Consider the following 72,041-nt stretch of genomic DNA (forward strand, 5'->3'; position numbering starts at 1 on the left):
TGTGGCCCGTGATCTTCTTGAAACCCTTCCACACCTCCTTGGAGCTGTGGGCCACTAGCCCGCCCTCCAATTTCCTCCTGTATTCCTCTTTGGCTGCTCTCAGCTCCTTCTTCACCTCCTTCTGAGTGGCCCTGGCTCCCTCAGTGTCCCCTGCCTTAAACAGCCTCCTCTTCCTTTTCAGAAGGTTCTTGATGTTCCCATTTATCCACGGCTTGTTGTTAGGAAAGCACCGTACCTTTTTAATGGGGACGATGCTCTCCTCGCAGAACTTGATATAGTCTGTGACACAGTCTAGCAGACCATCTATGTCCTCCCCGTGGACTCTCTGGAACATCCCCCAGTCGGTTGTTTCAAAACACGCCCTCAGCTCCTCCTCCACGTCTTCTGACCATTGCTGGACAGTCCTGGTGGTGATAGGCAGCCTTTTTATGATAGGGGTGTATGTTGGTTCCATCCAGACCATGTTGTGATCGGATGCCCCTAGTGGCGGGAGGGCAGTGGATGTGTAGGCTCCCTTCACATTGGCATATAGTTTGTCTAGTATTTTGTTCTCCCTTGTTTTACATGTGACATACTGGGTAAAATCCGTCAATGTCTTTTCCATATTTACATGGTTGAAGTCCCCATTCACAATGATAAATGCGTTTGGGTGAGCAGTCTGTATCCCCGCGATACAGGAATGGATGAAGTCATTTGCGCGCGCCGGGGTCGCGCTTGGGGGAATGTAAACAGTCACGGCCACAACATGGGAAAACTCTCTCGGACAGAGATCTGGCCTCAAACCTAGCGCCAACAGTTCTATGTCTGGAGTGCAGACTTGCTCTTTGATTGTGATATGACCTGGCTTGCACCACTTGGAATTAACAAACACAGCGATCCCGCCTCCTTTGATCTTACCGCTATTTCTCGTTCTGTCCGCGCGGACCATGGTGAAACCATCTTGCTCTACCGCTCCGTCTGGGATGCCAGGATTCAGGCAGGATTCAGTCAGGAATAGCAGGCTACATTTCCCATATTCCCCCTGTCCCTTCATCAGAGCAGAGAGCTCATCAGCCTTGTTGACCAGCGACCTGACGTTCCCCATAAGAACAGACGGCAGGTAGGTCCTATTGGCTTGTCTGTCTCTCCTCGCCCTCACGAACGCTCCAGCCCTCGTTCCTCGTCTGCGTGTCTTTATTTTGCTGGGCATTCCTGTTGGAGGAGCAGTAGCTCGACTCCTAAGGGCAATGAGCTCCTCTCTGGAATACACCCGCACTCCTCCGTTTATCAGGCACATATTGAGCACTCCGGTTAAAAGATAAAAGATAAAAGTTTGAAATAAAAGGTTGAAAAGGGCTAAAAAAGGGCTAGAAAAGTAGAAGTAAGACTGAGCTGTTTAACTGGCAGCCACCCAACCGGCGCCATTTTGAAATGGTCTTTTTTTTTTTTTTTTTTTGTCACACATCACATACACTGTGTCTTATATACTGTATATAACTGTACCTCATTCACAAATTCCCGTCCTTGGTCGTTAATGATCCTCTCTACCAGTCCAAAGTCAAGAAGAATGTTGACTATCTTCCTGGACACCTCGTTGGCTGTTTTGGTGTAGAGGGTTTTTGCCACAACCCACTTGGTGAAGAGGTCGGTTGCAGTCAGAATGTATCTGCAATGAAAAATGCAGATTGTTCTCCATTAGCTACAGCATTGCAGCAGCTATTCCTCATGGGGTCTGAAGGGTATACCGCCTGTCCACTAGGTGGCAGTATCTCGTTTGCTATGCTGTCCGGCTCAGTCAGGAGTCGGCCATGTTATTATTTGTTTAGTGTCAGACGTTCATGTTACGGTGGCCGTCTATTGAGCTGCCCACCTATTCCTGTAAGTTGGTTATTCGAATGTTTCTGGTTAAGTTATATATATTACATTTACCCTGCTTATACTTTATCTCAATTCATGCTTCTATTGTTTGTATATTTGCAGGGCGTTTTCATCTTTGTCATTAAACACTTCATTGACATTGAGGAGCGTATTTCTTCAGGGTCCACCAAAAACTTGCTTCATAACTTTTATTGACTTATCCAATACATGATGTCAGCTTATCTCACTAGCTTTAACCAAAAGGGGTTACACATACTTCTGCCCAACATTCAGTAGCTACCTTTTGCCCTTTGCAGTGGTGGGAAGTGGACCAATGAGATCAATCCCCAGGACACTCCATGCCTCTTTCACTTGGATGGGATGGAGTACAGGTGCAACTGTCTTTATTTTCTCATGATGTTGACAGTGACATTTCAGAGGAAATTATCTAGAGTCAGAGAATTCTTGATGTGGTTGAGGCGTCATGTTGGTGGTGGTGGTCAGCTGCTGGGCTTAGTGCCTTAGGTGCAGAACCGCTGTGGTTGAGGGGCCGGCCTGTATGATGGTCTGGGTGTTCCAGTGCAGAATCAGATTGTGGTCAGTATGAGAATTATACAAGAGTTGGAGATCTTTGAGTAAAAGATCATTGCTAACGGGCAGTGTATAAATTACAATGTTCACACACACCATGCACTAATAACATCAAAAACTCACCCATTTTGTGACATCCTCCCGCAAGGTGGATCAGTGGTAGGACGCCATCACCTTCTCCAGCGTTCGACGTCTCCCTGGATGACCCCCAGTCCCATGGTTGTCGTGGCACTCCTTCAGATCAAATCAAACTTCATTTGTATAGCCCATTTCTCACACAAATGTGACACAATGTGCTTCACAGAGAGCAAAGAAGATAAAACAACAATAGAACAGATGAAACAACAATAAAGACAGACATTTAAAAGGCGAGATTGAATAAGTAGGTTTTGAGGTCTCCAACAATGATAATCTTGTCATAATTGGGAAAGACAAGAACAAGACAGACAAGAACTCAAGTCAGATAAGAAAGTTACCATCAGGACATCACAAACTCCATCTTTGTTGCACACCACCAAGCGAAGTTTGTCCTTGCACTTATAGAACAACTCCTCACCTGATGCAGCAGAAAAATACAGCATCCATTTAGAAGTGCAAATATAAAGCCACTGGAAACAGGTTTTATGCACACAATAGTTAGCAGATGCTTAATGAGACACTCAATTTTGATATAGGCCTATGCATTTTCGCCATTTCAAGCAGTGGCTTCAATGAATGAATGAATGAATGGACTTTATTGTCATTGCTACAGTACAGGTACCAAACAACGAAATTTAGGAGGGGTGGCTCCCCTGGTGTTAGGAAAGGAAAAAAAAAAAAAACTTTTAGAAAAAAAAGAAATCACAAGAAGGGAAGGAGCTGGTTTACATAAATAAAGGCTATGTACACAATCCACTGTACTATACTGTACAGATAGTCGACTAGGGTTGTCATATTGCACAATAGTATTTTTTTCACGTTATTTAAAGTGTCACAGTTTGCAGGCTTGAAATGTACATGTTTGTGCCTCAGCACTACACCTGTTTTTTTTCTTTTTTCAGTCCAGCTCAAGAGTGGCTATAACATAGTTATTCACACTGACTTACCTTTCATCAAGTAATTCTTGGACGCCTTTCGAATCCTTGATTTAAGGTTTCCAACCTTGGGCATGCCAGGAGGATACATATCATGCATCAAGTAAAACTTGAGTGCTGTATCAAACTCCATCTCTGTCACCTGTCTCTCTCTCTCTCACCTAAACTCTCTCTCTCTCACCTAAACTCTCTCTCGTCGCTCTCTGTCTCTCTCTGTCGCGCGCAACATCCGTGCGCAACATCAATGTATCTTAAGGTAGCTACAGAGATTAGATCTATAAACAGCCAAAATTACTGATGGGTAAAAATGGCGGTCATCATGTGATCGTACGTCATCGTCGTCAGCGAATCATAGCGCTACCTATGGCCGGAAAGGGCAGGACCTATGGCCGGAACTGGAAAAGTGGGAAAATATGACGCGGGGGGGAGGAGCTGTAAGAGACTATAAAAACTGTAACATCTCCTAAAGTTTGCCCTTTCGCCAATTGCTGCACTTGTTGCCTATTGTGTGTCTCCAGACTTTCCACAGCCTAGCCTTAGCATTTATAGCCTTTATATAGTATAGTTGTCATTATATAGTGTATTATATAGTTATATAATATAGTTATATAGTGTAGTATATATTATAGTTATATAGTGTAGTATATAGTATATTATTTATATAATATATAGCCTAGCCTTATAGTATTAGCCTAGCCTTTATCATATCATATCATAGCTAGTATCATAGCCTTTATATATTATCATTATATAGTATAGTTATATAGTATATAGTATAGTATTTAGTATTTTAGTATCATATCAGCCGTTGTCCTAAGGTTAACAACATGGACACATTTGAGATTGTACGACGAGACATCCATGGCCTCCTACTTCAGGTAGAGCAAAACACAGTGTCTAACGATTTTGTGTTCTACCGTGTAGAGTGGCTGTTAGACAGAATGGGCCAAATCTCTGCTGCTATGGGTGTAGAATTTCCTCAAGCAACGGTAACCGCCTTGATGACCATTCAACAGCAACATTTGTTGACATTAACGATGCCAAACGCAACAGCACCCGAGACTGGCATCACCACCACTGGCCGACCGGGCCGTCCAAAATTTTACGTCCCGTTCAGTTTAATTGAGCGCTACGTCAGCTTGGGCATATCAGCGACAGCTGTTGCCGGTATACTCAATGTTTCGCTGAGGACGATCAGAAGAAGAATGGAGCAAAACGACATAAGGTCAGTCACACCAGAGCTGCCAAGTCTCACGCAATCGCCGTGAGACTCACGCATTTCAACCAGTTCTCACGCTCTCACGCCGCATCTCTATTTCTCACGGTGAAAAAAACAATTTGTTTTACGGGACTTTTATTTTTGAAATTCCTTGAAAGAAAGCTACCGGACATGAGTTTCGTGGCATCATTCTGCACGCGCGTTAACTTGAGTCTGCAATCGAAGCGGCAGGCGAGCGCTGATGGAAGAACCTGTGTTCACGCAAGCTGCAAGAACGTAGCGAGCAGTGTTGCCAGATTGGGCTACTTTTGGTCACACTGGACGGGTGGATTCGGCAGCTTTTAGACCGGTTGGGCTGGACATTGTCAATTCCATCTGGCAACTGTGGTAGCAAAATATGTGCATACATTACAACATCATATCTGGTAGCCTACTGGACTGGGTTGCACCAATTTGGCGTAAGTCATTACTAAATGCAGGCATTTAGTAGTTACTAAACCCCTAGTTGTTACTAGCTAGTTTCAAACTAGTTGTTTACTAATTTCAGTTGCACCACGCCAATCTTTTGCCAATTAGCTAGTAAATACTCCGTTTTGGTAACTGTTTTTTGTTTCTCTACTGTAACATAACCAGGTACATGGTACATTAATAATAATAATTACAATTTACAATACAAATACAACAATTGGGGGTCCCTCCCAAAAAAATTGGGAGCGCTGCGCGCGCACAAGATCAACCACCAAGCCCTCATTTTGACCCAGGAAAAACCCTGGTATGTACTGTATAACATGATAGCCATCTATGAGCAATGCACTATATATAAGATGATGACCAAGGGTCTTTCTGCTTCTGACCAAGGGGCTGAGTCCTGTTGATGGGGCCCAATTTTCTTTTAGAGTCTGTAGGCTGTTTATTAAGATTTCATATTTTGTCTTGTTTTATAAAATGTTCATTATTTTAATTTCTTGTGCTGGTTTATTATGAACAACATGTAAAATTGCAGGAAACTAGCACAAATAATTGGGTGGGAGAGAGGGGCCGCCGCTGCCAAAAGGTGCACAGTTTTGGGTCGCTCCACCGCCAAATCTCACTCCAAACTTTTGGTGAAACTTGGCAGCCTTGGTGACAATACAAAAATAGAAAATAAACTGTAGTCAAATACAAAATCAAACAAACAAACAACCAAACTTAATCTTACTCTAAACAAACAACTAAATGGAAAAAGTAAAGGTACGTACGAAATAACACAAACAACCTAAGAAACTAAGAGTTGACAAACTAACAAACAAAACACAACCAAACAGTCAACTAACAAGGAGACACAATGAGGAACATTTAAACAGACGGGCAGCCCTCTGATTGGATGATGAGCAGCCTTCTGATTGGACAGGAGTGGGATGATGAATGAGGGAATGATTGGCCAATTGACAACACCTGGATGGAGAATGACAGAGGAGAACACAGAAGGGAAGGAAACACAACAAGGACACATGTGGACGTAACAGTTAGTCACTGGGTCAGATAGCTATAGCTAACATTATTACCTAGCAAGGTATTACCTAAGCTAATTAGCCAGCTTATCATTATGGAGGCTTTATGGTTGTTGTAACTATTATTCTTTTAATGATACAAAAAAGTCTTGAATCAGAATCAGAATGTATTTTACAGTACACAATAATACAAATCTTTGGCTGTGGTTCTTCAACATTAGCTTTGCAGCAAGGTCCATAATCACAACAATACCATCACAATAATCACAAGTAAATAAGTAAAGTAAATAATGATAAGTAATAAAGTGATAAGCGATGGTAGTCACACTACAGCAGAATTAAAGTGCAATCAATAGTGTAACATGCTGTGCAAACACAAGTAAACAAGTAATGATAAGTAATAAAGTGTAACATGTAAGTAATAAAGTGTAAACAGTAACATGTTGTGCAAAGTTCAACAAGATGAAAATGAAAGTGTTCAGGTATTTCTCAAGTAGTCAGGTAGTGTGCAATTCCTGCATTCCTCCCGCATGTTTCTCCTGCTGCTACAAACGGACAGTCTTGTTCCGAAGTGCCTTTTTCAGAGGTGCCTTGTTCTGAGGCGCTGTGGAGTCTGGTGGGCACGGGCATGTGGTGTCTTTTGCCTCATCAGAACAGAATTCTCTGATCTTGTCAAAGAGATACTTCTGTCTGTCCACGTCAAGTCCGGGTGGGGCTTGCACAGGAAGATCACCTCTGGGGGGCTTGACATCAGTGCGTTTCAGTAGCTGAAACTCGACTGGTTCTGCGTCGTTGTATTCCCTGGCCATAACCACGCCAGGTCTCCGAGCATCAAAGCTGCAACAGACAGAAGACAATACATTAAATTAAATATAATATAAATGTAATATAATAATAAATGAAATAATATTACCGCCATACCATGTTCATAAAATGAAATAGGTAATACATGACAATGAATTACCTGAAGTGTTGGTAACTCTTAATGTGTGGGAGCTTTCGGAAGTAGCCACCAAGATGCTTTTGCCAGTCGTAGCATTGAACAAGCACGGTGCCATTCTCCAGGCCTACAAGCTGGGGGATGTTGACGTGTTTCACTGGAGAGCTGTCCCTCACGACTCTAGCAATGTCATCCAAAGTCTAGCTCAACAGGGTAGTCAAGACTTCCAGTGTTTGCAAATACAAGTGCACCCCATAATCATTCACTGTGTTATCAGGATGAGGGAGCTGGTCTAGCTCTGCCTGAGAAAGTTGCCGTGACAGTTGAATCTCAGGCACTTGAATTCCAGCAGCGTCTTCTCCAGGGTCACTGGGTCCAATCCAGTCAATGCCGTAGTTATTGTCCACCTAAACATCAGGTTAAACAGAATGGATAGGGTTATTGGTTTTGAGAGGTATCTGTATGACAGATGACGTCACAATATCATGCTACAACCAGACACACACACAGACGGACACATGTCATGTATAGAAGTGGCTGCACCACTTAAAAAGACGGTTACATTTTTAACAGCAATGTAATATGAGAATGTCAGCCTATTTCAGCATGAGTTGAAGGATCTTCCATTAGTGATCTACTGTTTCCAATAAACTCCAATGACAACAACTGTCTATTTTGGTATGATTTTAAAGGTATATAAAATCAGTGTATCCGCTCACTGTTTCTGTTGCTTGTTTGTTGTTATTTTATGTTGTATGTTGTATGTTTTTATAGTATAAATAAATAATAACAACATCTTGTTTAATTAAGTGCTGCTTTTCTTGGCCAGGGCTCATTTGAAAAAGAGGCTACTGTCTTAATATGACTACCCTGGTAAAATAAAGGATTAATACAAAAAAGTATAGAAACCTGCTGTAGATCTGGAGAGCCTGGGCTGTTTCGGAACCTGTGCCATAGCTGCATGGGTGACTGATTTCGGGCAGTGCGGATTCCATGGTGGTTCCACCCCTGGACAAAGAAGTCCAGGTGCATCTGAATCCTGGGCAGGAACACCCATTGAAGAGCAAAGAGGTGTGTCTCATCGTCTTGTCGTGTGCCAGCCTTTATTCAAGCAACAAAAACAGTACTCTGCAGTACTCAGTGACCAACTGGTTTAAAGTTAAACCAATTTAAACTGCAGCATTCAGCATTGTAGAAAAAAAAAGAGTTACTGTCTGATTTCTAGTTTTAGTGCCTTCATGTTTTTTATTCTATTTATCTTCTCTTACAAATGGCAAATCAATTATAGCACCCTTTTTAAAAGTGTAGCCTAGTGACGCTGCTGGTGAGACCAGAAACCAGTCGCAGAATCAAAGGGGTGTCAACAATATCTGCTTTTCGTTTTTTTCATAACAGGCAACTTTAAAGTAGCCTACCACTCGATATAATATACAACAGTTTAACGATCACTAAATACTTATAATCTGTGGGTTGGATTCACTGTTGCCAGAGGCTACCGGTAAGTGATACCTGGCTTGTAAACATACTTTCGTTTTAGAACGAAACGTTAGCCGCTAGCCGTTTTTAGCAGTCACCATTCTTGAGCAAAACATTGATACAAACAAACATTCAAATACTCGTGTCGTCTTGAATTTGTTTCCGATTTCAATGTATGACGCATCATTTGAAAGCTTACCATCTGTAGTTTCAGACTATGTAAACAACCGAAAAATTACGTAAGCAAATGGTTTATGATTTCACCAGCTAGCATCATGACATTGTCAGACTCATTACACACAGGTAGCTACTAGCCAACTCTCATGCATGTGACCACTGACTACCACTGTTGTCATCACATGAGTGACACGCCGGATCGCGAGCCCAGATCGCTGCCTATTTTTTTTCTGGTGCGATCTGCGATCCAGCATTCAGGACCAATATCGCGGCGATATGCGATATCAATATCGGATCGGGACATCCCTAGTTACTGTAACGTTAGACACAGCACCGACATAAAAGCGATTTTTTTTGGTTATGCTTGTTATAAATAAAAGGTCTAGAATGCATTGTAATGACATTAAACTAAGATAATAAGATGGTTATCATAATTTTTCAAATCTTTATTAATAAGTAATTACAGAGAAAGTAAAATGACATTTCCGCATTGAATAGAGCGACATAACATTTCTGTAGATGATTCGCAATGCATCCTGGAATCAAGGGGTAGCGTACCCCTATGGCTTCGAAGCTAGTCTGGTCCTGGAATTGCTCGAAACGAAGTCATAGTTAGCCCTCGAAATGAAGCCATGGCTCGATGAAATATGAATTGGGACAGCCCTCCCCCTAAACGTGAACGCGCAAATCAAGCCATAGGGGTGAAAACGAAGGGGTAGGGGTGAATTGGGATTGGCCCTTATTAGGCCTACAGGGACCGCAGATTTATTTTGATGGCGTTTTGAAATCCGATGTGACAGGAGCGCTGGAAACAGCCGCTGTCTACTGCATTAGTCAACTACATGCTCCTGATGAGTCTCCCGCTCACTGTTCTCCATCAAAAATGACACATCCATCAATAATATTACATAATAACAACTGCTCTGATTGCGGGTAGTTTTGGTTTAATAAGTGCCGCTATACAGCTATATCGTTGTATACCATCAAGGGGGGGGAATGATAAATGGAACTAGGTCAAAACGCGCGACTCATGCGCAAATCAGCCTAATGTTAGATTGATATCTTTACATTAAATATATAAATAAACAGGATTGTACATCTCGGAAATGTGAATCGCGCTCCGATGACATAGTGTATTTCTAAGGGGAGGCTGTGCCTGACGCTTCTGTTGGACTGGGACGCCCATACAACCAATTGTTGCAGAGGAACAGGGTGACTGTCACCCTGTGACAAACGTGCAGATGAGTGCTCCAGTGTCTTGCTTTGGTAGTTTAATGGAAGTGCCCAGGGGGGTATTCCACGAAGCTCGATAAAGTTCTAAGCCTCGATAAAGTTCTAAGCCTCGAAAATGTTAGCTTGCGTTCGGTGCCATCAATGTGGCTCAAATAATTCGCTGCTTGGTTGAGCTCCTTCTGAGTCAGATATAATTAGCCTGCTCGCGACCAGGCTAAAACACAGGCTATAGTAAGACGCGCGTCAAAAAAGGCTCACAGGCGGAAACTACATCCCGAACGACAGTTCCTCATGTGTCTTTTAGGAAATATTAGTTCCCACTTCACACGAGATAGATAGATTAGATAGTTTGACTGTGTGATAGATAGATAATTTGATATTTTGAAAGTGTGATCGATCGATAGATAGTTTGATTGTGTGATAGATAACTTGATATTTTGAAAGTGTGATAGATAGATCGATAGATCAATAAAGAAAAGAGTGTAAAAAAAAAGAGTAATTGTCTCAACTTGCATTGCTGTTATCACAGTGGTCTGGTTGGCGCAGTGGTTAAGACAGCCGGCTGGAGTTCCAAAGGTTGCGAATTCGAGACTTGACTAAGTCATTCTTTTTTCTTTTTTTTTACATTTAACCGAAGATTTCATGCAAAGGTTTCAAACACCATTGTAATCGTGTCAGTTCTTGTAAATTAGCCTGCACCATAATTGTATAGCCTACATACTTTTTTAGATTAGATTTTAGATTAGATTCAGACAACGAAATGCAGTAAAAAGTGCGTCTGAAGAGGGATTTGAACCACCGATATAAAATGACGAATAAATCCTATGGCAGCGGTCGATACCACTAGGCCATTGTGGCGATATGACGGTTTGTAGCCTGCTGCTGATATCACCACAGTAGTAAATATTCATTTATTAAAATATGAACATATAACAATAACTGGGGCTAGTATGACCTACGCATTTAATCGATCAGTAATTTCTTGCCAAACCATTTCCCTCGCCTTGTTAATTGCGGCAGTATTGCACATCTTATTTTTCCGTCTTCATAAAAATCAATAATTCGGAATGCTGCGCAAATGTAGTACGCCTGCCTGCAGAGTGGAGTATCTTCATTTCGACAGATCGACTATTCAGGGCTCTTTATGTCTACGTGCACGCGCCCATATCGAAGATTTGTAAGCCTGTCTTCTGTGAACACTGATGACACAAGGCTGATCCTCGTTCGAGGAATCACCTGAGGCTTGAATTCCAATCTCGAGTTGCCTGATCGCCGCATTTATTTATATCGCCGCTATACTGATCCACCTTTAGTGGAATGACCCCCAGGTAATAGTTTTGCTATTATTGTTGTTGGGATGTGTGTTCTCATGTGTTGGGATGGTGTACACTCATGGTACATTTTTGTGCTGTAGTGCCTTGTGCACCTTTATTGTGAAAGTTATATTGTTATCTGCACATGTGACACGTGATGTTAATGTACCCTTTCTGGCGCGAATGCTGTTTCAGTAAAGTTGATGGATACTTCATTTCATTTAATTTCAAACCTTTATTTAAAACTCGATAGGCACTGAGGTCACCCTCATTTACAGTGACGTCGAGTGTACAATAGAACAGTGAGCAAGGGCAAACAAACAGTGAGCAAGACAGGACTAAAGGAAAAAAAGAAAAAACTAAAAACAACTGCAGTTATTAGAATACAGTTTTTGCACCAAGAGTTTAAAGGTAGAGGCAGAGGGGAGGACCTCCAACCGGAGAGTTTGCTGCAGAGTGTTCCATGTATTAGGGGCATCAATAAAAAAGGCTGTTTTACCCAGGTCTGAATGCGCATACGGAACCCGAAACGAAAGCCAACTATTAGATCTGGTCACATAAGTACCAAGACTCCAGTCTAATAATGATGAGATATAAGGAGGAAGCTTGCCACAGATGGCCTTGAAAACGAACAAGTTCCAGTGGTAACTGAGCCTCAGAGAAAGAGAGGGCAGCCAACCTTGTCATAAAGTATGCAATGGTGAGTGTCATAACTGTCCCCGGTAATAAACCTTAGAGCTCAATTGTAATTATAGTCATATTATGATAATAGCAATTTTTTTGTTCTGCTCGTTATAAAGAAAACCAATAAGATGGTTATCATAATTTTTCAAATATATAAGATCACAACATGCTGATAGAACATCGACATGCTAGAAACACATAACTACACATAATTAGATGTGCCCCAAACACGAACACGTCCCAAAACTAAAGTATTTACAAAAGTCTCCCTTACCAGTAGCCTATGACAAACGAGAATAGTGAATCCAATCCACAGATTATAAGTATTTAGTGATCGTTAAACGTGTTTATTATATCGAGTGGGTACTTTAAAACGTCTGAGAGTGGTTGAGCCCTAGGCTGCGTTCGTAAATTCGGTCGGGAAATTTGATCAGCAGTCATGGAATGCCTTTTGTCCAATCAAATTGCATGGTCCCTTTATGACGTTGAGCCCAGTGTGCCCCCCGGCGCTCTCAGAGCGAATTTACGAACGCAGCCCTAGACTGGCTTGCATACTAGCTTCTACCCTGCTGCTATGGATCAGACGCAGGGTGAGACTTTCAAAATAAACATTTTTAATGGCTTCTGTGTGAGACTTGCGTAAAATAGATTTTATTTTGAAAAGGTGTTATTAAAAAAAGAGGTCATGATTTACATGAAATCATGGTGCATTCAATTCCTCCTCGGAAACTGAGCTTCGCATCAATATTTAGCATTGTATTTTACATAGAGCTCCCTCTTGGCTAATTCTGAGATAGCTCTAAGTCTAAACTCTCACAGGTACATAGTTGTTGAGTCAGATATTTGCTAGATTCATAATTCCCAAGACCAATACAATTCTGAATGCAGAATCAAAAATCTTCTCTCATAGTTCATAGAATCTGGATGTATCTTCACAACATGTTTAGATAATTGACGTTATCAAATCAATGTACAAATACATTTATATCTGAGGAATGTCGATGGAATATTTTCAAGGTAATAATAAGGTGAAAAGATTTTCTGAACCAAGGATAGAACAGAGCATAGATAATTGGATTTAAAGTAGAATTGAAGTAACCCAATAACGTAAATAACACCTTACAGAGGGCAGGTGTACTGAATCCTATATAAGGATCAACCAAGCAAGTAAGAAAGTAAGGCAGCCAACAACAAATGAACGCACCCACCACAATGCAGAGTGTTTTAGCTGCTTTTCTCTCTGACTGCTTAGACACGACACCTTTACCCCTCCCATGTGAATGTACACAGTGGCTGGCATCTTCAATCTTTTTCACATGCTGTTTTGCCACCAGAAATATTTGAGCATACAATCCCACCATTATAGAGCATGGTAAGAAAAAAAATATCAGTGGGTCTAGAGTTGCCCACAGGGAATTAAACATATGGTTACAACCTCCCAGACAGTAAATAGATGCATGGTATTCCTCCAGGCCTCTTGTATGTTCCTTTGAGTAGAGTAGGCCATAGGAGTACACTGCAGCACTGGACCAACTGACAGAAACCATGAGCCAAGCTATTGGCATCGTAATCTTGGTGGTATAGTGAAGTGGGTTGCACACAGCCTCGTACCGATCTACAGCTATACACACTAGGTGGAAGATAGAGACAGATGTCAGGCACATGTCAAAACAAGAGTGCAGCAGACAGAAGGCATCTCCAAAGTACCAGCAGCCTTCCACAGCCATGATGGTGGTGAAGGGCAGCACTACCAGGCCCAGCAGCAGGTCTGCCAGAGCCAGGGACATGATCAACATGTTGGTGGGGGTGTGGAGCTGCTTTAGATAAGCTATAGAGATGATGACCATACAGTTCCCTACAATAGTGACCAGCATCAGTGAAACAAACACCAGGTACAATGTCACCAGGGTTCCTTCAATGAACTGCGTCTTGATGCAGGAGATGTTGGATGCTGGGTAGCAGAGCTCCTTTGGTTCAGCATGTTGAGGAGATGAGGCATCCATCACAATCACCCACAATGCATTGTCCTCCTGATACACTCACCTAATGTCTCAAATAGTGTTATTGTTAAAAAAAGGTTAAGAAAATTAACTTTCAGGTTTAGAATAGTTAAATTGCTACCGTTCCTCACACAATATACAATGACTATAGTAAACATACTAAATACTTTACCATTTGCGATATAAGATGAGTGCTGGAGTGAAGTAATGTTCTCAGAGAGGTCTGATCATGTTTATATGTAGTTCATATTGCTGTAGGCACACCCCCTGCCAGGCTGCCATCAAGTCACAATATGTCACATGATCAACACCTATCCACATCTATCCAATCAGTGTACACCTAATGTACAGCCAATCAAATGATATAGAAGTTGGCTAATGATGTAATGGGGAGATTGTTTTGCCTGAAGCACATTGTTAGGACTATTCTATCTTTTGTAGACTCAAATATATATTTTTTTATTATATTTTATTTATTTAATCAATTTTAAATTGAGTCTATAGAGCTCCGGACATCACGTGACTCGCACCACAGAACTTTGTTTACAGCGCCATATTGGCAGAGTACAAAAATATGGATACCAGCGCCAGTGGCAACTTCAGACCATCAGAGTTTACGTCCCACTTCACCGACCAAGACAAAGAATTCCAAGGACATTGAACACTATATTACAAAACTTGGTAGATTAAACATTACTGACCCTTAAAATGCCCACAGGGTGCTTTTCACAAGTATTGAACGAACGGACAACCTTCCATCCCGACATCTATAATTACCTGATCAACTTTCCCTCGTCCTGCTAGCCATTTGTTAATTACCATATTTGTGTTTTTTTAACGTTGGAGATAAATTAATTATATATATTGAATTGATTTGATCTTTATTACAGTGAATCCAATCCACAAAATATTTAGTGATCGTTAAACTGTTGTTTATTATATTGTGGGTACTTTAAAACTTTGTGTTTTGAAAACTTTGGTGTAAAATATACACATGTCCAATGACCAAACATCTATTATTATTCAGTCCACAAGTTAATGTCTTTAAGTATTGTATGCTGGCCACATCTATTGTGAGTTACATGACACCAAGTCATGTCAAGTTTATTGTCGCACTAGGGGAAATTTGGTTGCAGCCAAGGTATTAAAACATTCAATCAATCATAAATGCAACATGAAAGACAACATACCAAACAACACAGAGACTCATCACATTGCAGACTCATCTCGTTCAGTCCAGTTCTATTATTATTATTTTTTAAACAACATAATTCAGTCCTCAGAGCTTGGCATTCCAACTCAAGCGATGTAATGTGTTTCTTACACTTTTCACTGCAACATGGTGGAGTTGCTGGATCATAATTATCATCAGGAATATCCTGGAAGTCATGTTCAAGTTGTTTGTGGGTATCTGGTCTGCAGTAGGATGCTTGCTGCTGTTTTGAGGACAATCTGTTGGAAGGATTACTGTTGCAGCTGATGACTTATTTGCTTGCTCTCTTCTTTGGAGTTTGCTCTTCTGTCTTCTGTTGAATTCATCTAACCACAATCTTCTTATTATCTTCTCCGGGGATGGTGTATGTTTGAAGATGGATGGGACGTAGTCGAGTGACAGAGGGTTATCACTCTTTTTCCCTAAAACACAAGTAAACTGAAAATGTCCCGCAACATGTTAGTGGAATGGAATGGAATGGAATGGACTTTATTTGTCATTGCTACAGTACAGGTACCAAACAACGAAATTTAGGAGGGGTGGCTCCCCTGGTGTTAGGAAAGAAAGAAAAAAAAGAAAAAAACATTTTAGAAAAAGCATAAAATCACAAGAAGGTAAGGAGCTGGTTTACATCAATAAAGGCTATGTACACAATCCACTGTACTATACTGCACAGATAGTCAACTAGGGTTGTCATATTGCACAAAAGTATTTTTTCACGTTATTTTAAAGTGTCACAGTTTGCAGGCTTGAAATGTACATGTTTGTGCCTCAGCACTAGCTGCCATACAATCCGTCCGGACTGTCCTGGGCCCAGAACTTAGGCCTTTGCTGTGTTCAGGGTCTTGACGGCCCTGTGGTAGAAGCAGTTCTTCAGTCTGTTTGTCTTAGCGGCCGGGGTCCTGTACCTCCTGTTCGAGGGCAGCCTGATAAAGTGTACGTGCCCAGGGTGGGTCGGGTCCCTGGAGATCTTGGAGGCCTTCCTGAGACAGCGTGTGTTGTACAGCTCTTCCAGAGAGGGGAGGGGGGCGCCGGTGATCTTCTGTGCTGTTCTCACGACTCTCTGTAGCGCGTTTCTCTCCGCTGTTGTGCAGCTGTGGAACCAGTTGCAGATGCCGTAGGTGAGGATGCTCTCCACTGCGCCGTGGTAGAAGGCCACCAGTATCTCCTGCTTGTTGTGTTCTTTCCTGAGGCATCTCAGGGTGTATAGCCGCTGTTGTGCCCTCTTGATGGTGCCTTTTGTGTTGTGCTTCCAGGCCAGGTCATCCCGCATGTGATGTCCCAGGAATCGGAGGGTTGAGACTCTCTCCACGCTCTCTCCGTCGATGAGCAGGGGCTGGATCTCGGACTTTTTCCTCCTGAAGTCTACGATGAATTCCTGGATCTTTGACTTGTTTAGCAGCAGGTTGTTAACCTTGCACAGCTTGCTCAGTTGCTCTACCTCATCCCTGTACGCCGCCTCGTCCCCCCCCGAGATACATCCCACCACGGTGGTGTCGTCTGCAAACTTTACGATGTAGTTGCTGGGGTGGACGGGGGTGAAGTCGTGGGTGTAGAGGTTGTAGAGGATGGGGCTTAGCACGCAGCCCTGGGGGGACCCAGTGCTGAGGCTGAGGGCTGTGGAGGTGTGGGGGCCCACCCGCACCCTCTGGGGGCGGTCGGTCAGGAAGTCCTTGATCCACGCACATATAGAGTGTGATAGACCCAGGTCTAGTAGTTTGGTCACTAGCCTGTCTGGAAGGATGGTGTTGAAGGCGGAGCTGAAGTCCACGAAGAGCAGTCTCGCGTAGATGTTTCCCCTCTCCAGGTGGGATAGAGTGGCGTGGAGAGTCGTCGCTATGGCGTCCTCTGTGGACCTGTGGGCTCTGTAGGCGAACTGGTATGGATCCAGGTTGGGCGGGAGGCGTGTGAGTATGTGGGCCCGGACTAGTTTCTCGAAGCACTTCATGATGATTGGTGTGAGTGCCACCGGGCGGTAGTCGTTTAGGCAGCTCACCGTGCTTTTCTTCGGGACTGGGATGATAGTTGAGGTTTTCAGGCAGGGTGGGACGGTGGCCTGGGACAGGGACTGGTTAAAGATGTTGGTGAAAACCCCGGCCAGCTGGTCGGCGCAGTCTCTCAGCACCCGTCCCAGGACGCCATCCGGCCCCGAGGCTTTCCTGGGGTCCACCGCCTTCAGTACGCGTCTCACCTCATGCTCTGTGAGGGTGAGGCTGCTGAGAGCTGGAGAGAGTGGTGTTTGTGTTGCGGTTACCTCCGTTCGCCCCTCGTCGAACCGGGCGTAGAAGGTGTTCAGCTTTCCCGCCAGCAGGGGGTTGTCCTCTGCGGCTGTGAGCCTGTTGGCTCTGAAGTTTGTCATCCGCCTGGAGTCGTTGCTCAGGAGGCATTCCTCAATCTTCTCTCTGTGCTCTGCCTTGGCCGCTTTGATGCCGCGCTTTAGGTTGGCCCTGGTGGAGCTGTACAGCGGTGTGCGCTTCCCTGCGAAGAAGGCGTTGTCCCTCTCGTTGATCAGTTTTTGGACCTTCCCAGTCATCCATGGCTTCGTGTTGGGGTAGACCCGGACCCGTTTGTCCACGGTGACTGAGTTGGTGCAGTTCGCTATGTGGTTCAGAACCGACGACGTGTACTGTTCCAGGTCCTCATGCTCATATTCCTGCCATAGGGTGTCATTTAGGCAGATCTGCAGTGGAGCGGACCCTTCTGGCCAGGTTCTGACAGTCTTAGTGGTGATGGGAGCACTTTTCCCCAGTGTAGTGTATGCAGGAATCAGGAGGATTGACACATGGTCAGACATGCCTAGATGAGCTAGCGGACTAGCCTTGTAAGCACGTTTGATGTTGGTGTATACCTTATCCAGTGTTTTTTCTCCTCTCGTTGCACATTTTACATGCTGATAGAACTTGGGTAGTACTGCCTTCAGGTCGACATGATTAAAGTCCCCCGCTATGATGTGAATAGCCTGTGGATCAGTGCTTTGTTGATCCAAAATAGTGAGCAACAGGCTTCTTTTAGCTTAGCCTTTGTTAGCCCTGCAAAAATCCATGCCATAATGCATAGCTCAAACTTGCCTTTTAGTCTAATAAAATGGTCAGAAACCGTAATAAAAAGCCTGTTAAATAAATAAGATATTAACGTTAGGAAGGGTTGTATTCTGTACCTGATATGAAGTGGTCACTACACAAGCAGAATCTGTTGCTTGTGGGGTCCCATCGCTCTTTTCGCTTCTAGCACGTTTTATTGCAGCAATCCATTTATGTCGTCTTTCGGGATCTTAGGGAATCTGATAAAATGCTCTCCCTTTTACTTGTCTGGCATCCCGGCACACAGCAGTTATCGACCATGTTCAAAACAGCAGGCGAAGTGTTAAGGACCATTACTCGGATTTCCGGGTTGCGTGACGTCAACTACCGGAGCTCAATAACACAACAAAATGTGGAAAAAGTGAAGGGGTGTGATGACTTTCTATAGCCACTGTATGTGTATCAGCTTGCATCATTAATAGCAGAGTGGTGTGCCTGGTGCAGGGCTTAAAGCAGCCAGCTAGCAATCAGAAGGTTGTTGGTTTGATCCTTGCCTCAGGAGATTTAACAGAAGCCTCCAGGTTCCCAATCGTCCTGGAAAACCTAGATTGCCTGGAAAATGAACTAAAATGACCAAATATCCTCGAAAAAAAATCTGCTGCTGATAGCGACCAGAGGCTTGCAGAAGGGCTGCACGGGCCCAACACCAGGTCCTATGGCAGCGGCGGTAGTGCGCTTGGACTGATTGAACCAGGATCTCCCCCTCCTGGGATAGAAAAAGAGGGGGCTATATGATAGCCATAAAGGCACTGGAAGGGTGACATACCTGTGGCCGAGGTGGTAAAGGTGTTGTGGGCATACTCCATCTACGGAAGTTGGGACGCCCAGGTTGAGGGGTTGGCCGACACCAAGCAGCGCAGGGTGGACTCAAGCTTTTGGTTGGCCCTCTCAGCTTGGCCGTTGGTCTGAGGGTGGAATCCGGAGGACAGGCTGATGGAGGCCCCTTGAGCAGAACATAAGGCCTTCCAGACTGCAGAGGTAAACTGGGGTCCCCGGTCAGAAACAACGTCAGTGGGCAGCCCATGGGCACGGAACACCTTCTTCACTAGTAGATCCACTGTTTCCCTAGTGGACGGTAGCTTAAGGGCAGAAAATGGGCAAACTTGCTGAATCGGTCAACTACATTCAAAACAACAGTCTTAGAGGCAGGCAGACGGGAAACAAAATCCAGGACCAGATGGGACCAGAACTGGGCCGGGTGGAAGACTTGTTCTTGGTACAGACAAGACAGGCTAACACAAAAGACTTTGCGTCTTCAGACATGGTTGACCACCAAAAACGCCTGCGGAGAAACGCCAATGTCCTAGTAACACCCGGGTGGCAGGTAAGGGTGGAGGCGTGAGCCTATTGCAGCACACGAGACCTCACAGTATCCGGAATAACAGACGACTCGGAGGAGGGTCGTTTTCAGGGGCGGGCTGAGTCTGCTGTGCGGTCCTAACGACCCCCGCGATCTCTCAGGTGATGGCCGTGACCACGCAGGCAGATGGCCTGATGGTGTCAGGGGGAGCGCTGGTCTCACCCTCCTTCCTGTGCAGGCGAGACAGGGCGTCGGGCTTCACGTTCCTGTTGCCAGGGCTGAAAGTCAGAGCAAAATTAAAACGTCCAAAAAACAGTGCCCATCTGGCCTGGCGGGAATTGAGACGTTTAGCTGTCTGGATATATTGCAAATTCTTGTGGTCATTCCAGACCAAAAAGGTTGTTCAGAGCCCTTCAGCCAATGCCTCCACTCTTCTAAAGCCAGCTTGCTGCCGGGCAGCTTGCTGTTCCCCACATCATAATTCCTCTCTGCGGGGAGAGATGGTGAGACAGGAAGTTCGCAGGGATGGAGTTTACCGTCCTCAGAGGCACGCTGGGAGAGGACGGCCCCCACCCAGATGTCCGAGGCGTCCACCTCCACCACAAACTGCCTGGAGTGGTCTGGCTAGATGAGGATAGGTGAACCGGTTCTTAACATCCAGGAAGGCAGCCTCTGCCTTGGGGGTCCACTCTGACAGTAATGTTATTAAGACCCCGATAATCTCAACAAAGAAAAACCTGGGTGAGGAGGCAGGGCGGCCAGGGAGTCCTTGATATAACTCTCCATGGCACCCCGTTCTGGCTTAAAGAGGCTGAATAGGCGACTGCTAGGGAGAGGCGCACCAGGTAGCAAGTCGATGGCGCAATTGTATGGCCGGTGAGGAGGCAGGGAGTGGGCCTGCAGCTTGCAGAACACCTGGAGGTCATGATATTCGGAAGGCACAGCAGAAAGGTCAGGGGCCCCCGGCCTGGGATCCCGGAGGGGACCACAGACAGGTAGCATGACACATGGGGATCCAGCTAACTACCCTGGCAGAGGTCCAGTCGATATTAGGATTATGTTGGGCCAGCCAGGGTGACCCAGAACAATGGGAGCATGAGGAGAGCAGGTGATGAGAAAGCTCACCTCCTCCTGGTGATTACTGGACAATTACATGGGGACTGGCTCAGTCTTATCAGTGACCCTGGTGAGGAGCCTTCCATACAATGCTATGGCCTCCAAAGGCAGATCTAGGGAAACAGTGGAGAGACCTAGCTGCTCCACAGCTAGCTGCTCCACCACAGACACAGCTCCAGAGTCAATATGAGCTGAAAAAAACAGTGGACTGACCTTTAAGCCCTTGTTTGTTTCAACGGCATGTTTCCAGTCTTTTAGACCTAATTTTATATTCATATTTTCATATGTTCATATTCCGGAATATGGCATTCCGATACAAGAACATTTTTGGTGTTTTCATATTACATCACAGAGCCAAAATGATATGACCATTTTAAAGAGAAGAGCTAGTACTTTTAAATGGTATCAATGTTTATTTTATTATTTGAGAATAACTATCCTTTATCCAGCAGATTTCACACAGCAATCTTTACAAAAATCTTCTCCGGCTGCCATACTCCATCAGAAAACTGCATTTTAAACCATTTTACTTACAAGCTTGAAGGAAAGTTAGAGGGTATGAGGCATGCACAATTCTGTTGGCAATTCAGAATAGAAGACAGGTTAGAAATATCTTGTATTGTTCAAGAGTAATGACCATTCTAGTGATTAGTGACATGGAGGAAAAAGAAAATCGGAATTGGGTTTTATAGGTTTTTAGTCAAGAATAAAAGTATTTTGTAATGTTTTGGCTGTAAAAATGTCAGATAATGTCCTGTGAGTAAATGCCTTTGCTCCTTTTGTCAGGATTACTTCAGCTTTCAATATCTGACATTACTGAAATGTTTTGAGGGGGAAAAAACACAAAAACGGAATTGATTTTAGAGGGTTTTTAGTGAAATATTAAATTGACTATATACAAATAATTAAGAACAGACTATATACAAATGATTTAGAACAGACTATATACAAATAATTAAGAACAGACTATATACACAAGCTATGCCTCACAAGCAAGATCCAGGTGTTAGTCAACAAATGCCTGCGGTACATCCTCAAGCTGTGGTGGCCCATCAGAATCACAAATGAAGAGCTGTGGAGAATAACAAACCAGGACAGCAATGCTACCACCATCAAAAGGAGAAAGTGGAGCTGGATAGGGCACACCCTTAGGAAGGACTCCAACAACATCACTAGACAGGCCTTGGACTACAACCCGCAGGGGAAGAGGAAAGCTGGAAGGCCTGAAAAACACCTGGAGACGTTCCACACTCCAAGACCTGAAGAACATCGGGGTGAGCTGGCAAGAAACAAAGGCCCAGGCCCAAAAGAGAGTGAGATGAGAGCTCTGGTGGACGCCCTATGCCCCTCAACGGGGTGAAGAGGACTAACTAACTAACTATATACAGACAGGCCTACTGTACTCAGTCGTGGTACAGAGTGAAACAGTTCCTGTCGAGTTGAAGGCAGAGGCCCACACCACACTCTCTACATCTCCAAGGAGTGTTTCTTTTGCACAGAGTGCACCTCTTTCTCCCCAGGGTGGCTCTCACAGTCTTGCCCTTCCCCTGACCGTCGCTCACAGGGACAGGGAAATGGCCCTGGCTGGGGGTCCTCTCCGGCCTGCCATGCAGTGGCACTCCCAGGAGCTGGGCAGTCAGCTGCTCCTGGAAGTCCTGGCGTGTCATGTGTCCCTGAAACAAAATCAGAATCAGATTTACTCTTGCCGGGGGTTTTCACACATACATGTAATTTGCTTTGGAATGTTGGTGCATAACAATAAGTAGACAAGCATACAAAAGGTGCAAGGACAAGACAGGACAGTGCAAAATACAGAAGAGTACAATTACATACCTCCTGCTTGCTTTTACATAGCTCCTTGTGGACTATGTAGCTGTTTGTCAAACTAATGTCCACAAAGTGCTGGAACACAGTAATAGGCCAGTAATAGGCCACCGCCTGGTTTTGCGGTGGACAGAGTTTGTCCCCAGCATCTGGTCAGATGTATCAACACCCCCCATGTACTTATTATACTCCCCGACAGCTGTGGGCCTGGGGATGGGGACCCTCTCATTTTGTCCATCAGCTAGATAGATAGGAGAGAAAAGGAGGGTGCACATTGTCACAATGGTAATTCAATGTGTTTTGTTGTAATATGCATGTATAGTGTGTTGTAATATGCATGTATAGTGTGTTGTAACATGCATGTATAGTGTGTTGTAATATGCATGTATAGTGTGTTGTAATATGCATGTATAGTGTGTTGTAATATGCATGTATAGTGTGTTGTAATATGCATGTATAGTGTGTTGTAACATGCATTTATTCATCAACTGACAAAATGTTACATTACAGCATATGTCAATACCTGTCTTCTGCCAGCGCAGTACCGTCTCGCCAGTGTAGACTGGATAGACATTGGTGCACATGGAACTAGAGGCATGCTAAAAGTAATGTAGATAATATAACAATAATATAACTTCATCCCGAAGGAAAATATTATGCAAGTTACCCAAAAAGTTAGGCTACAAATGTGTTAGGCTATAACATACAAAAGTTACTCACGTTGATGATGAATGATGTATTCACTTCCGTGTTCACTGTCGTCCTGACTCCTCGATAAATCGAGATGGAGGTTTTGACACCCTCAATGATTTCCGAGACATTTTTAATAATAATAATAATACTTGTTTACCCTCGAGAGATAGCAAAGAATATTTCATCGTTTCCAAAGCTTCAGAATAGGTTAGGGAACAATTTTTACGTTAGCAAACATTTTTGTAAAACCTCCTCCATTTGGTAAAACTCCTCCTCCGCCTTCACTGTGCCTAAACGACTCTGAGAATGTCGTCACGTCACATTTTACCGTAATACCCTATATGTTGGTTGAAGTGCAACATCTCAGCTTTCAGGGACAGTTGGAATTTTTTCGATTGATTGATTGATTGATTGAAAACTTTATTAGAAGATTTGCAGAAGTAGGTACATGAAAGTACATATTACATACAAGGTCAACTAAAAGGATAAAAACCCAAGAAAGCCACTGGCTTATTTCAATTGGGGTCCTTGATTTTCAATTCATCGTTACATGTAAGACAGACAGGAAAGAAAAAAAAAACTAGTACTATCTACAAGATAATACAGACAAATAACTATTACTATCTACAAGATAAAAATACATCCATCATGGGAAGAACAATACTAGATATACAATACAACAAAACATCAGGTATGTACAGCGGGTAGGACAGGTGGGGACATACACCACAGGTGGGGGCGGGGGACAAAACACAAAGTATGTACAGTGGGTAGTTCGGGTCTTTTAATCTGATTTTTGATTTAGAGGGTCCAGTTACGGATTGCAGCCTCCTGTAAATGTTTTTTGAGAGTGGTTTTGAAGGTGGGCAGTGTTTTGCACTCCTTTAAGATTATAGGAAGGGCGTTCCACATTTTTACTGCATAGTTTGCAAACGAGTTTAACCCCTTGTTTGTGGTGCAACGCGGTTGAACGTGGTTCGTGGAGCTTCCTCTGGTGTTGTATGTGTGGACGTTGTTCACTTTTTGGAAGTATGTTGACAGGTACTTGGGTGTCTTTGTGGTGTAGCGTATCTTGAAGACCAGGCCCAGTGCAAGCTGCTGCACTCTGTCAACTACTCGTAGCCAATCAAGGCTCAAAAAATGAGCAGCGGTTAGATGTGTCCTAGGGTTGAGGCCTAGCAGAAGCCTAACCAGTTTATTTTGGGCTGTCTGGAGTCTTGTTTTATGGGCCTTTGTGGTTCTATAGTACCATGATGTTACGGCATAGTCGAAGTGACATTGAATGAGAGCTCCTGATAGGGTCCTCAGTGTGTTTTTACTGACAAGTAAACCGATGGCACAAACCATTTAGAAATTACGGTAATTACAATGTTGTGTGCGGATTTGTGCCGGCGGCGTTACATTTCGGCGCAGAAGGGTTTTAAATCCCCTAATGGAGAAGGTTGCATCAGATTATTGGAATTTTCTACATGCGTAGCAAAACGCGGTGTCCTTTTTCATAGAATATTCAAGCCAGTCCCTGTTCCTATACCAGCTAGAGGCGAATTATTGTTTTTTTGCACCAAACATCCTGACTGGATATTTGGTCAAAATAACCTGTTTAGGCTGGTCTATTCCAAGGTCATCCGATGGCTCCACCACTAAGCCAAGATGAACACTAGTCGTCGGGGGGCTAGCAAGGCTAGTAGTAGCCCTAGCCCTAACATTTGTTGGGCTAGTAGCTAAACTCACCTCGCTACTAGTAGCCGTCGGGGTGCTAGTGTCAGGCCGCCCACAGTCGCTAATGCTGGTGCTATGTCCATTGGGGTTGGGTGCAGCTGCACCTTTCGAGGATTTACCGGTAATCCACTTTCTTATATCCATCTTTATTCAAAAAGCTTTATCCATCAAAAAGCGCTGATTTTGCTCAACTGCTCAGTGCTCACACAACTGAAATGGCGGGAGCAGCAGCGTGCGTAACGTGCAATATTTCAATAGAACCCCGTCCAACAAAATGAAAAACACACTATTGTTTCTCAATTTTAATGTCTTCATTTAACATAGAATATGAATAATAAAAAATATATATATTTGTTTCTTTATTTTAAATTGTATATCTGGCTGCCAGTTGGGGGGGCACCAGCACGTCTGTGGGCATAGTGATGGGCCTGAGACAAGTGAATGCATTCGTTGATGTAATTGAGGAAATGGGGAACCCCTTCACAGAAGACAGCAACAACCTTCTGAACATGGGGGTTATTCCATGTACGTTGATTAGTATATTCGCGATTAAAAGGAAAGCTTCGTTCAGGCAACTCTCGATTGGGATTCAAGCCTCAAGTGATTCCTCGAATGAGAATCAGCCTGTCATCAGTATTCACAGAAGTCCGGTTTGGAAATTCTCGATTTGGGCGCGTACCCGCAGTGAAAGGAGCCCAGAAGAGCCGATTGTCGAAAGATATTAGACTGGAATGTGACAGTGCAGCTGTAGCCAAGTCAATATTGTCTATTATGCTATTTTATTTGTGTTGTGAATTTCCCCAAAATGAGATTGAGATTATTGGTTCCTACCCCGTTAATTACATTGCATATCTTTTTTTGTTTCACTTGGGGGGCGCTATTACGGTGTCACGCATGGTCCAGCTTTACTCTGAGCTGGTCTTTTTCTTCTCTCTCCATCGTCAGTTATTTGAGATTTTGTGCTTGAATATTTTCGCGACACACACTGTAACAGAATATAATGTGGATGTTTATTTGTTTGCTAAGCTGTGTAGAAGAAATTGTCTTCTTATATTTTGTTTTGATTAAGATTGAGGAGTGAGACTGGCTAGGTTGTATGCTAGCTAGCCATCGTGTGGACGTGAGTGGAGAGGCGCGCGCTGGTCTTGAGAATGTACATTGTGCCAGTTGTAATGGTGATTTTGCCTCGTGATATATGTTGGTGTTCATCATTGTATTTATTTTACAGTATGTGGATGGTGGAAGAGAACTGATGTGACACCTGTTTCTGATTTGTCGATGTTAAAGAAATAAATCCACTGCCCATCCAACTGGTGTTTCTTCGTGAAAAAGACACAACGCAGAATACTAACCCAGCAGAAAGTAACCTGCTACACAGCGCTCCTACTTATTGATCTTTATGAAGACGAAAAATAAGATGTAAAAAAAGTGCAATACTGCTGCAATTAACAACAGCGAGGGAATTGGTTTGGCAAGAAATTGCTGACCGATTAAATGCGTAGGTCATACTAGCCCCTACTACCCCCTGTTTTATGTTCATATTTTAATAAATTAATATTCACTACTGTGGTGATATTAGCAGCAGGCTACAAACTGTCAGATCATCACAATGGCATAGTGGTATTAACCGCTGCCATAATATCAAAGTGTTGTTTTAAGACGGGGCTTCAAATCCCATTTCTGACATACACATTTTTGACACAAATCTAACTTAAACCAGACCGTAAACCCGGTCGCTACCAGGTTTGTTCTGAAGGATTGGTTGCATAGCAACCAAGCAGCGAATTATTTGAGCCACATTCATGGAACGGAACTTGAGTTGAAATTATCAAAAATAGTCTTGATTGTCTCTAATCGCCCTTCGTGGAATAGGGCCCTCGACTCGATGCTGTTCATGCTGCAGAGAGGATGGACCAAGAGCAGTACAAACTCTTCGATGCTGAGAGGATGCAGGCCACAAAACCCATTACCGACACTTTAAAGAGGAACAAGATTCCTCTTTTTAAAATGACTCCAATAAGGCAGTCCAAGACAAAACTTACTGAAAAATCACTGAGAAATTACTCTACATCGTCTGTCAGACCTGTGATGGGAACCTAGAACATGTCTTCAAACATGAAAATCAGGCTTACCCTCCATCACTCTCCATTCATGGTGAACTACGCTTGGGAAACAAGGCTGATCTGTTATGTTGCCTAGAAAAGAGTATATGCTGCAGTGCCCCAGACAGTGCCACACAAAACAGAGTTCCAGACAGCAGCTCACAAAACAGTGGCCCAGTCAGAAACAGTGGCCTAGACAGGGACAATAGCCCAGTCAGAAACAGTGGCCCAGACAGGGACAATAGCCCAGTCAGAAACAGTGGCCCAGACAGAAACAGTGGCCCAGTCAGAAACAGTAGCCCAGACAGGGACAATGGCCCAGTCAGTAACAGTGGCCCAGACAGAAACAGTGGCCCAGTCAGTAACAGTGGCCCAGACAGGGACAGTGGCCCAGTCAGAAACAGTGGCCCAGTCAGTAACAGTGGCCCAGACAGAAACAGTGGCCCAGACAGAAACAGTGGCCCAGTCAGAAACAGTGGCCGAGTCAGTAACAGTGGCCCAGACAGAAACAGTGGCCCAGTCAGAAACAGTGGCCCAGTCAGTAACAGTGGCCCAGACAGAAACAGTGGCCCAGACAGAAACAGTGGCCCAGTCAGAAACAGTGGCCGAGTCAGTAACAGTGGCCCAGACAGAAACAGTGGCCCAGTCAGAAACAGTGGCCCAGTCAGTAACAGTGGCCCAGACAGAAACAGTGGCCCAGTCAGTAACAGTGGCCCAGTCAGTAACAGTGGCCCAGACAGAAACAGTGGCCCAGAAAGGGACAGTGGCCCACAGTGCTCCGGAAAGTGAGGTCCAAATACTAGATGGGTCAGTGGTCATCAACATGTTGACACCAGACATAGCTAAAACCTTCAATGAGTTTTCCAGCAAGATCTTTATACCTTATATAAAAAGGAAACTTGAAAGTGTCAATAGAGTGGATGTGGTGTGGGACTGCTATGAAGCAAACAGCTTAAAGTCCCAGACAAGACAGAAACGAGGAACGGTCACAAGAACAAGTGGATGGAAAGGCTTCCTGAGAGTGGATGAAAACAAAACAGAACTCTTTCACTTCCTGGTCAGGAACCTTGTGGAAATAAGTTGTTTCCAAGACCCAATAATCTGTCAACTCACCCACTAGACACACATCATCGTTCCCCTTGTCCACTCCATGTGGCAGATGCTGCAAGAAAGGGGTATAAAAAGATCACCTTGCGCACTGTGGACACAGATGTTGTGGTCCTAGCCATTGCACACGTGTCAGAGCTGGACATTGAGGAGCTGTGGGTGGCGTTTGGGACTGGTAAGAACTTCAGATACATACCCATCCATGAGATTGCCAAGTCCCTGGGTCCAGAGAAGGCTTTTCCTGTGTTCCATGCTTTTACTGGCTGTGACACAGTGTCTGCATTTGCAACCAGGGACACCTGGAATGCCTATGACATGGCAACAGAGGCCTTCATGGCTCTGTCACAGGCTCCAAACAGCATACATGGAGGAAGGTATGTCTACTGTGGAGTGCTTCACAATTCCCCTCTACAAACGCACCAGCAGCCAACTCAACATCGATGAAGCCCGATGAAGAGTTATTCACTAAGAAAGGAAGGGGAATGGAGCAAATCCCCCCAACAAAGGATGCATTGGTGCAGCACCTAAGAAGAACAGTGTACCAAGGAGGACACTGTTGGGGACAAGCTCTTGTGGTTGCACCTAAGATGCCATCACCAACAGACTGGGGTTGGATCCAAGTGACTGGAAACCTTTGTGGTCAACTCTTACACAGGCAAGCCAGTCCATCCTTGAACTTTTGAGTTGTGGCTGCAAGAAAGGCTGCCGGGGGCATTGCAAGTGCAGAAAAGCCTCCTTAAAGTGCACTGCTCTGTGTCAGTGTGGAGGAGACTGTGGAGACAGTGAGGAATAGGTGTCAGGTGTGGTGTAGGTGTGTAGTGTGTGGTGAACGATCCAAAATGCAGGTGGAAGCAAGCAATGCTATTATTATTATTATTATTATCCAATTAACACCAAGAGGGAATACACTGGGAAACGTGAGAGAGACAAGTGTGTGACAGGAGATAGGACCCTATAAAACAGAAGTGAACAATGATACTCACACAACAGAGAGGGAGCAGGATAGAGCAGGGCAAGGTCCAGGGATGGGGCGAATAAGGGGCAATAAGGGCAGACCTGGGTGAAGAGGGAACGACCACGCCATTCACACCCAGTCCCTTCTCTTCTCATCATGATGAGTTTGGGCCAGGCATCATGATGAGTTTGGGCCAGGCATCTCTTTCAGGATCTCCTACCCCTTTCCCTCTCCCCCCAATCCCACGGACAGACCTCTTCCAACACTCTTGAACTCAGACCCACAAGGACTCCCTTAAAGACTCTGATTTGGCCTAGTCCCGCACATACACCATTTACATTTTGCACCTCACATAGCTTTTAATTTTTTTGTTGATTGTTGATTTTTTTGTCTCTCACTGTTAAAATAAACCACTACCATTAAAATGATAGACCAATTATAGACACATTTCTTTGTCAGTGGGCAAAGTTACAAAATCAATAAGATCAAATACTTATTTCCCCCACTCATTTCCACCATTGGAACATATTCTGGAGGCAGAGCGACCTATTCAAAAGAGATGGCCTCCACTTAAACAGATCGGGAGAATACCATTTAATGAACAACATACTCTTCAACCTCATAAACTCTGCTCCCCCTTCCCTCGCTGCTCTGGAACCAACTGGAAGGCCTACAACGCAGGATTCTTCAGACTCAGCACAGCCAGCTGAATTGTTCACAGTGGATAAACTCTCCCCACAGTCCTGCGACTCATCACAGCCTACAGTAAAGGGCCCTCCAAACTCATCACAGCTGGCTGAAATGCACGCTGCAGATGACCTCTCCCCATGCTCATCACAGCTAGCTGAACTGCGCTCTACAGTCGCCAGGGCAAGACAAATCGTTAGCCAACGAACTTGAACTTGCTGAGTTAATCTTCCTTCATCTAGCACAATGACTGCCAATGGCCCCTGGCCGGAGCACAGATTACTTTTCCTGCTACGACTGTTGGATAGATGATTCACTTACTTAGTCAAATGTAATAATTGTAAGTCGCTTTGGAATAAGGCGTATGCTAAATGCCAAAAATATAAATGCATGGTGCTGGGCTGTGAGCACAAGTCCCACTAGAAGATGTTGGGCCCTCATGCCACCCTCATGGAGTCTGTTTCTGACCGAAAGATGCACACGTAGATGCACAAGTAAGCCGCTGGAGATCATTTCATATCTCCCCTACGATGTTGAGACTGTGATCCTTTTTAAGACTTTTTATTTCAACCGCAGCAGAGTTTAGCAGACAGGAAGATGTTAGCTCGGGCATCATGTGACATGGATGCGATGTAGACACCCCCCACCAAATATTTTTTCCGCAGATCTACGATTCACGTGGGTGACCTATTTTGAGGTAAAAACTGTGAATTTCTCCGAAAGGTTACAAGTTTGCACCCCTGTGTTGAACCCCCACTATGGCGACGGTGCAGCCCCCTTTCTCTCCCCCCACCCTCCCTCCCTGCCCCAACCTCCCAAACCACTCTACCATAAACTCCCAGAGACACTCATCCACTGAGTTCTCCTTCCTCCAACTCACGTCATTCCTGCCTCTCTCAGATAAGTTAGAGAAAATGGCGAAGACAGGAGTAGAGCTCACCCCGAGAGCTGCTCCATCTCAGCCAACATCCCATTCTACAACACCTGGCCCCACACTCCCTGTGACGCCAGCCTCATCAACAATACCCATCGCCCCACCCATACCCCGACACCGCAGGACTCTACAACACCCATCCCTCTCCCCCGGATGACCCCCATAATCAGTTGATGCTCTAACAGTCCCCGCTTCCATAGAGTTGATAACATTGATAACATTGATACATACTGATATAAAGCTGGGACTCTCAATTCTTGCTATCCCTGTTTATATCAGTAACAGAACAGTTAATTGCAAGTCAGAATGCTTTATACATCCCTCAAAGCCCACACAGAGACCAAACACAAAACCACTCAAGCTAACACTTTTCAATGCCAGATCCTTTGCTAATAAGTCTCTCCTAATCCTATAGTACCTAACCCTATAGTACCTAACCCTATAGTACCTAACCCTATAATACCTCACCCTATAGTACCTAATCCTATACTACCTAACCCTATAGTACATCGTTTCTCCAGGGGGCGTCCAGACAACATCGGGGGGCGCTGGACCAAATGTTTTTTAAAGGGGGGCGTTGAGGTGTTCTTGGGGGGCGTTCACGCATAACGTTTTTTTCTCATGAAAAACAGCTGTCAGCAGTGTTATTACGGACACATTCGTAAATGCACAAACGGTCAGTTCGCTCGGACAAACCGTCTTTTCAGTCAGAGCGCCCATCTCTGAGCACTCCCAGAACGCAGTGCTCTGAACTTGGCCGGGCTCTGTGACGCAGACAAATGTAGCGCAGCTCCCCAAAAAATAAAAGTGAGTGTCATCAAGAAGATGGAGAAGCTAAAAACTCAGCTAGCAAAGGCAGAGCTTTTGATAGTTTCCAATGTGTCTGGGTAAGCTGCATTGTAGAAGAATCTTGACAGTTCATGTACAGTGCAGAAATTGCAATACTATGCTAGGCTACGATAGAAAGAAACCCGGTTCATCCCATCTGTAACGTCATGTTGACCATGGATGCACCATAGCTAATGCTAGCACAAGCCAACTTTCAATGCCCAACTTCTATGAGTGTTTTCCTTGTAGGCTATGCTTGAGTGACATATGTTTCAGTTTGTGGGCTCATTGTAATTGTTGGTTATAAGCGAGAGAGAACATTTCTTATTTTAGTTTTGATACTCAGGCAGTCGTCAGGCAGTCATCATGAGTAGTCGCATCTATCAGCGCTCCTGCCGCTGCTTCGACGGCAATGCAACGGCGAGGATTATCCCACATTTTCTTCTGTTCCTTCTGTGGATTACGGATTTGTACATCAAATCACCACAGAACTTGCATCTTATGGAGAAGGAGACAAACTTTGTTGGAAAAGGTGAGACCCATAGCGACTTTTATCTCCACGCCGCAAAGAAATGTTTGGGCTTCGGAGCAGCAACTATCCACACGACGCTGACTGCGGACCGGACGCGGAGGAACAAACCCCCGGCAGGTAGAATGGACCGAAGGACCATGATCTGGCTCTATCTACTTCTCTCGGGAGACATTCAGCTGAATCCCGGACCAGTCTCAACCAGGCAAGCTACACGTTTAGCCAGAGAACAACTAAGCCTTTCCCAGGCAAATGTTACTAGCGAAGACATTGACGCCATTGTCGACAAACCGGTTAAACCGGCAGCAGCAGCAGCGGACTTCCTGGATTCAGACGAGGCTAACAAAACAATGGGTAGCTATGCTAATAACATTACCCCCCCACCTAACTTCCACCAGCTATCTAGTGAACACAGAGGCCTCCCCCACCCGGTGACGACCCCCCCCCTCCCCCCTCCCTCCCCCACCCGACGACGACCCCCCCCTTCTCCACCCGGAGACTCTCTAACGAAACCGTTGAACAATGGGCGACGCCCCCCATCCCCCAATCCTCAACTTGTCGATGACCTGAATTGTGACTATTTCCAAGTCAAGGACATGAACTCTCTATTTGGACACAGCAGTAAGGGCCTGCATATTGTTCACCTTAATGTGAACAGTCTTGTGCCTAAACTGGACCAAATCAGAGAAATGTTCCATGACAGCAAGGTTCACATTTTGAGCTTCTCTGAGACCAAGTTTGATGAATCCATCAAAGACCCAGAGATTGAAATAGTTAACTACACAGTCATCAGAAACGACAGGAACAGGTATGGGGGTGGTGTCTGCATGTACATGCACAATGATATTATCTTTAACACCCGGGATGACCTGAATCGTGACAAATTAGAATCTGTTTGGGTTGAAATTATCTTTAACAAAGCAAAACCGGTGCTGGTTGGTACTATCTACAGACCTCCCGATCAGAATGATTTCTATGATATTCTTGAGGGGTGCTTGGATGACGTTGACTGTGTGGAAAAGATTCTTATTGGGGATTTGAACACGGACATGCTCAGAAATGAAGCATCCGTTTTCAAATCCTTCACTAGGTTTTCTGAATTACACGGTCTCCGTCAACAAATTACCAAACCCACTAGGGTGTGTATTTCTACTCAAACCACCATAGATCTCATTCTAACATCGGATGAGTCCAAAATCTCCAAGAGTGGGGTTATTGTATGTGGGCTAAGTGATCATTACATGATCTTTTGCACTCGTAAAAAACATAAACCCAAGGCTGGCGGTCATAAAACTGTAACCACTAGATCCCTTAAATCCTATTCTAGTGAGGCCTTAAACCATAAACTGGAGAATCAAGACTGGTTAGATGAACTAAAAAGCACACAGGTTGAAGAGGCATGGCTAGGTTTCAAAACCAAATTCCTAAATATTATTGACAGTATAGCCCCCATGAGAACCACCAGGGTTAAAGCCCGATCGGAACCATGGATGAATTCGGACATTCTAAATGCTATGAAAGTCAAAGACCTAAAATGCTCTGAAGTTAAAAAATGCAAATCAAAATTAGTGAAACACTTAAACGAAGATCACAAAACCCACTTTGAGAAAATTAAAAAACAATGCAACAAACTATGCAATCAGGTAATTACCATGACCAAATCTGCTAAGAAAGAATACCTCGATAACAAAATCGAAGAAAACTTAAACAAACCACGTGACCTTTGGAAGCTACTTAATAGCCAACTAGGTTGCAGTCAAAAACTCAAAACCAGGTCTACAAACATCAGCATAAAATCTGGTGATTCTCTCCTTACAGACAAGCTGGATGTGGCTAAGTGCTTAAACACTTTCTTTACAACCATAGCCACTAAATTAGTTAACAATCTACCACCCCACTCAGGGCGTTATGGTGTAGAGCACATCCGTGCGTTCTACAATAAACTGGGTGTACGCAATGATGATTTTAAACTCTCCATGGTGTCAAACGATGAGGTGTTTAAAAAGCTGGGCGCTCTACACTCAGAAAAGGCCACGGGCCATGACAATATTCCAGCCAGATTTCTAAAAGACTCAGCTGCCTCCATTACCCCAATCATCACCCACATAATAAACCTCTCCATCAAACAGGGACACGTCCCCCTTGACTTTAAAATAGCAAGGGTAACCCCACTGTATAAAAAAGGAAGCAAATTAGACCCAGGCAACTACCGACCTGTTTCTATTCTTAATTCCATCTCGAAACTTATGGAAAAAATAGTTTATGAACAGGTTGATAGGTACCTTACCGAAAAAAATCTGATGTATGAATTTCAATCAGGATTCAGAACATCCCATTCCACTGACACATGCCTTCTCTATTTGAACGACCACATCAACCATGAGGTGGACTCGGGCAAGTACTGCGGCATGGTCATGCTGGACCTCCAGAAGGCCTTCGACACAGTAGATCACCACATATTGTTAGATAAACTGAAAGCAATTGGGTTCGATAGAACATCGGTGAGCTGGATGCAATCCTACTTAGAGGGGAGGGAACAGGTGGTTAGTGTGAACGGAACACTGTCCCCCCCCCTCCCAGTGACCTGCGGCGTTCCACAAGGAAGCATATTGGGACCTTTACTGTTCCTAATATATGTGAATGACATGTCATCAGCATGTAATTGCAATTTGTTCCTGTTCGCGGATGACTCGGCTCTGCTGGTCTCTGACAGGGACATATTGCAGGTGGAAAAAGCGCTAAGCACTGAACTGAGTAGAATCTGCATCTGGCTAGCTGACAATAAACTATCAATACACCTAGGTAAAACTGAAACCATCCTATACGGATCCCCATCTAAACTCAGAAAGGCTGAAAATTTTAAAATAAAAGTGGGTAACATTAATATCACAAGAAAAGAGGATATTACATACCTGGGCTCCATCTTAGAGGCAAATCTTTCCGGAGATAAAATGGCAGCAAAAGTAATCAAAAAAGTGAACCATAGAACTAGATTCTTGTACAGGATATCCTCACTTGTCAGTAAAAACACACTGAGGACCCTATCAGGAGCTCTCATTCAATGTCACTTCGACTATGCCGTAACATCATGGTACTATAGAACCACAAAGGCCCATAAAACAAGACTCCAGACAGCCCAAAATAAACTGGTTAGGCTTCTGCTAGGCCTCAACCCTAGGACACATCTAACCGCTGCTCATTTTTTGAGCCTTGATTGGCTACGAGTAGTTGACAGAGTGCAGCAGCTGGTCTTCAAGATACGCTACACCACAAAGACACCCAAGTACCTGTCAACATACTTCCAAAAAGTGAACAACGTCCACACATACAACACCAGAGGAAGCTCCACGAACCACGTTCAACCGCGTTGCACCACAAACAAGGGGTTAAACTCGTTTGCAAACTATGCAGTAAAAATGTGGAACGCCCTTCCTATAATCTTAAAGGAGTGCAAAACACTGCCCACCTTCAAAACCACTCTCAAAAAACATTTACAGGAGGCTGCAATCCGTAACTGGACCCTCTAAAACAAAAATCAGATTAAAGACCCGAACTACCCACTGTACATACTTTGTGTTTTGTCCCCCGCCCCCACCTGTGGTGTATGTCCCCACCTGTCCTACCCGCTGTACATACCTTATGTTTTGTTGTATTGTTCTTCCCATGATGGATGTACGTTTATCTTGTAGATAATAATAGTTATTTGTCTGTATTATCTTGTAGATAGTACTAGTTTTTTTTCTTATGTCTGTCTTACATGTAACGATGAATTGAAAATCAAGGACCCCAATTGAAATAAGCCAGTGGCTTTCTTGGGTTTTTATCCTTTTAGTTGACCTTGTATGTAATATGTACTTTCATGTACCTACTTCTGCAAACCTTCTAATAACGTTTTCAATCAATCAAACTCAGTCCATGTCCCAGCCAGTGACGTAAGCCTGTCGTGCCAAATACTCACTCCCCGCGTATACACACTACCCTCTGCGCTTATGCGTTCGCTTCCTTTCAATCCAGCTTATTTAATTTAGTTAAAATTAGTGCTAATACCATACCACCATACCAGAACATCACAGCAGGAACAACCTCAAAAAAGCGATCGTATTGTAATAAACCAGTCCTGAAAGTTCTCTGTCGCTTACCAATAATCAAACCTAGAGAAATCAGCTACGAATGTCCCCTCCCCTCGCAGGTTCATCACAGTATATTACATATATGTATTACTGTTAAGTGTTGTTGTGGATGTTATCCCTAGTGCCATTCTGAGGTTAGCATTGCGATGTGTTCGTCTTACGTTTACAAACTAAAATATACGATCGCTTTTTTGTGATATGTTGCTCCTCTTGTGATGTCCTGGAAACGAACGCATCAGCTGTCAGCGTCTTTTGTATTGATCAGCTGTCATCAGTGTTATTACGGGTACGTTCGTAAATGCACGAACAGTCAGTTCGCTCGGACAAAACCGTGTTTTCTGTCAGAGCACCCATCTCTGAGCGCTCCCAGAGCGCAGAGCTCTGAACTTTGGAACTTTGTTATGTTTTAATATGAGAAATTCGAAGTGGTCAGTTTATGAAAATAATACCATAGAATACTAAATAAAATCTTAAAATAATAGCCCCCTAGCGTTTGCCGCCATATTGTGACACCCCCCCCCCCAAAGTCCAATCAAAAATGAATAAATATTAGCATCATAAAACAGCAGATTGGAGAAATGCAACACCAGCATACTTAAAAAACTAACAATGTTAGTTGTAATGTACAGTTTTGTAGCCTACTGTTTGTTCTGCACCGGACATGTGTGAAATTGCAGCTGTTCCGTAGCAGTCTGTTTGTATTCTCTGATGTTGTCTGAGTTTGTTTAACACTCAGAAACAGCATTTTTATTCACATTCACATGGCTTTTCTGCTCTCTGGTAAACTAATGATAATGATATTCCAACTGCCCAGTTAAATCCAATCTATTATTTGGCATTCAGTGACATGCTTTTTAAATGATATAACACAGAATATTAGTCAACATTAATATTCAGGGAAGAAAATAGGCCTACTTTTTTTGATGGGGGGCGGTAAGAAGAGGCCTGGATAATGGACAGGGGGGCGCTGGCCCAAAAAAGGTGGAGAACCACTGCTATAGTACCTAACCCTAGTAGTACAATGTGTGAAACATCAAGCCACATGCACATTGTGAAAGAACAATAATACTTGATGGTGGTCAAGTTGTTTATTGTGTGAGAGACATTTACATTCTGTGAAAGTGTAAAAAATAAAAACACTGGACATGCTACTGTAGGTGCTACTAGTTTTAGTACTTCTGTAGTTTCAGTCGCTGCGTAGACCTGGTGACGTGTAACATGTGTGATACTGGCATGTGGCCATGATCACCCATAAAATGTTACTAGCCTGTATAAATTAGATGAATGAAACCAGGAGAATTAGGGGGCTAGTTGTAGTGTTGTTACCAGGGGTTACAGAGTATGTAATTGGGGGTTACAGGGGTATGTAACCAGGGGTTAGGGGGGTATATAACCAGGGGTTATGGAGGTATGTAGTCAGGGGTTAAGGGGTTATGTAACTGGGGGTTAGGGGGGTATGTAATTGGGGGTTATGGAGGTATGTAGTCAGGGGTTAGGGGGTATATAATCAGGGGTTAGGGGGGTATGTAACCGGGGGTTACGGAGTATGTAACCAGGGGTTTGGGGGGTATGTAACCAGGGGTTACGGGGGTAAGTAACTAGGGGTTATGGGGGTATGTAACCAGGGGTTACGTGGCTAGTTGGAGTGTTGGTTGCCTCCTCAGCAGCTGGTAGATATCTCTCTGATGATGGAGAAGATGCCGGAGAGGGAGAATGAGGGGTCGAGGACCATGTCCTGCAGGAGCTGCTGTCCCTTCTGCCTGGCTTTGGCCGAACACATGGCACTTTTCCACAGACGCCTCAGTGAATCACCTGTAAGACATGCAGGCAGGCAGACAGGCAGGCAGACAGGCAGATAGGCAGACAGACAGGCAGACAGGCAGACAGATGACACGCCTGTTACTCGAACATTCTATACCTGTTAGACATACTGCACACCTGTAACATGCTACTGTACACCTGTCAGATATATACAATCTATTCTACGAGAGACCTGAACCCTGTACAGTGCAACAGGTATTGAGAGTAATGCCAATACCATTTTACAGTTCTGTTACCTTTCACCTCCAGGGGAAGACAATAGACTGGTCATTGTGTCATCATAGTTTCCATCCCTGTCTGTTAATCAGACTTGACTGAACAATGCAATGAAAGTAGGGCCCCATCCAGAAACCACCCCTAGGCCCTTAGCCCCTAACCCCCTACACACTACCCCTAGGCCCTAGCCCCCTACACACTACCCCTAGGCCCTAACCCTCTACCCCTAGCCCCTCTACACACTACCCCTAGGCCCTAGCCCCTAACCCTCTACACACTACCCCTAGGCCCTAGCCCCTAACCCCCTACACACTACCCCTAGGCCCTAGCCCCTAACCCTCTACACACGACACACTACCCCTAGCCACTAACCCCCTACACACTATCCCTAGGCCCTAGCCCCTAACCCCCTACACACTACCCCTAGCCCCTAACCCCCTACACACTACCCCTAGCCCCCTACACACTACCCCTAGGCCCTAGCCCCTAACCCCCTACACACTACCCCTAGCCCCTAACCCCCTACACACTACCCCTAGCCCCCTACACACTACCCCTAGGCCCTAGCCCCTAACCCCCTACACACTACCCCTAGCCCCTAACCCCCTACACACTACCCCTAGCCCCTAACCCCCTACACACTACCCCTAGCCCCTAACCCCCTACACACTACCCCTAGGCCCTAGCCCCTAACCCCCTACACACTACCCCTAGCCCCTAACCCCCTACACACTATCCCTAGCCCCCTACACACTACCCCTAGGCCCTAGCCCCTAACCCTCTACACACTACCCCTAGCCCCTAACCCCCTACACACTACCCCTAGCCCCCTACACACTACCCCTAGGCCCTAGCCCCTAACCCCCTACACACTACCCCTAGCCCCTAACCCCCTACACACTACCTCTGGGCCCTAGCCCCTAACCCTCTACACACTACTCCTAGGCCCTAGCCCCTAACCCTCTACACACTACCCCTAAGCCCTAACCCCCTACACACCACCCGTAGGCCCTAACCCTCTACACACTACCCCTAGCTCCTAACCCTCTACACACTACCCCTAGCTCCTAACCCTCTACACACTACCCCTAGCCCCTAACCCCCTACACACTACCCCTAGCCCCTAACCCCCTACACACTACCCCTAGGCCCTAACCCCCTACACACTACCCCTAGCCCCTAACCCCCTACACACTACCCCTAGCTCCTAACCCTCTACACACTACCCCTAGCTCCTAACCCTCTACACACTACCCCTAGCCCCTAACCCCCTACACACTACCCCTAGCCCCTAACCCCCTACACACTACCCCTAGGCCCTAACCCCCTACACACTACCCCTAGCCCCTAACCCCCTACACACTACCCCTAGGCCCTAACCTTCTACACCAGGGGTGGCCAACCAGTCGGAGACTAAGAGCCCCAAAAAATGGTTGGGGTACCAGAAAGAGCCACATCATACATGCGGGCTCACAAAAGCTCTCACTCTCTCACACACACACACACACACACACACACACACACAATACATTTCCAATAGGCTATGAGACCAGTGTTGTCATTTCAGCAAAGGCCACGGTATGGCAAGGTACAGAGTGGGGGGGTTTCCCCCCCTTGTTGGATTTTTTTAGCCAAATCAGTTGTGCAATAGTCAATTTTGGTGAGTTGTTTCTATACAATTGACTTATATGACATTAAGGTAATGAATAAAGGAGACAACTACAGTATGTAGGTGGTAATCTACATCTTTCCTAGCAGGCAGACTGGTTCAATCTCCTTAGAAACAAAACATTACAGATTTAGCTATTCTCAACTCTAAATTAACTGCACTGTTAAAACGCTAGATTAGACCTGACCTGTGTCCCTGTACTTGTCTCTGCTGCCCTTTGACCACAAAAGGTCTTTATGTCCATTTTCCTTTTTTTCCCTGGCATATTTTTGTTACAGCTCACCTACTAAAGTGAGACGATTGACAATACCAAAACATGCTTGCACACACATATAACTTACACACAAGTTAGTTTTACTGGCCCCAATTTGGTACAATTATTACTGAAATTATTGAGAATAGAGACATTGTTGACATATGTAAACTAGCTGTTGTAATCTTTAATGTTCGCTAACTAGCTTGTTAGAGTTAGCTTCACAATCGCGGGTGACATTAGGTCCGTTTTTTCACTAAAATAACATTAGAACATGTTTGACAGAACATGAGATGACATGAACTTGTTCATTAATATATTACATTTGAACCAACAGTATTATGGCGTTTATACAGTTTGTTTAACCCACCTGAATGAACGAGAATCGTGGACAAGATTTTAACATTAACGTTACTCATGGCTTGTTTATTGAGGAACCGATGTCGCTCCACCAGTGTTGCCAGATTGGGCTACTTTTGGTCACACTGGACGGGTGAATTTGGCAGCTTTTAGACTGGTTGGGCTGGACATGATCAAATCCCGTCTGGCAACCCTGCGCTCCACTACAGCGCCTGGCTGGTGGGGTGAGATGGAGCCGGGAGGATTTTGAGTTACTGTTGTGTGGAGTAGATAAAATCACCAAAATGACACAACGTGATTCAGATTACATTTTCTGGGGATTTATTTTTATTTTTTAATCCAGGTATGGCGAGTGCAATAGATTGCCATACCAAAACAATGTCTATCGAGACACAGAGAGTGAGCCACGCACTTTTAATTAATGGATTAAAGAGCCGCACACAGACAGGCAAAGAGCCACATGCGGCTCGCGAGCCGCTGGTTGGCCACCCCTGCTCTACACACTACCCCTAGCCCCTAACCCTCTACACACTACCCCTAGGCCCTAACCCTCTACACACTACCCCTAGCTCTTAAGACAATGGTTTGAAAAAGAAAGGCACAAATTCTCTCTGGCATAATAGGGTTAGTTAGTACATCAGAGGGTTAGTTAGTACATAAGAGGGTTAGTTAGTACATCAGAGGGTTAGATAGTACATCAGAGGGTTAGGGTTAGCGGCCACGGCCTGTGTCCCTTCCAGGGTTCGGGTCTCCCCAGGACGTGTCGTCCTTTGAGGCTCATATGTCGTCCTCTGAGGATTAAGTGAGGGTCATGTGAGGATGTAAGGGCCATGTGAGGGTCATATTAAGGTCATGTTAAGGTCATGTGAGGGTCATGAGAGGATGTAAGGGTGACTTGAGCCTCTTACCGAGAAATCTGTTCATGTTGGTCATCCAGCCGAAGACGGCGAGGATGCGGTTCTCCTCCGCACCGAGGTCGGCGATGTTGGGAGCGCTGTCCCCCTCCTGGAGCACCCGGCTGGGCAGGGGAGACATGAACAAGAGGGAGCGCGCCATGTTGGACTGGAAGTGTGTTATTCCCACGAATCTGGCAGAGTTCAGCCAGCTGTCTGCGAAAGACTTCTCAGGACTAGAGTATTGGTTCAGCCTACAACACACACACATACACACACACACACACACACACACACACACACGAGAGACAAGAGGAAGGGTTAGGGTTAACATTACTAGGGCTAGGGTATATTACTAGGGTTAGGGTATTACTAGGGTTAGGGTACATTACTAGGGTTAGGGTATATTACTATGGTTAGGGTATATTACTAGGGTTAGGGTATATTACTAGGGTAAGGGTATTACTAGGGTTAGGGTATAGTACTAGGGTTAAGGTATTACTAGGGTTAGGGTATATTACTAGGGTTAGGGTATTTTACTAGGGTTAGGGTATATTTCTAGGGCTAGGGTATATTACTAGGGTAAGGGTATATTACTAGGGCTAGGGTATTAGCAGGGTTAGGGTATATTACTAGGGTAAGGGTATATTACTAGGGCTAGGGTATTAGCAGGGTTAGGGTATATTACTAGGGTAAGGGTATTTTACTAGGGTTAGGGTATATTACTAGGGCTAGGGTATATTACTAGGGTTAGGTTATTAGCAGGGTTAGGGTATATTACTAGGGTAAGGGTATATTGCTAGGGTATTAGCAGGGTTAGGGTATATTACTATGGTAAGGGTATATTACTAGGGCTAGGGTATTAGCAGGGTTAGGGTATATTACTAGGGTAAGGGTATATTACTAGGGCTAGGGTATATTAGCAGGGTTAGGGTATAGGCAGGGTTAGGGTATATTGCTATGGTTAGGGTATATATTACGAGGGTTAGGGTATATTACTAGGGTAAGATTATATTACTAGGGCTAGGGTATATTACTAGGGTTAGGGTATATTACTGGGGTTAAGGTATTACTAAGGTTATGGTGTATTACTAGGGTTAGGGTATATTACTAAGGTTAGGGTATATTAATAGGGTAAAGGTGTATTACTAGAGTTTGGGTATTAGCCGGGTTAGGGTATATTACTAGGATTAGGGTATTAGCAGGGTTAGGGTATATTACTAAGGTTAGGATATTAGCAGGGTTAGGGTATATTACTAGGGTTAGGATATATTACTAGGTGTTAGATCTAATGGGGTTTTCTAAAACATATATTCTTATGTCCTAGTCAATAGGCGCCGGCTAGGTCACCGGCCGGCCGGTCACTCACACACACACACACTCTCTCTCTTTCTCTCTCTCTTAACAAGAGTATCAGGCTAGGTCACTGCTAAGGTTAGGATGTACCTTTTTGGACCTAAACTGTTAGCAGTTGACACTACAAATAGGCAGATTCGGGGGTGTTATCTTAAGGAGCGGAGATGGTCCGACTACGGCCATGGGGGTCATAGGCGCCAGAGATGGGCAGGGGAGTGTGAGCTAATTCACGACGTAACATCTGTGATACCATGAAAAGTATTTAAACCTGCCTGTGTTCAAGAATGAGTTGTCTAATGCTTGTACTCTGCTGACGAAGCTAGTTGCTGTTGGTTAATAAAATATTTAGAGTAATCATTACGACCCGTGTTGGATCTCCATTCCTTGTCAATTCGTGTATGCTGCACACCCAATATATACAGATGACACAACCCATTTAAGATCACGAAATCCTCAATAGATTGATCCATTCCATCCTTACCGACGAGAAGATTTTTCATAGGGTTAGGGTATTAGCAGGGTTAGGGTATATTACTAGGGTAAGGGTATATTACTAGGGTAAGGGTATATTACAATTCTATAGTATTCTTATTACTTCTCCTTGCAGCTGAAGGAGGCCTGCTTTAGAGACGCCAACTGGGCCTCCCACATTAGGCCCAGGATCCGGTCTCTCTTCTCAAAGTCTGTGATGGGAGACACACTCACGTCTCTCAGGCCCTGAAGGACAACAACATAACACCACCATAAAACACACAACCATGTTCTCTCCACATTAACAGATAAAACACAAAACCTTGTTTTGTCCACATTAACAGACGGTCAATATTGTCAAAACACGTTACTGTATACGTACTAGCGGCCAATTGGGCAAGACACTGAACCCCAAATTGCTCCCAGTGAGCGGGCCGGCGACTTGCATAGTAGCTTGCCGCCATTGGTGTGTGAATGTCTGTGTGAATGGGTGAATGAGAGGCCGTTGTAAAGCGCTTTGGATAAAGGCGCTATATAAGTGCAGTCCATTTACCATTTACCAAGTTGTTGATATTCCGGGGGCGTGTTTGAATGTTTAGTCTCATATGTTTATCAACTTATCACTATGATGGTGAATACAGGCTTGGTAGATACCTGGAAGAAGGCCTCCCACTTGGCCAAAGGTTCTGGCTGTTTGGCTGAGCAGTCTAAATAGGAGGTGCAGTATTCTGATGGTGCATCGCTGGGCACCTGCAGCTGGACCTGAAGGAGCCCGTCTCCGATTACACCTTTCTGAACCGCAGCCAGGAATGGGATTACAGACAGCTGGTAGTTCACACCTGTAGAGGTAGAAGAGAGAGAAAGAGAGAGAGAAGAGAGAGAGAGAGAGAGAGAGAGAGAGAGAGAGAGAGAGAGAGAGAGAGAGAGAGAGAGAGAGAGAGAGAGAGAGAGAGAGAGAGAGAGAGAGAGAGAGAGAGAGAGGAGAGAGCGAGAGAGCGAAAGCACTGTATATTAGCAGTATAATCTTACACAGTAAGTAAGACAGTGAAGTTATGTTTTTTCTGTTTTGTCTGTCTGAGTTTCTTTCTGTAAAATCTGTAAAGCGTCCTTGGGTTTGTGAAAGGCGCTATAACTGAGATATTATTATTATTATTATTTATATATAGCAACATAGCAACTAGTTTTTCAGGTCCGAAAAGCAGAAAGTTCTTGACTGGCCAAATCCAATTGAACATGTTTTTCATTTCCTGATAAGATGTTAGGCCTCAAAACAAATGACAACTGATGATGGCAAAGACCTCAAAACTAACAACAACTGACGATGGCAGCAGTACAGGCATCACTAGTATGCATGAATATACACTACAGCACTCACAGGCCCACCAGCTCAGACCAGAGATGCACATGTTGTCTCCAGTCGCATGTCCACATAATGAGGCACCAGTGGGATCAAGCAGACGCCCTATAGAAACATACAATCACATCACTAACTGTTTAGAGACCCTCTCGCATTACACACACACACACACACACACACACACACACCCTTGATTTAAACATACACAAACACCCTCATTTTAAACACACACATACACCCTCGATTTAAACACACACATACACCCTTGATTTAAACACACACACACACACTCACACACACATAAACCCTCGATTTAAACACACACACACACACTCACACACACACACACCCTCGATTTAAACACACACACACCCTCGATTTAAACACACACATACACCGTTGATTTAAACACATACACCTACACACTCACACACACACACACAGCCTTCGATTTACAGACACATCAACATGATTTGTACGCATCACAGTCACATGGACATGATCTGTGTGCATCAGAGAGAGCGTGTGCCCGGGGTAGGAGCCCGGGGCCGTGTACTGCACACCACGAGACCGTGTTAGCCCGCCGCGCTAATGCCAGCGCCTCCTCCTACTGCGCCGTACCTGACCTGAGCTTCCAGCCCAGCTGCATAGGCAGCCCCCACAGAGGGCTCCCGGTAACGTTGGTGCCCATGCAGGACATGTACTGCTCCGTGGCGTTAAGCAGCAGCCGGTACAAACTCATCCTCTGCCGGTAGTTCCAGGGGTCGACGGTCACCACATTGTCCACCTGCGGCAGGTCCGATAGCTGGCTGGACGCCTGCTCCCACAGGATGGGGAAGCCGTTCTCAAGGACCACCGTGGCCTGGACCCCCAGGGCTGCCAGGCCCAGGACGCACACACACACACTCAAGGACCAGACACCATGCATAGCAGCTACAGTAGTGAACTCACTGCACAGCTAGACATGAGGGGGCTGTGTGACGCACACTTTTGTACGAGGTTGGCCTGTTCACATTGACCTTGCAGACCATGAGAGAGAGGGAGGGATAGAGAGAGAGAGAGAGATAGAGAGAGAGAGAGAGAGAGAGAGAGAGAGAGAGAGAGAGAGAGAGAGAGAGAGAGAGAGAGAGAGAGAGAGAGAGAGAGAGAGAGAGAGAGAGAGAGAGAGAGGGAGGCCGTGGGCAAAAGTCAGAGCCCTGTCCAAACAGAGATGTCCTACTGTTCAGTTGCCAGGGTCAACCAGGGCATGAGTGAACCCTCACTGATGCAAGTATCCAGGCACCAAGAGCAAAGACAGACAGATCCAGACACACAGACACAGACAGACAGACACAGACACACAGACACACACCATACACAGAAACCTCAACCACGTCACATGGGTACATTTACAAGGCATATTCAGTGTGTAGCAGCAGGGAGTACTGACTGTACTCTAGACTGGTGGGGTGACATGTCTGGGACACTGTATTGACTGGTACGGTATATCGACTAGTAAAGTGGCTTGTCTGGGAAACTATTGACATTACATTACACTGTCGCGAGGTAGCTTGTTTTCATTGTGCCGTTCACATCTGTTTCCTGTGCATGTGATTAATAAACGTTGGTTTGTTTGTTTGAGTGAGTATGTTGATCCAGATCCCAGAGCCTGTGAGGTGAATTAGGACACCATGTTGGCCTGTTGCACCTAGACTAAGGTTTCCCCAACCCAAACATACTCTTGGCTATGCCCCCAGCCACCCCCCCACCCCCGGTCTTGCCCACCACTTGATACCACTTCTGGTGCCGGGCCTGTAACACATCCTGAGTGGACAGAACGAACGAGCCCCTTCATAACCTCTTCACAATGATGCAATATTCACAAAGTCAAAGTACTTAACTGTTGTTTGTTCAGTCCTCCTCTGTTGTACCCAGAGCTGAGAGACTTTGAGGAACACAGTCAAATCAACCAGTATGATACCTTGAGGTGTTGGTGATTAATGAGCAAAACAGCCAGTTTGACACATCAGTTAGCAGTTAGCAGTGCCAGCAGGTAATGAGTCCCCTGGTTGGACAGGTGTGAACACTGACACGTGGAGCAGAAATGGTGCTCACCACCACTGGGACGACGACACCCATAATGAGGACACTAACGTCAACACTCTCATCTGGCTCTTAGATTGCATCAGACAATTACATCAGAGAAACAAACTGAAGATTAACTTTGATATAGTCACAAAACAATACATATCAGCAATTGACTGTAAGATAGTAAAAAGTGTGTGTGTGTGTGTGTGTGTGTGTGTGTGTGTGTGTTAGAGTGTGGTATCCTGCGAGTGAGCCTTTTTGTATTATGCACCCCATCAAATGGAGACAGTGGCACATTACACACTAATGACCTTTGCTTTGCCAAAAATACATTGCCAGGCATTATCACAATATGCTAGTGAAGACAGGCATTATCACATTGTTGCTGGTGAAGTAAGACAATCATTATCAAATTGTTGCTGGTGAAGTTAGACAAGCATTATCACATTGGTGCTAGTGAAGTTAGGTGCTGCGCTGTTGTGAAACACAATAAACACCCTGACACCCTGACTAGAATAGACACCCTGACTGTCCCTCTGTGTCGACCTCCCTCTGTGCCTCGAATCCTTTACATCTGGCGCCTTTACATCGGGCACAGTAGTGGAGAGTCGGCATGACCAAAGGAGGCATGGACTCGCCGCTAGGCCAGGTGGTCGTGCACCTGGCCCGCATGCAGCAGAAACAGGAGGCAATGTTCACCGAGATGGCGCGGGGCCAGGCCGAGGAGCGAGCCATGTTCCGGGAGCTCCTCCAGTGGCAGAAGGTGGAGGGAGGTCCCCGGATCCGGCCCCAGAAGATATAAAGGATTCAAGGCACAGAGGGAGGTCGACACAGAGGGACAGTCTGGGTGTTGCCCGTTTATTGCGTTTCACAACAGCGCAGCACCCCTACTTGGGCGTGCTGGCGTATTCTCAGCAACTCAAAACAAAAAATGTTTCAAATAATAATTGCGATCAGCCGGCAGAGACTGCGCCTCGGCTCTCTCTCTCTCTCTCTCTCTCTCTCTCTCTCTCTCTCTCTCTCTCTCTCTCTCTCTCTCTCTCTCTCTCTCTCTCTCTCTCTCTCTCTCTCCCTTTCGGGACTCGCTCGACCGTCGTATCCTCGTTGCTCTCTCTCTCTCCTGGCAGGATTTCCCCGCCTCTTTCACTGTCCCGGGCAGTGGCGGCTGGTGCTAAAATTTTTGGGTGGGGCACAGCAGTGTGGCGGGGGGGTCCTCTTTCGCGCGCGCAGCATAAAACACGCACTGGCACTCAAAACAAAGACGTAATTTCACTTTACCCACGCAATACCCACTTAAACATGTGTGAGGATACGTAACGGCGTTTTGTGACAGAACTTTCACTTTCATTCATGAAATTCACCCCGTCTGTGTTACTGTTTACACAAGTACAATCACAGTGTGACAGTCAGATGGAGCATTCGGTAAACAACAACAGCAAGGTAATGCATCAGCTGAGTTAAAGAAAACCAACTCTTACCTTTGATGACAGAACATGAGCCGTGTTTACCCGTACCTCCGCCGTTCTGTTCGTGGTGATTTCAGAGGCAATAGATTCTTTTTGCCCCGCGCATATTGCTATGAATAGTTCGAAGATAGGTGCTTGCACGTTAGGTGCGAGGCTGCTTGGTTAACCCGTTAGCGGGAACATTATTAGTTGCACAAAATAGGCTGATTTAATTTACCATGAACATCAGAGACAGACATTACGAATGTTCATTTAAAATACTCCGGAAGCCCGAAGTCCGGAAAACCGGAAGTCGGAAGTCCTCAGCATAATGCATTGTCTGCAATACAACCGGAGATTCAGGACGCACATTTTTGCGCCCTGGCCAAGAAATAGAGACAGCCAATTGGAGCGCTGCTACAGCTCACGTGTAAGCAAAAAGTATTCGTCCTGGCATAGACTTGCATTGACCGGCGCCCCGCGTTCTCCCCCTATGTATTTTAACAGTGAGTTTTACACACACACACACACACACACACACACACACACAGATAAAAATGTTTATTGTATTGGATGATTTTTAATGAATGCTGATAGGCGCCGACAGAATATCAGCCGCATTTTGTGAATAAACAATGTTTATTTAAAAAAAAAACTTTTACAAATCGCAACTAGGAAGTGAAGGTGGGGGCGGCGCCCCAGCGCCCTCTATCGGCCAGCCGCCACTGGTCCCGGGGAACAAACACACACAGGTTAAAAAGACCTGAATGATGAGTCTGATTGAGAACACCTGCATCAATCAGCTCCACCATCCACACTCCACCACAGTCTGGCTCCACCTGCAGGCCAGAACGCTCCATGTTCCCCACAATAGGCTACTTCCTAAATACAAAAATACACCCTAACTAAATTGCACAATATAAATAGTATCAACATTGAAATAGTATAGATAGAATAGAATAGATGTATGTAGTGCAGGGAACGGAATTAGGAATGCTATCAAACACACGTGACATACATACAATGACAGCATCCAACACAACAGCACTTGAGGACTAGGCATTAGTCTACTTTATCATCGCACGAGTATTACAGATTATTATTGTAGACAAAAAAACTATGAAAATGCATTTCTATCAGCAACTATTGAGTCCAACTATTAGAGTATCTTTGTGTAATATTAAAAATGGTTCAATGTCTCTCCAAAGCTGTCAGCCTCAGGGGCAATGTTAACAAACATCAGGCTGGGAGGAGAGAGACAAGTTATACATGGTAGTGCTTGTACCGTAATATTACATATAATACAGTAAATCATAAATGCAAAGTCTGCCAGATGGTTTTAAACCACAAACAGTCAAATTACACCATTTGAGGTCAGAAAACATTTGACAGTTCACAGATTTTAGTGTATTTTCCAGACCAGGTTTGTAGATGCACTTGACTTTGCAATTTTGGGACTATTTTATTGGTTAAATTGTGCCAGACAAAATCTAGTATTTGACCTGGAAGTGTGAAACTGTAACACTATGATAGTGAAATGTAAAGGACTCAGATACATTCAAGTTTGAATAACCATAGTAATCAGCTTAGATGAACTCAGCTGTAAACGCACGTTTTGCCGTTTCCTCCTAGACAGCCCTGGAGAAGGTAGGTCAGCTTGGAGTTTCTGTATGGAATGTAGCTCTCCTAGAATACCAAAAAAGTGTGTAGGATAGTAAGTGGTGTATGCAATCAAGCTACAGTTTTACAGGGCAACCATTTGACTCCATGATAAGGTAGGCACCCCAGGTGGTCCTTGGTGTAGACAGACCTTGTTGGCCAGGGCACTGATGACAATCCCCAGGTTGGTCAGTGAGCCGTTGATTGCCGTCATCTCCTTGAATCTCTCACCCTGGGATTGGCTCTTCTGCACCCTCTCACTCCCAGCCAGGTCAACTAAACACAAGGATGCTACACACACACCACATTTTAATTTACTGACCAAAAAATGTATTTAAAACTCAGTTGGGAAAATGTATTTGACAATTGAATTTAGGTACCTGCGGACACTGACTTAACTGACTAGAATGTTGGCAATTTGTGAAACTTTATTCACCCATGGCACAAAATGAGTTAAGGACCCATTTAACTTCTCGACCCCTCCGTTTGAAGTACCGTATTTTCCGGACTATCGCGGTTTTTTTCATAGTTTTACATTGCCGTATACAGCCGCCAGAGGGCGCTCTGGGCTTGTCACAACTACTGTATATGCTGCTCCTGTACCACTGAAGAATTAGCTGAAACATTAACGGGAGCTTGGTGAACTTGTTTACTGGTAACTTGCTTGTTGGCGAGCTGGTTTGTTATGTTAATTTAGCCTATTCAGCCTCCCAGGTATGTTCTTTATGCTATTGTGTAGCTGAATAACTGTTAATGTGGCTTGTTATGTTAATTTAGCCTATTCAGCCTGTTGTTCTGTGTGGTATTGTGTAGTTGAATAACTTGCTTTTCCAGATTAAATGTCTGTTCTTGGTCTTGGATTTTGTGAAATACATTTCTAAATACATGCGACTTATAGTCCAGTGCGATTTATATGTGTTTTTTTCTTCATGACACATTTCTTGTGGTGCGACTTATACGCCTTATAGTCCGGAAAATACGGTAGCTTACATTTGCACTTGACATCCCGTCCCAGGTTCTCGCCCTCAATGTCAAGCTGGAAGACTGAATGAGAGCGGGAGGATTGGTCATTCATGTTGGTCTTGGCAGTGGATCGGTTCTGGTTAGCCAGGGGGGGGCACACATCAAGTCTGGTCACCCTAGGGGGTTAATCCGGGCCTGCACGGGGGGGTCTCAAATAACCGGCGAGTTACGTGCCCTTTTAATAATTTACTATATAGCCAACATGTCAATTGTTTGTCTTAGTTATAGGCCTATGATTATTTGAATGCTATGAATTTGTACTTCTGCATATTTATTATGATGAACTGATATGCATGGTCAGTAGTGGAAATTAAGTCCTAGAGGCGCATAGCTAAATGTTGGACTTGAGTAGCCAAATCCAATTGCCATATTTAATAGTGTGCCGTGTAGTGGTGAGCACCCGGTCTTGCTGACCTCCCCTTGTAGTGGAATTGTGTGATGTCCTATGGCCTTGTGTCGGCCCGTATAATTATGCTGTGGCTCGATATGAGCGTGCTTCGCTGTGTGGCTTTATGAGCGTGCTGTGGCTCCAATAGAGCGTGCTTTTCTTTTACACTGTTTGTAATGGTAATTAAGGAAACCAGGTCTACTTATTAAACTATGCCGTCCTCCCAGTCTATGTCCGTCTGATCATCACCCATATAAATAAAGTGGCTTTTATAATACACTTTTCTGGCTGTGTGTTTTGTGCGCTCCCTCTCTTGACATTTTACCAATACCCTAAAATCAGGGGACCCACGTATTATATTACATTGGTGACAGCGGTGGGATGTGATTGGTCAAAATGTCGGTCGAGGAGAATGCACCACAGCCGAATGGGGATATAGTAAACGCACTAGCTCATGTGCGCTCGACTCGCCCAGTGTTTATGCCCGAGACTTTTACTGGTGTAGGACGTGAATGGTCTGATTGGTCCGGGCAATTTGAAATGGCTGCGGATGTAAATGGTTGGAATAATGAGATGAAGCATAAGTTTATGTCCTTACTGTTGTCTGGACGGGCGCGGGATATTTATAGTGGCCTGTCTCCAGACGATCGGAGTGATTATAGTCTATTAAAAACGGCTAACGGTAGATGCTTGGAACCCTCTGACAGTAATGATTGGAATCATGCTAGTTTTCTTGCTAGAAGAAGATTACTCAATGAGTCTGCTCGTGAATTTGGTAATGCTTTGCGTAGGCTTATTATCAAAGCTTACCCTACTGCTGATAATGGCACTTGGGATCTGTTTGCACGAGATCACTTTATCGAACATGTGGGGAACGGGGACCTGCGTGTAAATTTACGCACGGCGAAGCCCTCCACCTTAGAATGCGCCATTAACCTTGCCTCTGAGTTGGAGCTTATACGCAGCCTAGAGCATAACCAAGCACCCATTGATGCTCGAGTGAGAGGTGTAGTGGAAAAATCAGGGCAAGATAAACAGATGGAGCTCCTACTTGGGGTAGTTGAGGGACTAAGGCAGGAAGTTAAATCACTGCAGAGTACTGTACAATCAATCCGATCTGCTCCTCCAGACCCTCAACAAAATCTTCCCTGTCCCGCTGGTGTGCAGAGACCGAGTAGATAGTAGCTCTAGATCGTAGAGAACGGGGAGAGGCTTGCTGGGAATGTGGCTGCAATCGACACGTTAGGCGGGATTGCCCCTATGTGAAGCCAAACTAGAGGGGGCTGGCACAGGAGACCAAATGCCTGCCCCCCTTACCCTGTCTCAAATGGCCTACGACAACACGCTCGGTCCGGGGATCTACTTAAGCGCTAAAATAGGTGGATCTAATTCTTGCGTGTTGGTAGATACTGGTGCACAAACCTCTGTGATTCCCAAACACATTTGGTTACAGTTGACAAATGGAGGGAGTGAGTTGACTGAATATCAGGGGGAGGCATGTGCGGCAAATGGTGGTGATATGCACATTATAGGCAGGTGGCAGGCAGTCTGTCAATTTGACTCTCTGGCTGTCATTTGGGAATTCTTGGTGGCTGATGTTGAATTCCCCGATATCTTACTCGGCATTGACTTCTTATCCAAGTATGGTGCAGTGATTGACCTGAGTGAGCAATGCTGTCGGAAAAAAGCTGCCTTTGATTTCTACCGGAGAGGCAGCTCGACCTAGGAGTGTAACAGTGCATCAGGATACAGTGGTTAACCCTCGTAGTGAGGTTATTATATCAGGGGCTGTTGAGGGGGTTCTGGGTGATCATGTGGCGGGCATGTTGGAGAGAGGCATTATGCCTGTCCGAGTGATCAATGTGTCAGAGGCTGCTCTCATACTAAAACAGGGAATGAAAATAGGCACTTTGTGTACAGATGTGGTAGTTGGCCCTGAGGCGACCGAGAGCGGGCTCCTCGAGGGGTCAGGTCCCTCCCCCCCCCTGGTCCGTAGAACATTTGATGGGACATTTCGGGATGGGGGATAAGGGACTGACACCTGGGGAACTTCAGTCGGTACGGGAGCTACTCCACCGTCATGCCTCTGTTTTCAGTACCGGTGATACAGATTTAGGTAGGACCCACCTGACCATGCACCAAATCGACACAGGAGGGGCTAAGCCTATAAGAATGGCACCACACCGTGTTCCCTTGCATTTACAACAAGAGGTCGCGGATCATATCAAACAAATGCAAGATTGTGATATCATTCGGCCGTCATGTAGTCCGTGGGCTGCCCCTGTGGTACCGGTAAGAAAGAAGGATGGCAGTCTGAGGTTTTGTGTCGATTACCGCAAGTTAAATGACATCACTACCAAGGACGCCTATCCCCTACCCCGTATCGATGACGCGCTAGACAGTCTGACAAACGCAAAGCTGTTTTCAACGCTTGATTTAGCCAGTGGGTACTGGCAGGTTACCATGGACCCACAAGATAGACCTAAAACCGCATTCGCCACCAGAGAGGGGCTTTTTGAGTTTAATGTGTTGAGTTTCGGCTTATGTAACTTGCCCAGCACATTTCAACGTTTGATGGATTTGGTTCTGGCGGACATGCAGTGGACCACTTGTTTGGTCTATTTGGACGACATCATTGTTTTTGGCAGGGACTTTGGTGAACATCTGAATAGACTTGATCAGGTGCTCACTAAATTACATGGCGCCAACCTAAAGGTAATATTTTCCCAAAATGTTGGGGGTTCATCAAGATGGTTTTTGGCAAATGTGAGACGAGCCTTTGTGTTCTTTTTTTCAGCAGTGGTTTTCTTCTTGGCATTCTCCCATGGATGCCATCTTTGCCCCGTCTCTTTCTTATTGTGGAATCATGAACACTGACCTTAACTGAGGCAAGTGAGGCCTGCAGTTCTTTAGATGTTCTTGTGGGTTCTTTTGTGACCTGGATGAGTCGTCGTTGCGCTCTTGGAGTAATTTTGGTAGGCCGGCCACTCCTGGGAAGGTTCACCACTGTTCCATATTTTCTCCATTTGTAGATAATGGCTCTCACTGTGGTTCGCTGGAGTCCCAAAGCCTTAGAAATGGCTTCCCAGACTTCCCTTCCCAGACTGATAGATGTCAATGACTTTGTTTCTCATCTGTTCTTCAATTTCTTTGGATCGAGGCATGATGTGCTGCTTTTTAAGATCTTTCAGGCTACTTCACTTGGTCAGACAGGTTCTATTTAAGTGATTTCTAGATTGAACAGGTCTGGCAGTAATCGGGCCTAGGTGTAGCTTGTGAAACTGAACTCAGCTTTCAAATGTGTTTAATCGGTTGGTTGTTAATCGGTTGGCAATTACTTTTTCACATAGGGCCAGGTAGGGTTGGATAGCATTTTCCCCTTAATACATGAAATGATCATTTAGAAACTGCATTTTCTATTTACTCAGGTTATCTTTGTGTAATATTACAAATGGTTTGATGATCTGAAACATGTGTGACAAACATGCAAAAACAGGCGAAATTTGGAAGGGGGCAAATACTTTTTCACAGCACTGTAGATGCTTTATGGACTAATGATGAATGCATACAGACACAACATTATACTTTTTTACCATTCTATTATTGTATTGCTCAATTGTATCTTGCCTAATTTCCATTTCCATTTTGTTTTCTCTTGCTGCTGCAATATCCACTGAAACTGAAGCCATAAGGATTTTACTCTTGTACTTGTATTGTACTTGTATGAATGAATGAATGAATGAATGTATGAATGAATGAATGAATGAATGAATGAATGAATGAATGAATGAATGAATGAATGAATGAATGAATGAATGAATGAATGGTCTTTATTGTCATTGATATAGTACAGGTACCAAACAACGAAATTTGGGAGGGGGGGCTCCCCTGGTGCTAGGAAAGAAAAAAACACTAAAAAACAAGAAGGGAAAGGAGCTGGTTTACATAAATAAAGGCTATGTACACTATCCACTATACTATACTATACAAATAAAACACTGTGCTGTACTCTATGCTATGCTATACCTATTCTAACATTTCCTATTCTCTGCAACCTTATGTACCCTAGGGTTGTCATATTGCACATAGTGTTATTGCACATTCATTTAAAGTGTCGCAGTTTGCAGGCTTGAAATGTACACATTTGCGCCTCAGCACTACACCTGATTTCAATCCAGCAGCTGCCATCAATCCGTCCAGACTGTCCAGGGCCCAGAACCTAGGTATTTGCTGTGTTCAGGGCCTGAATGGCCCTGGGGTAGAAGCTGAGCTTCAGTGTGTTTGTCCTTGCGAACATGGTCCTGAACCGCCTGTTCGAGGGCAGCCGAGCAAAGTGTTCGTACCCAGGGTGGGATGGGTCTCTGGAGATCTTGGAGGCCTTCCTGAGGCAGCGTGTGTTGTACAGCTCTTCCAGAGAGGGGAGGGGGGCGCCGGTGATCTTCTGGGCCGTTCTCACGACTCTCTGTAGCGCATTCCTCTCTGCGGCTGTGCAGCTGGAGAACCAGTTGCAGATGCAGTAGGTGAGGATGCTCTCCACTGCGCAGCGGTAGAAGGCCACCAGCATCTCCTGTCCGATGTGGTCTTTCCTGAGGACTCTCAGGAAGAAGAGCCGCTGTTGTGCCTTCTTGATGATGGCTGCTGTGTTGTTCTTCCAGGACAGGTCATCCTGTATGTGCACCCCCAGGAATCGGAGGGTTGAGACTCTCTCCACGCTCCCTCCGTCGATGAGCAGGGGCTGGACCTCAGATTTTTTCCTCCTGAAGTCCACGATGATTTCCTGGGTCTTTGACTGGTTCAGCAGCAGGTTGTTAACCTTGCACAGCTTGCTCAGCTGCTCTACCTTATCCCTGTACGCCGTCTCGTCCCCCCCCGAGATGCAGCCCACCACGGTGGTGTCGTCTGCAAACTTTACGATGGAGTTGCTGGGGTGGACGGGGGTGAAGTCGTAGGTGTAGAGGTTGTAGAGGATGGGGCTTAGCACGCAGCCCTGGGGGGACCCAGTGCTGAGTCTGAGGGTATGTGTACTTACTCTCTTGTACTGTATTCTAAACTGAGTAACATGGTAGGCTGGGGATTGTTTCTATTGCATGATATCAGATTTAATGTTCTCCTAATATTATTAGCTCCTTGTCTGGATGGAATAAAGCCAGTTTGATCTGGTTTGATTAATTTGGATATACATCTCTGAATTCTCTGTGCCATTATACTTATAATAGTTTCAAATCGTTGCAGAGTAAACTTATAGGCCTATATCCCTCACATAATGTTGGGTCTTTGCCCTCTTTATGTAAGGCAAGGCAAGGCAAGGCAAGTTTATTTGTATAGCACATTTCATACAACAGGGGCAATTCAAAGTGCTTTACATACATTATTTGAAAATACAGCAAGAGCAGCATAGTAAGAAAATAAAAGTTACAATGAATAAAAGCAAATATAAGAAGTAAATAGATAAAACATTTAATAAGACAATAGTAATAAAAAGACATTGATAGAAGTGTTTGTGTTTAATCATAACTGCTGCAAAACATAGCTTAGATTTCAATATTTTAAGGTTTTGGGCCTGTTTGATTACTTCAGGGAGTTTGTTCCGGGAGCATGCAGCAGCGTGACTGAAAGCTGCTGCACCGTGCTGTAAGGATGGTTCTTTGATGATTGATTGATGGGTGGTGACCGAGATTGATGGAACCCAAAGTAATTAAAGATTCTTGCTCAAGATAGACAATTGAAGAAATATTTATTCCAATGCAGTGCTGCAGGTGAGCTCAACGTTTTAACTCTGCCCACGTCCCATAAGGAGCTGGCTCTCTGTCCGCTATCCTGATGACCCATTGACCCATAGTCTAAATTAGTCTCTAGTTTAGTTTACAAGTTACAAGACAGCGAATGAGGCAGAGAGGGAACATGTTGACTGAGTGTTTAACAGTTTCGATGGCACAGCTTGATTATGATTAAAGTTTATACAAAGTATTTAAAGTGCACAATGAAAGCACATCCTATCAGTGCTTTGTTTTTACTCTTGGAATGATTAGCTGATTAGCCTCAGCTGACCTTAGGGACCTTGCAGGAATATAGGGTGGGAGGAGATCTGCTATGTATTTTGGTCCAAGACCATTTTGTGATTTGTATGTAATTAGGAGGACTTTGAATTCAATTCTCTGAGGGGGGGCAGTGTTCTCTTTCGGTTTGGGGACCGGTGAGCTCTCTCAATGCGAATGTCCATGTCATCTGGAATTTGCAAAGATGTACGTATAAAATCCGTCACAAACCCTATGGTGTCGTTTTTCGCCTCTGGTATGCAGTGTATCCGTATATTATTCCGTCTTGCCCTTGATTCCAGGTCGTCACATTTTGCCTCCAGGTTCGCCTCTTGGTGAAGTAGAAAGGCGACTGATCTTTCCAAACGTGCAGTCCTGTCTTCCGTGTCCCCCAGTCTTTCTTCCATTCCTGTTCGTTGCTCCAACGAGGCTGTTTTTTCGACTATTTCCTTGATGTTTGTCTCTAGCCTTTCCAGTGCTTTTTTGTTGCGCCGTGTTCTGCAGTGTATGTGTTGTTGTAAAGAGCTATTTTAATTGGTTTTTAGAGAGCTAGTTTTCCACCCTGTCTTACCACATGGCGCCATCGGAAGTTCATCCGTTTGGAATTTTTAAATCATGTTGTTGAATGTATTTTGCTGCCTTGGTCTGTCTGTGTTCTCAACTGTTCCCCTTTCACACACACACACACACACACACCCATGCCCCCACATACACACGCATACACACACACACTCCCACCCATAAACCCCTTTCACGCACACACACACACACACACACACACACACACACACACACACACACACACACACACACACACACACACACACACACACACACACACACACACTGCTCTGGCCAGGGATGGAGGGATATAGGATGGATCACCCTGGTACTTCCTGCCTCCATCTGCAGGCTCGTTAGTCCTTAATCACCAGTATGACAAAGCGGATCATTAACAATGGGTCCTCACTCCTATTTCACTGCTGAGTAGCCCTGTGTATAGTGTATGTGTGTGTGTGTGTGTGTGTGTGTGTGTGTGTGTGTCTGTGTGTGTGTGTGAAACACTCAGCCTATTGGCTAATAAATGGCCACGCTCTGATCAATAATTGGGCAATGCGAGAATGCGTCTCTCTGGGCCTGTCCAGAAGCAGCCCTACACCCTAGACCAGGCATGGGCAAACTACGGCCTATTTAACACTTAATCAGCCGTGAGGTGTTAAACAGCACCAGTGAGTACAAAAAAAAATCTACCTTTGCACTCGATCAAATTTCAGGACCCTCCTTTCATGACTTTTCCTAGATATGTGCGTTCTACCACCCAGCATCTTTACATTTTCAAAATCGAGTTAGTATAAAGCGATTTTGCAGTATTTCTGTGTGTGTCTGTGTATTTGCCTTGGGATTCAGCTGCCATCTTTTTCTCCAAGGCTGCAATTCTCTTTTATATCAGCAGAGGTAGCAAGGGGGCACACACTGTGCTCAACCTTCAGGCTTCAGTGCTGAATTAGATACAGTGGATAAGACTGATATTTGTAACATAATGTGTTTATATATAGGCTATATATAGCAATAGTGATACATAAGATATGTATATGTACAGACAGTTATGAAAATGATAAACTGTACAGTATGACTTTTACAATCCCTTCAGATTTGTTGGAGCTGAGGTTTTTTTTTCACCCAAGTTCCATGCAATAGTGATAAGATATTATGATATGTGTAGCCTATGTACAGTTATGAATGATACACTGCACAGTATGTACCTATCAAGCTGTGTGGTATTACATAGGTACCACAGCAAAGTAGTTCATCAACAAATATTATATAACAAACGGATATTTATAATATTGTATATAATGTCTTTTTTGATGATTATGCCTGTACAGCGCTGTCAATTTTCAAATAATGCTATAGGCTATATATATATATATCTACCCTCCCTCCACCCCCACCCAGAGAGCTTTGGACTGTCTGGATATGAACACTTGATCTCTGCACTTTATATTTATATTAATTATGACTCTTGCACTTTGATGTTGGTTTGCACTGTCTTGTCCTGTCTTGCACCTATCCTGCTGTAAACCGTGCTCCATTGTTCCAAACCAAATTCCTAACATGTTTACATGTCATGGCAATAAAAGTCTAAAAGTCAGTTGTGATATGAAGTAGCCAACAATTCTCATGTCGACCATGATAATAATAGGCTACAACAGGGTTGTACATAGATATACGCAGATTCATATTTGGATAGTTGATTTTGGCACCATTGTATAGTAGCCAATTGCAGAGAGTATACATTATTTTGTTTGTTTACTGCACATTATAAATGAAATGAAAATAGCTGTTGTGAAAAGTGAAAATATAGTGTGTTCATGTTGCAGTGAAATCTATTTACATAGATATATCAGATGTGATATTTCTACTACAAACGAACACAGAGAGACAGATAATTCAAGTAACATTTTTATTTACTTGCAATGTTCACGTCAATTCTTCCAAGTAAAAAGTATGGTAATTAATATGAACACCAATATATATTTAAAAAAAGTAGAAAGTGAATAGGAGGTCGCCGGAGCGCTCAGCGTGGGCGCTGTCAGGTAGACAGGGCAGGAGAGGCATCAGGCCTGGCCATGGGACAGTCAGCATCCCCAGCACACCGTTGCTGGCTTGGTGCATGTGCCACAGACAAATCGTCCACATGACTGGTTACAAAGTTCTGAGTTACATACACTTGATGTTGATGGGGGAGGGTTGAATGGCTCGATCGTTTCCGATCAATGAACAATAAGATCAGGTTTCTCCCACGGTGTGTTTCTCTTGCGTGATATAGTGAAGACAGACAAGTGTGCTGTCCTCACTGTGTTCATGTTGTGCAGTGAACAAACAATTGTTGGGAGAATAAACTGTCTCTTGCCGTGAAATGTGTACATCAAATAAAATGATGTCGGCGATGATTATGCCTGTAATCATCAACGATATAACGAACGGATATTTCTGAGTGGGGCAGTCCCAGATATAGTGAAGACAGACAGGAAAGTAAGGAGAAGAAGGGAGAGAGTATTGCCAATTGATAATAAGATATTGATCATGTAGGAATAAGTGTGTTCATATGCAAACATATTCAATGGAATGTAATTAGTAGGCAATTGTTTATCACAGATGAATCCTGACAATTGATGGTTGATGCATGGGGGAGGGTCATCTTATTCTCAAGGATCTCTTTCTGATCGTTTCCGATCACCAGACTGCATGGAAGATCATAGGGGTGAAAGACCACTCATCCCTGCAGTCTATTTTTGAACAGGCTACTCTCAGACAGGCTAATAGAATTATCATGAATCCCTCCCATGTCCTACATGCAGAGTATGAACTGCTGCCCTCTGGGAGGAGGTTCAGAGTCCCCCGCGCTAGACTAAATAGATTTAAAAATTCTTTTATTCCCGTTTCTGTTAAACTTTTAAACTGCACCAGATGAATATTGAACATATCTTGCTTATCGTTTTATTTCCACTCTTGTTTTAATCAAGGCTGCCTTCTGTTTGTGTGTTAACATTCTGTATTGTCTGTTGTTCTTTGTTGGCTGCTGTGGGGTGTAAGCCCAATACAAATTTCCCAGTGATGGGACAATAAAGTGACTTTTGACTTTTGACTTGACCACACAAAGGATGCCAATTCCTCCAACAAGCCCTTCAAACAATCCCCCACCAGAAAGGTTGTACTCAGTTGTACTCAACTCTCTCAACCACGGCAGTTTCAACCACGGCAGTTTCTCGCGCCTGTCCCGTTGCAGAGTGTATTCATTATTGTGTTTGTTTGAATCCTCACTGTGTTCATGTTGTGCAGTGAACAAACAATTGTTGGGAGAATAAACTGTCTCTTGCCGTGAAATGTGTACATCAAATAAAATGATGTCGGCGATGATTATGCCTGTAATCATCAACGATATAACGAACAGATATTTCTGAGTGGGTTGAATTGATAATAAGATATTGATAATGTATTTCGCTGTCGACCAAAATCGTTTGAAATTACGTGCTTGTGCATTGAATGACACTATGTACAGCGCTGTCAATTTTCAAATAATGCAATAGGCTATATATGAATGTTCAGTTGTGATATGAAGTAGCCAACAATTCTCATGTCGACCATGATAATAATAGGCTACAACAAGGTTGTACATAGATATACGCAGATTCATATTTGGATAGTTGATTTTGGCAGCATAGTAGCCAATTGCAGAGAAACTAAAGCACTTGGTTATAAACATACTAGGCTCTGTTTCTAACAAGTAGGCACAAACAAAATCACTGTATGGGACGACTCGTTTCTAAGTTACAGGGTTGATGGCTCTCAATCAACCCCCAGGGTTGATGGCTCCCATCAACCCCCAGGGAGGGTTGATGGCTCTCAATCGTTTCCGATCATTGAACAAAGACATCGGGTTTCCCCCGCTCCACCAAGTCCCAAGGTGTGTTTCTGTAACCATTGTCTCCTCCTTGTTGCATAAAACAAATCAAGACTCGCTCCTCTTAGGAGACCACTATTTATAAATAATAATCCACAGATAGGCACAGTCACAGTGCTACATGAAAATATCTAGCCACACACCACATATCATAGCTCCGCCCTATATGTATTTATCATCATATTTCTCAATATAAAACGGAGGTACGATATATGGCAGATATGTATGGTATATTATGGCAGTTTCTGGCGCCTGTCCCGTTCTGTTGTTCAAAGAATATAATATAAAACGCATCACATGTTTGTCATTGTGTGAAAATGTTTCTGTAGCGAAGAACCTTGGTTCAATCTGGAGCTGATCAACTCCGGACGGCAATAACACGTTGTGGGTGCAATTGTGCAAGAATAACACTATTTACAGCGCTGTCTTTTATTGCTATATGTATTACTGTTATATATAAATGTGAACATTACAGATACCTGGTCAACACAGCTTGGGATTCCAAGGAAATTACTTGGAACTATGTGTGAAAGGGACAACATTGTAATATATATTACAGTTATTTTTTAATAATGCTAATCAACTTTCATTCGTTAGTAATGAAAACTCCTGCAGTCTCGATCAATCTCCTAGATGAATCTCCTCTCCACTCCGCTCTGCGCTGCGGGCAGTGGGGGACGGTGTGTTTCTGTTGCGTGTCCACGCTTCTTGCGTGACATCGCCATCTAGCGATTTTTGTGGGTCAGTACACCCTCCCCCATTGTGAATAGTGGTCGTGTGATTCCACACCTCGTCGCGCTTTAGTAGGTAAAAAAACGGCGCGCCCCTAGTGTTAAACCGGCCCGTCGAATATTGGTACAAAGTTGTCCAAATTATAGTAAAGACCGCATTCATTTAGGCTTTTTCCTGCAATACCCGGCGTTTCAGTTGATCCCACTAGATGGCGCACTCCAGACCCAATTGACCTTTGCTGGAGTCTGGTCTATCCTCTCACGTGGAACAAATTAACCAATCACAGCGAGGAGTTTCTCAATTAGTACTTTTGGTTTGCTCCGCTAATGTTAGAGTTGGCTAGTTAACACACATCACATCAACCAAAGTAGTGATTAATATAATTCCACAAATGGATACTACTTCATTTCCAATCATAGTTAGTTATATTACTTACTTAGCTAGCTTACTTACTTATCAAATGTACATTTTGTGATATAGATGCATCGCGCAATCAGCAGGGAGAGAGCCCGCACCGCAGAGCGCATAAGACCAGCCCCAGACCCTGAATATCGTTACTACTAAATATAATTCCACAACTGGATACTACTTAAGTTCCAATCATAGTTAGCTTGCTTACTTAGCTAGACTTATCAAATGCACATTTGTGATATGTTTACGCAGTGCGCACCAGTGGCACTTCCAGTCTCTCCCTCGCTTCTACTGTGCTTACTCAGGCCGACAAGCTGCGCTGTTCCATCTGTTTTTTGTTACTAGCAATATGTCTAATTGAGTTTACTCTTATTATGCTTATCACCAAGTTCTCCCATACTGTGCTTTTGGACTAGTATAGTATGTTTTTATCAACGGTAATCAGGTGCTTTAATTGGCGAGCGAACTTGGTAACTAAAGCTTTATTTATATAGCGCCTTTCGTAAATGAAATGCAATTCATTTATTTGGTAATGGGTATTGCAGGAAAAAGCCTAAATGAATGGTAAAAAGCCTAAAATAATGGTAATTCATTTGGTAATGGTAAGCATAATGGTAAGCATAAATGGTAAGCATAATACAAATGAACTTGCTGTTACATTAATGTGGCAATTAATGTGTTACATTAATATGGCAGATATGGATATGGTATATGGCAGTCTCACGTCTACTATGTTCTAGTTCAACAAATCACGCCACAGATCCTGTCCCCTAACCCCTACACCCTAGAGACACTGTCCCCTAGCCCCTACACCCTAGAGACACTGTCCCCTAGCCCCTACACCCTAGACACTGTCCCCTAGCCCCTACACCGCCTAGAGAATGTCCCCTAGTCCCTACACCCTAGACACTCTCCCCTAGCCCCTACACCCTAGACACTGTCCCCTAGCCCCTACACCCTAGACACTGTCCCCTAACCCCTACACCCTAGAGAATGTCCCCGAGCCCCTACACCCTAGACACTGTCCCCTAGCCCCTACACCCTAGACACTGTCCCCTAGCCCCTACACCGCCTAGAGAATGTCCCCTAGCCCCTACACCCTAGACACTGTCCCCTGCCTGTGTGTTGCATCAGCAGTGTACTGCAGTAGATGGTGTAGTATAAACTCCACAGTGCTTTGTTGGAATGTTTGGTCTTTTTTAATCCTCTCAGATCTGAAGGAGGAAGTATGTTCTAGGTAGTGTTTCTGGGCAGGCCTGGAAGATTGTATGTCTGAGGAAATACCGGACTAGAGAAAAACATGTTGTTAGTAAAGTACCGTGCGTTGGCCGGGGCCTGTGCAGCAGGTCCAGATCTAAGGAAAGGTTATAAAATATGAGTGATAACATGAGCAAACATTGACCTACATACATAAAGTTAATGCTTGATTTTATTTACATGTGCAGTTGCAGATATACTGTGTGCAGAGGAGACTTTAGTGTCTCTCTCTCCATCTCTCTTTCTGTGTGTGTGTGTGTGTGTGTGTGTGTGTGTGTGTGTGTGTGTGTGTGTGTGTGTGTGTGTGTGTGTGTGTGTGTGTGGTTTACAACCATTATACGAGACATTCAGTGAGTCGTGAGCATAATTGTAAATCAGATGCAGCAAAAATCTGTATATTCTCATTCTAGAAGAGAATGGATCATTATACGACTTATTCCATTACGTTTTAGTACAGCATCATAAAAAACATAATATTTAATGACTATGCTATATTGTTCATTCCACAGACATTATTCCGTTCAGTCGTTCAGGACTAAATGGGCCTGAACAACTGCTTTTATGGGTATAAAAGCAGTTGTTTTGAGTCTATTCAACACTGTATTTAATCTTCGCCCAGTAGTTCTCCAAAAACAGACGTGTATCCAAAACAAATAAGTTCTACCCACCTACCCACCTTCACCTCATCTAGCGTCGCTAATTGTGGAAGAAACCAAAACCATCGATCTCTCCTTCCCCAACAACAGACCGTCTTGGTAACGTGTCTGGCGTACACGTGTGTGACCACTAGATGTCGCTACATCCCTATACATCTCCAGCCTACCGCTCTGAACTGCACAGAGATAATGAGTTTAAGCGATGTGCTTCTGAGCGACCATTTCACGCTCCTACAAGTGTTTGTCTCTGCACAACCGAGATAGCTGCCGGTAGACGTATCTCTCTCTGTCTACCTCGCCACAGTCAATCTTGGGTTTTCATTCAGGTTGTGTTTAGAAGAACGTGTGTCTCGGTCCACATTCATTTTACCGATGTGAAGCGCTCTTTCATTCCCGCCTCTCCTGTGAAACCCAACTACGTTACTGTAAAGACGGTTAAGCAAAGCGGTGCGTTTCCAGCTCCTTTCGGGCCGGTGTCACACCAGCGGTGTGGGGTGTGGGGTGTAGGATGATGAGCCCATTGAGCCCACACACGGAGGAGAGACGGACCTGAAATGTGGCCTCGGAGCCTCTCACGTGAAACACAATCAAAGTAAAAATCAGCACACACGGACAGGACACACACACACAATCACACAATCTACGTTTTCGGTCTACTCTCTCTCTCTCTCTCTCTCTCTCTCTCTCTCTCTCTCTCTCTCTCTCTCTCTCTCTCTCTCTCTCTCTCTCTCTCTCTCTCTCTCTCTCTCTCTCTCTCTCTCTCTCTCTCTCTCTCTCTCTCTCTCTCTCTCTCTCTCACACACACACACACACACACACACACACACACACACACACACACTCTACTCAGAAAGAAGGAGTATTTGAAGTCATATTGCTTATGTAGCACAAACGAGAATGGAGGGGGTAACGATATTGAACGTTAAAAGCAGACATAAATCCTAAATGACTGCCTCCTGCTGCTGCCTCTGTGTGCGTGTGTCTGAGACAACTCCTGTAATGATAAAAAGCTCTCACCTAAATCTCTGTCTGTCTCACTTTGGGTGGGCAGATCCAACAGCTAATACACATGTCTGAACTGATCCATCACACACACACACACACACACACACACACACACACACACACACACACACACAAACACAATCCATCTAACAGCTCTCCAAAGCCCTGTCAGTGTAGAGAAGGGGTGAATGGTCATATCACAGATCAATGATCTGTCACTTCCTGCTGCTGCGGAGAGGAAATCCATACCTCCAGCAGGAGAAGGTTCTAGACGGCCAGGCCTGGGGGGGCTAATAATTCACGATGGGAGAGAAGCTGTTAAAGAGTAATCCTGAGGGACAAGTTATCGATAAAGCAGCTTAGAAACGGCTGTGTCTCTCTCTCTCTCTCTCTCTCTCTCTCTCTCTCTCTCTCTCTCTCTCTCTCTCTCTCTCTCTCTCTCTCTCTCTCTCTCTCTCTCTCTCTCTGCATGCTGGGAAGTTTGGTGAGTGTGCGGGTTGGTGGGAGTGTGTTTGGTGGGAGCGACTTTTGCGATGTTTTCTCTGTGATCTTTTTTCTTATGTAGTTTTTTATTATATGGTACAGATCGTATATTCTTTAGTTTGTGCGGGGTTAGGGTTGGGGTTAGGGTTTAGGTTTTTGTTAGTTTTTTGTTTGTTTGTGCGCTAATGGCGTCCCAGGCGGGGACGTCGGCGGTTTCCCTCCGTCATGGAGTAAGAATACCGTCAGACCCGGGCGTCAGTGTAGAGGAGGTTCTACTCATTGTGGGCGCTGTTGTCGGGCATGGTAATCTGACTTTCGCTTCACGGATGAACAAAGCGGTAGTTGTTTTTTTGAAGGAGGAGCGCTTTGTTCATCAATTAGTTGAGAATGGCATTGTCATTAATGGTTCATATGTGTCCGTTTCCCCGTTGGCCCAGCCGTCAACTAGGATCACGATTTCAGGTGTCCCCCCGTTTATACCCAATGAAGCGCTGGAGAGAGAGTTGCAGCGTTTCGGGAAAATAGCGAGTGGGTTCAGAAGTGTCGGGTTAGGGTGTAAGGACGAGAAGCTAAGACATGTCCAGTCCTTAAGGAGACAGGTGTACATGTTTCTGCTTTCCCCCACACAGTCGCTAGATGTATCTTTCAGAGTGAAACATGATAGGGGTTTTTACATGGTTTATGCGAGCTCTGGGAATATGAAGTGTTTTGAGTGTGGGGACGTAGGACACAAGCGCTCCGCCTGTCCTCACAGGCAGCGGCCGGGGGCCGGCGCGGAGCCGGGTGCTGCGCAGAGCGGGGCGGGGGAGGCAGAGGCAAGTACGAGTGGGCAGGGAGGACAAGAGGAGCGGGCGGCGGGTGATGTGCAGGCCGAGATGAATGCAGGGGAAGGGCCGAGCGGGGAGGGAGGGCAGGAGGAGCCGGTAGAGCCGGTAGAGGCTGCAGAACAGGGGGAGCCGGTAGAGGCTGCAGAACAGGGGGAGCCGGTAGAGGCTGCAGAACAGGGGGAGCCGGTAGAGGCTGCAGAACAGGAGGTTCGCGCTGGGACAGATAAACCTGCAGTAGGAGCAGACTGCCCAGTCGCGAGTGGTTTTGGTAGCGGAGGGGTGGCTGCACAGCAGGGTGAGGGAGAGGCGGCCGAGCCGCCCGTCAATGAGAACCTCGTCCTCGATAACGATGAGATGGACTTTGTTTCTGACGTTGAGTCAGAATTTTCAGTAGCTGACTCACAAGGTGACATGTATACGTTGGAGGAAATTAACATGTTCCTTGATGCAACAAAGGGAAAGAAAATGAACAGGGTGAATGAATATTTTCCCAACAATGAGAAATTTATAAGGACTGTGCTGACGTTGCAAAAGCGGGTTAGTCTTGATGACTTAGATGAAAAAAAACGTTTTAGGCTACGAAAGCATGTCACCGCGATGAGGAAGGTGAAGGTAAAGAAATTGAGCAAATTTAAATAAATGGAAAATATGATGCTGTTTCACTTGGTGTGTTTTCTTTTCCATCTGTTTTCTCTGTCTGTTCACTGGTTTTCAGCCTCTAATTTCTCTATGCATGGGTTAAGGGTTGGTTCTTTGAACATGAATGGCGGGAGGGATAGACAAAAGAGGGCTTTAGTGTCCGAACTGTGTGAACAAAAAAGATTAGATGTTTTGTTTTTACAGGAAACACACAGCAACATAGAAAACGAAGTGGAGTGGGGTTTAATGTGGAGGGGTCAGTATTTTTTAAGCCATGGTACTAATACAAGTGCTGGGGTGGCTGTGTTGTTCGCACCTGGAATGGCTGTAAAAGTAACTTCCAGTGTTGAAATAGTAATGGGGCGGGTTCAGATGGTCAGGGCTGAGATTGGTGAGGTCAGTTTTTGTTTTATTAATATTTATGCTCCCAATCAGGGCGCAGAGAGACTGGACCTTTTTAAAAAAATTGAAGGACTCCTTACAGCAGTGTGGGCGGGAGGAATGCATCATTTTAGGAGGGGATTGGAACTGCACGGTGGATTTCACACTAGATAGGACCGGTGAGGAACCCCATCTACAGTCTTCCACACAGTTGTCTAGGATCATTAAACAGGCAGACTTAGTGGATGTATGGAGAATAAAGAATACACAAGTTAGACAGTACACATGGGTAAGGATAAACGATGGGATCATTAGTGCAGCTAGATTAGATAGGTTTTATGTATCACGTGTTTTTAGCCCTAAATTATTGAACAGTTTTATCTACCCTGTTGGTTTTACGGATCATCACCTCGTCACCATAGACTTGTATCTTTCCCCCAACATAAAGTGTAGTTTTTATTGGCATTTTAATGTTAAATTATTACAAGATAATTTATTTTGTGAAAAATTTAAAATGTTTTGGGAGATATGGAAGGGCAGGAAGGAAGAGTTTGACTCTTTAAGCCAGTGGTGGGAGGTAGGGAAAACAAACATCCGGGTTTTTTGTCAGCAGTACACTGCTCACTCAACCAGTAGGGTCAAGGCAGCCATTCAGACGCTAGAGCAGGAGATCAAAGACATTGAGGGTGGTCTCAGGGGGGGTTTTGATGGGGATTTTTTAAATAAGAAAAAGAAAGAGCTCAGCAGGATTTTATGTGAGAGGGTGAAGGGAGCTATGGTGAGGGCACGTTTTATGAGGATCAAAGACATGGATGCACCTAGCTCCTTCTTTTTTAATTTAGAAAAATCTGTGGCTCAGACTAAGCAGATGGTATGCCTCCAGCTCCAAGATGGGAGGTTGACCACCGAACCGGCTGAGATGAGGAAGCATGCCGTAGGCTTTTATACTACCCTCTACAGGGCGGAGGACTCCGATGCAGGAGCTTCAGCAGAGCTTCTGCAGGGATTGCCCCAGTTGGGGAGGGAGGAGGTCTCTGCCTTGGACACCACGATCAGCCTAGAGGAGCTCACTGCTGCTGTGGGACAGTTAGCACCTGGTCGCGCTCCAGGCATAGATGGGTTGCCTGCAGACTTTTATAAACACTTCTGGAGCTGGTTGAGGACAGACTTTTTGGAGGTCCTACAGGAGTGTGTTAGGGGGGGTGTCTTACCGGTGTCCTGCCGGCGGGCAGCACTCTCTCTACTCCCCAAAAAAGGAGACTTGGCCCTGATTAAAAACTGGAGACCTGTGGCACTTTTATGCACAGATTATAAATTGCTGTCGAAGGTGTTGGCGAACAGACTAAAAGTCTATCTGGGAATACTGGTGCAGAAAGACCAGTCATATTGCATCCCGGATAGGACTATAATGGACAATCTGTTTTTAATGAGAGATGTTTTAGATATGTGTAAAATGTATGATTTGGATGTTGGTGTTTTATCTCTTGATCAAGAGAAGGCCTTTGATCGTGTTGACCATGTTTTTTTATTTTCCACACTGAGGGCTTTTGGATTTGGGGAGGGCTTTTTAGCATTTATAAAATTATTGTATAAGGACGCGTCTTGTATGGTTAAGGTGGGGGGCGGGCTGAGCTGTCCTATTCCTGTGGAGAGGGGGATCAGACAGGGCTGCCCCCTCTCTGGGATGTTATACTCCCTGGTAATTGAACCATTTTTAAACAAACTCAGGAATGGTCTTACAGGGCTCTCCCTACCGGGGCTACCACAGAGCCCACCCTTAGTGGTGTCAGCGTATGCTGATGATGTGAGTGTTTTTATAAAAGAGCAGAGGGATGTAGAGTTTTTAGTTGAGGTTTTAGGTCTTTATGAAAAGGCCTCCTCTGCAAAAGTAAACTGGGAGAAGAGTGAGGCCTTGCAGGTAGGACAATGGCGGGATAGGGCAGCTCCCAGTCTGCCGGGGGGGCTTAAATGGGGAAGAGCAGGTATGAGGGTTTTAGGTTTGTTTTTAGGTACGGAGGAGTTTCAGAGGCAGAACTGGGAAGGTGTTGTGGAGAAGGTGTGCACCAGATTGTCTAGGTGGAAATGGCTGTTACCACAGCTGTCATATAGGGGGAGAGTTCTGGTCGTCAACAACTTGGTCGCCTCGACCTTATGGCACAGACTGACCGTTCTAACTCCACCAAGGGGCCTGGTCGAGGAGATACAGAGGACGGTGGTGAGTTTTTTCTGGTCAGGCCAGCATTGGATTAAGGCCCCTGCATTGTACCTTCCAGTGGAGGAAGGGGGGCAGGGCCTTATAGACATTGCTGGCAGGATAAGGGCCTTCAGGCTGCAGGCAGCGCAAAGAATGATTTACAACTTTGGAATGAGCTGGCGGGATACAGCCCGTCTTCTGATGAGGAGGGCTGGTCGCCTTGGCTATGATTACCAGCTGTTCCTGCTTCAGCTTGAGCTAGTGGACCTTACTGGGCTGACGTCCTTCTATACGTCGGTCCTGCAGGCTTGGCAAGTTTTTAAGGTCCACAGAGGTACAGCAATGACACCTGGGATGTGGTTGTTTGAGGAGCCATTGCTGTATAATGCCCTCATAAGAACACCCATCCTGGCCTCTGCCAGCCTGCGGTCCAGCCTGAGGGAGGCCGGTGTTGTAAAACTGGGCCACTTGGTGACCTTATCCATACAACAGCTGGCAGAGAAAACTCACATCAGATCCGTCAGAGTACTCGAGAGGTTGGTGGAGGAGGTCTGTGCATCCCTGCCGGAGCCCCTAAGAGCTTTTGCTGAAAACCGTACTTTATCTGACCAATGGGATGATGAGTGGGAGTATGTGTTTCCGCCTTTGTTTGTCTCCCCTGCTGTTGGCGAGTGGCAGGAAGGAGGGGGGCTACTGTCTTTTACAACCCCGGAGTTGGGGGAATTTGAGACGTTAAGCAAGAAGGCGGTATATTACAGCTGTGTGAAGGTCTCACACTTGGGTTCCTTGGCGGGGATCGAGGCATCGAGGTGGACTGAGTTCTTCGCTCCAGACTCTTCCCCGAAAGGCTGCTGGAGGTCCCTGTACAAGTCCCCCTGTGAAAAACGGACAGGTGACCTCCAGTGGAGGATTATACATGGGGCCATAGCCACCAATAGACATCTGGTGCACTTGAACCCAGACATAGTTGAGGACTGCCCGTTTTGCTCAGCAGGGGAGTCCTTACAGCACCTTTTCATCCAGTGTCCAAGACTGAGGGGCATTTTTAGTCAGCTGGTGGAGTTTTTTATGGGGTTGGGAACTGTCTTTTCTTTTAAACTTTTTATCTATGGTCCACGATATTCAGCGGCAAAAAGGTTTTTACATGTTTTATTAAATTATTTATCAGGAGTGGCGAAACTGGCCATATGGAAAACGAGAAAGAATTGTATCCAGGGTCAGGGGTCAGTAGACCCACTCCTAATGATGTGTGGATTGCTGGCAGCACACCTCAGGCTGGAGTTTGTTTTTTACCAGTTGACTGAAAATGTAGATGCTTTTATGAGTATTTGGGGTATTGGGGAAGTTTTATGTTCTTTGCAACAAGGGCTGCTGGTGCTTAATTTTTAAGGTTGTTTTTTATTTTCTATATTTTGAAAAAAAATAGATTTTGATGTTTCTGTTTTTCTTATGAAGTAAATGAAATAACCTGTATGTTTTTGAAAGGTGAATAAAGAAAATCTTAAATCTCAAATCTCTCTCTCTCTCTCTCTCTCTCTCTCTCTCCCTCTCTCTCTCTCTCTCTCTCTCTCTCTCTCTCTCTCTCTGTGTGTCTCTCTCAGTCTCTCTCTCTCCTCTCCTGAGGTGGGAACCACATGGTTGTGTGGCTCAGGCCTGTGTGTGTGTGTGTGTGTGTGTGTGTGTGTGTGTGTGTGTGTGTGTATGACAGGTATGTGTGTGTGCTGCCGCC

General features: G+C 44.8%; 2 protein-coding genes across 2 annotated transcripts; both read right to left on the minus strand.

Moving 5' to 3' along the window:
- Window positions 1-12,997: 12,997 nt before the first annotated feature.
- LOC308152638 (trace amine-associated receptor 13c-like) lies at window positions 12,998-14,035 on the minus strand (the record flags this gene model as incomplete). Its single annotated transcript, XM_080525668.1, has 1 exon — window positions 12,998-14,035. The coding sequence occupies one exon, from the start codon at window positions 14,033-14,035 to the stop codon at window positions 12,998-13,000; it is 1,038 nt and encodes a 345-aa protein (XP_080381794.1).
- Window positions 14,036-37,322: 23,287 nt separating this feature from the next.
- Window positions 37,323-45,627, minus strand: LOC308174699 (protein LEG1 homolog). Its single transcript, XM_080549802.1, has 6 exons — window positions 45,267-45,627; window positions 44,664-44,750; window positions 43,943-44,127; window positions 43,413-43,534; window positions 41,477-41,715; window positions 37,323-38,061 (listed from the first exon to the last, which is right to left on the minus strand). The coding sequence occupies exons 1-6, from the start codon at window positions 45,571-45,573 to the stop codon at window positions 37,910-37,912; spliced, it is 1,092 nt and encodes a 363-aa protein (XP_080405928.1). The 5' UTR covers window positions 45,574-45,627; the 3' UTR covers window positions 37,323-37,909.
- Window positions 45,628-72,041: the final 26,414 nt, after the last annotated feature.

The sequence above is a fragment of the Nansenia antarctica genome (assembly GCF_963989245.1).
Source record: "Nansenia antarctica genome assembly, chromosome: 1".
NCBI lineage: Eukaryota > Metazoa > Chordata > Actinopteri > Argentiniformes > Microstomatidae > Nansenia > Nansenia antarctica.

What these genes read in the sequence shown, in the direction of transcription:
- LOC308174699 (XM_080549802.1), bottom strand. Translation starts at nt 45,573, where the DNA reads ATGCATGGTGTCTGGTCCTTGAGTGTGTGTGTGTGCGTCCTGGGCCTG. An exon ending in AGTGGGAGGCCTTCTTCCAG is followed by an intron (nt 43,535 to 43,942) that starts GTATCTACCAAG and finishes GTTGTCCTTCAG; the next exon opens with GGCCTGAGAGACGTGAGTGT. An exon ending in TCCTTCAGCTGCAAGGAGAA is followed by an intron (nt 41,716 to 43,412) that starts GTAATAAGAATA and finishes TGTGTGTTGTAG; the next exon opens with GCTGAACCAATACTCTAGTC.